General features: G+C 46.6%; 1 long non-coding RNA gene across 1 annotated transcript; it reads left to right on the top strand.

Moving 5' to 3' along the window:
- Nucleotides 1–19,306: 19,306 nt before the first annotated feature.
- On the top strand, nt 19,307–30,076 carry LOC111841414 (uncharacterized). Its single transcript, XR_002837662.2, has 2 exons — nt 19,307–21,015; nt 29,680–30,076. It is a non-coding gene; the product is annotated as an uncharacterized lncRNA (long non-coding RNA).
- The last annotated feature ends 42,013 nt before the right edge of the window (nt 30,077–72,089 follow it).

The raw sequence follows: 72,089 nt of genomic DNA, 5'->3' as shown, positions 1-72,089 counted from the left end.
TCCTGCATACAGGGTAATTACCGCGGCCGTTATCGTGACCTACCCTGTCATGGCCTTCCAGAGCTCACCAGCCTGTGACAGACTGTCATTAGACACTCAACACTCCATGATTTATGTATAATAGCTCGCCTCACAAAGTCCATGTATATTGTATATTAGTCATCACAGTGTCTCTTGGAATTTGAAGAGGCCGTCTGTGGTTGTGTTGTCGTCACCCAGAGCTCGTTGACATGTCACAGGTGGTATTTAATATGTACCTTTAAGAAGGGGGCGTCCCCAGTGGCAGGTCTAGGCATAGGCGGTGACCCCTGAGGTCACAGGTGCTGCACACTGGGTTGACCTGCATTAGGATGTCATTAGCGCAGGACGCCTCCTGCTTTAGTGGGACACCGCCGAGCCCCAGCCGCTCCTGAGGGGGGTGCTGTCCATCATGGGCTCTCCTGCTAATTAGACTTGTCACACGTGCGCCTCTGTCATTAAAGCTCAAAGGAGCAGCTCTCAGTCTGACCCTTTCCACCTATCCCTCGCTCTCCTACCTCATCAACACCTGACCTGACTCAATCCCCTCGGCCCCTTGGAATTCTGGGTAGTGGATATTCCATTGTAATTCCTAACGGAATAATGGATGCGATATTATACTTCCTTTAAAAAAGAAGAACACGTAGTTTCTCGCATGTGAGGCTATATCTCCTGTGGGACTTTCCCATATAGTATCATTAATTTGGCAAATATAAATGACCATGTACTGGTCTAGCACAACTAACAGAAAGGAGAGCCCGTTTGAGCACATTCTGGCGTGGATAAGTTCAGCCTGGACTTCGTCAGTTTAATTTGAGGATCTCAGGCTGCAGATTGAAGCCCCTGAGGAGTGAGTTTATGGTATCTTCAAGGGAGCTGCTGATCCAGGCTGTGTAAAAAAAATTAAAAAATAAAAAGCACCCGCGTGTCCAAAATGGTATGTGGGGAAGTTTTTGGGTTCCATTAATTAACCATTATCTATCCCTTTAAGGGTTTCTTAATGATACATAATTACAGCATTACTCCACAATGATGGGCTAATTAAACTCGACCTTTATGCGTTCTTCATGTTGGTCCGTGAAAATGGCAGACAGTAGGGATCGAGCCCCACTTTGCACTTTCTCTCTGTTCGACCAGAGCTGTTAGTTAACCTCCCCCCACGTCCCCTTCAGGAAACGATCCGACACGTTCAACTTGGACGGATGCATTCCGTACAATGTGTAATAAATGACAGCCAACTCAAATTATAGTTTAACTCAGAGTAGTTTAAGTGGGAACAAGCGCCACGTCCATATGTGAAGAATGATGCCGTGCGTTGTTTGAGGCCTGCTCACTTCCTGGCTCGTCTGTGAATGTGTGAGCAGACCCAGAAATTAAAACACTGGTTTCCTTTGTATGTGTTTTTTTTAACAGTTTATTGCCTGGTCTGAGAATGTATGCATGTATTTTTTTCATGGAAATTATCACCGTACGAGAAAAATGTTTAGTAATTTAATATTCATAAAAAAAAAACATTCATATTATCACTTAACAGTTGTCCCCTACTTTGTTTTACCCAATCATACAGCTTGATCATCCATCCATCCATCCATCCATCCATCCATCCATCCACTACCTGCTTATCCTGGTCAGGGTTGTGGGAGCTGCATATTATGCTTCCCTGAAATTTTGTCCTAAAGGGCCAGGCCCTGTGTGTCCCCTGACACGACTCTTTGCCCAGTTTTTTCCCCACAGCACTGAGAATGAGGTTGACAGGCTCAATTCAGCGCGGCCTGCACTGCACATCTCACAAAGATATGACACCTTTGCCCTGTGCGGGAGGCCAGGATGGGCGAAGAGCCCTCAGCTGTGTGGCAGGGGGCATATGCAGTCCTGCCTCGACAGCGCTGCTTTGATCTTTAGTCACAGTGAAGACTTTCATTTGTGTTTTGGGCAGGCATGTGCTCCATCACATATTAGACCCTAAATGCATTTTATTGGCTAACTTTTTTGCTTACAGCTGGTTTTTTGAGTTGCAAGGCCTTCGCAACACATCATAATGTCAAATTCCCAACTTTCAGTTGTCATACTTTGGGAAATGTTCATCTTTGCTGATTAATAAACAAATGCAGTCGAGCTGCTCGGTCCACAAAGCTTCCTTTCCAATCTCCTCATTGGGTGGTTTTATGTGATTGAAAAGAAAATCCTCCAATCGTGTGGCTGCTCTGCAGTCACAACCAGTTGTCAGGACTGCCTTGATGCAGTGAGAGTTTCGCTCAGAAAAATAACGAGGGGATTAGAGCATCGCAGGCCAGGATTATAAAACCCAAGAGCGAGGAGGCAGCCAATCGGTGCCTGAAAATCCGCCAGCATCTTCCGGCTTTTATCAGCAATTTGCTTGTTTGCCGTCAGCTGTGGCCTCGCGCTCTGCCGTCGTTCCTCTGCTCTCTGCTCCATCTCTCACGTGGCGCAGAGGAGTACATAATTACCACCACTGTGCCACTGCTAATCTGCAAGGCACAGGGCACGGGGCCCCGCCTGGAAGTGACAGGCTCCAAATGTGATGTAAGTGCACGTGAGTCCCATGTCACATGGGAGGGGACGGTAAATGGCAGCTGGGCGGCTGGGGAGCACAGACTCACCCCTCCACAGCGCGTGACAGCAAAGGTCGCTTTCCATCTGGGGCTTTTAGTCGTTTTTTCCAGTGCCGTCCAGCACCCCTTCCTCCAAATTCATAACCTTGGTTTCCTGTGATAATTCTGATGTAGCCCTGAAGGATAGTAATCTCATCAGGCCAGGCCGTGGTTCAATTTGCACACCATTACGGTGATTTGAGATACAAATGGGAGGCAGGCAGAGCGCCTCCCACTCACTTGTGTTCACAGGCGTGTCGAGATTATCGTGGTATTTCATGGTGTTCCTGGTGATGGTTTTTATTCACTCTGCTCAACAGGCTTAGCGCATTAGCAGCTATTGTTATCAGAAGAAAATATTATTTCAGAATTTCATCTTCTATAACCACTTATCTACAGTTCGGAGTCACGGTACGTCTGCAGCCTCGCAGAGCGGGGGACACCCTGGATGAGGTTGTGGTCCCACGTGGGGCGGGGGGGGGGGGGGGCATCCCAGATGGGGGGGTGGTCCCACACGGGGCAGGGGCACTGAAGCATGGTAGGTAGGTAGACAAACAGACAGACAGAGAGACAGACAGACAGAGACACAGACACAGAAAGACAGACAGAGAGACACAGACAGACAGACAGAGACACAGACAGACACAGAAAGACAGACAGACAGAGACAGACAGACACAGAAAGACAGACAGAGAGACACAGACAGACAGACAGAGACAGAGAGACAGACGGACACGTTCCTTTTATCGGGCTGGGATAAAGCAGATACCTGTCTCTCATTAAAGCTCAAGGTGTGCTTCATAAGAGACCCTCTCCATCTGAGGGTTTACCACGCCGTTTGTGTCTCTTCTGCAGTCAGCAGACACACTCTCTTTCATCCTGAAATTTAGCTCTGTCTCTCTCTGGCAGTTAATTAGTTTCCCCCCCCCCGCTGCAGCTCTTCACTGCCGCCAGTCGCCACACATATTTCCACATTTACCTCCACTTTACTTTTTTTTATGATACCAGAGTGGACTTCATATTGCCACAGTATTGTGCTAGACAGATGGACACCTCTAGTCTTCTTTAACAATGTTAAATAAAGCTGACTTTGACTTTAAGAGGTGGACAGAGTCTTAAATGACATGCTGTTTTGATGATCTGATGGTTTGTTCGCTCAGGCTCAGTTATTGCATGGTTAATTGTCTTATTGACAGTGACCGTACCAGTGCAGAGTAAACATTAATTTAAATATGTTGGATTCTGCACAGAATCCCCCAGGTCAGCTGTGTGCAGTCTGTTTGCTGTGGTATTCTGTGCACATCACTTGTGTGTCACATCTCAGACTGCTTGCCACATCCTCTGCACGTAATTCTGTCTTTTGTAGCTCCATTAAGGTGTACACTCTCTGTAGTAATGTCTGTAATCTTTGTGTTGTATTTGTGAATATCAGAGTCCCCCAAATGGCTGAACAGGACTCGCCTTCTGCTAAAATCTAAAATATAATTCTGGAACAGCAAAAATTTCAGTCATGTTCTCTGGTATTAAGCTCATTTCAGCCTTAGAATAACGTAATTGTATCATTGGTATTCGGGATTTCTGCTGCAAGGCTTCTGATCTGAGAAATGGCTAGCATGCTTGGCCATATTCTGAGATGTTTAGTGTTTCGGCATTAGGACATGTGGGGAACCCGCGCTGTGGCCCGTAGGAGGCTGTGGGGAGTACTGGGGGCGGGGGGCTGGTTCTGGGGGCATTTCGATGGGGCGAGCACTTATGGTGCCTCATTTTGTGAATTTGCAGTATAGCTGATTTAGGATACAACATCCTAAAATACTTTAACAGCTTTTATATACATTAATATCCAACATTATATAATAATAACAAATATTACAATTGTATAATGTTAGTTAATGATGTATATCTTAATGTATGTTAGGATGTAAGGTATATATGCATGCTGCTAGTGCATGTTCTATGAATGCCTTATGAAGGTGCACTGAATGGTCTGTGAAGGTGTTATAAATGCATTGAGGAGGTTCAGTTAATGTAAAGTGTTAGCAAACGACTTTTCATCTCTTTTTGGTCTTGTGATACAAGACGATGAGGTTGGTGTGGAAAAAAGGGGCCTGATAAATTTTAAATCTGTTTGCAGATGTCAAAACACGTGTGGCCCAAAGAAGGAGCTATATACAGGCCATGGAATGAGGGAATGAGCGGAGGAGAGAAGAAGGTGGGAGTGGGGGAGTGAAGGAGTGAGTGAGTGAAGGAGGAGCAAGTGAACGGGGAGGGAGTAAGTGAGAGAGGGAGTGAGGAGGAGTGAGGTGGAGTGAAGAAGGGAAGGAGTGAGTGAGAGGGTGAAGGAGTGAATGAGGAAGGAATGAGTGAAGGGGGAAGTGCGGGAGTGAGGAGGAGTGAGTGAGGGAAGGGGTGAGTGAGAGAGTGAATGAGTGAATAAATAAGGGAAGTGAAGTATTGAGTGAATGAATAAGTGAAAGACTGAGAGGGTGTGAGTGAGTGACAGGATGATGATGGTGAGTGAGTGATTGAAAGAGTGAGGGAGTGAAGGAGTGAGGGTGTGAGTGGGTGAGGGAGTGATAGTGAGTGAGTGAATGAATGAAGGAGTGAGGGTGTGAGTGAGTGACGTAGTGGTTCAGAGGAGCTCACAGACTCCCCTGTGGGGCAATTCCTGTTATGTGTAGCATGTGTTATGCAAAGGGATATTTATGTAAAACGGTTATGAAACTGAGTATTGTGGGTACCGAATGTAACTGCCATTTCACTCCATTGTTGTCTGTCAATTTGAAGTAGGAAAGTACAATCTCTGCCCCAGCGCTTTCTATGACGGTTCATTACGCAAGTGAAATGTTACACAATTTGCAGTTCAGAGCTGCAATACTGCACCAATTGCTGTACTTGCATAAACACGTAAACAGAACTACAACACAGCAAGCCTCACGCACACAAATGGGCCAAACTGAAGTATCACTTTTTCAGCTGAGTAAACGAAATTGTCAGTTTTGAAACGAATGCTAAGCATCCCGTTAAACAACCCGAGCTGCAGTGCAGATGAGTGACGTGCCCCCTCCCAGCAGAGTGAACCGTCAAGATAATCCCAGGGGCTCTCAGCGTTTGGTGCGGCACCCAAGAAAGGTTCACTGGAGGTCGGCCCTTCCGGAATTTTCTTTTCTGGGCTATGGAACTCCCTTTCTTGGGGGGGGGGGGGGGGCAGATTTTAATTCTTCACTGGGGAGACCCAAGGCCTTCTATGATGAGTGTCTCTTCCTAATTTGCGCTCCTGAGGTTACAGGGCTAGGTATGGACCATGGGCTGTAAGGACCTGTGCTCGCGGTTGTGGTTCTGCGTTGGCGGTTCTGTATCTGTCTTCCCACTGTGTTCAGCCTGGATGCTCCATGTCACCAGGGCGTCTTCCTCTCTCTGGGTATATTTGTTTAGTCTTCCCCAAGTTTCCAGAGGACTCCAGCTGTTCTCTGTCTTCTTTCGTAACAGATCCTTATTAGCAGACAGTGGGACAGCGAGGTGAGGGACCCATGGAGTGGATGGAGTCTGGGGTCTCTCTGCAGGGGACAGGGTCCCTGTGGGGCCCGCTGGGAGTTTGAGGAAAGTATTTCACGGGATGGGGGATCTGAGTGATCCCCTCGCAGGGAGACTGAGCGGGGACTTGCGATAGGTAACATGCCTTTCAGACCTGTTTTCATTCACGTCTGCTGTTCCCCCAGGACACTGACCCATCCTTGTCAGCTCCTTTTGGCACCTGAATCCACTTGGGCACCTGGGCGAAACTCGAGTGGCGTGAACTTGCTAATAAAGGATGAAGTCACACTGGTATTTTAATGGCACTGAGGCAGAGCCAATGGGGCGGGTGAAGCGCCAGGGCCGGGCTGGTGAGGACTGGTGAGGACTGGGGATACTGGGTGAACATTTCTGTCATCTTACTGCTGAAATCATCACCAGCTCTGAAGCCAGGATTACTATGACTACCAGTACAGGTTACTGATAACGAAAAACAGTCTTTATAGTCGTGTTTGCCATGTTTCAGATGCATAACATCCGTTTTTTTCTTTTTTTAAAATGGATGTCTGGATTCATATTTTTGAAATCTTTTGCTGTAAGTTGACTGTATTTATACTACATTTGCACTTTACAGCAATGCTGTGGATTTTGCATCTGACATCGTACACTTCATTTACACTCAGTTTTATTGCCTTTTGTAATAGTTTTCTCTTTTCTCTCTGTTTTATTATTTACTTTGCCTCATAGATGTATATATGTGTGTGTGCTCACTGACTGAGCCGTTTTGCCACAATAACGTCTCACTGCCATCGTACTGCACAACAGTGCCTGTGAGATAAAAAATCTTGAATCTGAGTGTTTCTTTTAAAAAAGATACCGAGTGTTAGGATGTAGGATCAGGCACAGAATGCAGTTTCACAGGGCAGCACAGGAACACGCCGCTGTTAATGGTTTTGGATTGTGGGCGGTGGCAGGTCTGTGATCACACCCCTCTGCCAGCCTTGTCCTGTTGATTTTCACACTTGTCCTTCAATTAAAGTGTGACATTGACCGGGGGAATCCTTGTGTGACCTTCTGGCCCAATCCGGGGACCAGCAGGGAGATGGCGAAACAGACCGCTCTATACTCGGGCGTGTTCGTTAGCGTTGATAACTTGTAGTGTGTTTTTATTTGTAAGAGGAAACTTTAAAAGGTTTAATAATCGTCTAACTTCGGCTGATGCAGAACATGCAGTAGATTCCTAAGTAATTCCGACACGACATTCTTATGCCCATTCCACACCGAACATGTGCCATTGTGTCCTCCTGTGCTTTATTGCTGTGTTACACAGTTATGTGCAACACAGCTGAGGAGTACATCCTTGGCCCTGTGGCGATGTGGTAAAGCCATGTCAATGCGTCCCGCATATCTGCTGGTACTGTGGTCAAAGGCGTACCATTCCTCACATGCCTTCGCGACGACTCTGCGGATGTTTTGTCTCCGTTTGTGGGTGGAGGGTCCGACTGAAGGTGATCCTCAGAGAAGCGTTTCTCCTTTGCTGCTCGGTCTTCATCACAGCCAATCCAGACATATTGCTGGCTATCTGGCGTCACCGGGATATGCAGAAAACATTCCGTTCTAGGCCTTATGCGGCAGTCAATTGACAGTAAAGAAAACCTCCCCCCAAAGAAGGGCTACCTTTGCTATTAGCGGGGGCTCTGGTATTCGGAACGTCACAGTGAATTACAGTATAGAAACCCCGGCTCAGATCCGATTGCTTCTCCACTTAAGGCTCCGAGAGACTGAAATAAATGCGAAATACACTGATCTTCTGCTTGTGAAAAGAACAGGAATCGTTTCTGGGCTCCGAACTGCCCGGCAGATCCCAGAAAAATGAATGTTTTTGAAAGCATAAAATTTATGGAGACCAGGAGTACAGGATTCATTTCACACTTGGGAATCTCGCGCCGAGTCCGTCATCTCATTCGAAATTGCCCTTGAATTTCTGTCTCTGGATGTAGTTTTTACTCCCGTGATGCTGGACGCCTCGTGTCATATCGCAGAATTTCAGATGGTCTTCCCGTGTCACTGCCACCGTGCGAACGTGCTCTGTTCATTAATCCTTGGGATGCTGCGGAGAACGGAAAGCTAATATTGGGAGAGGAATTGCTCTCCTATTCTGGTTCCAGTTACATGCTAACGTTTACGTTCTTGCACTAAACAGACCATAATAGTCGGGGTGATAGGTATCTGTGCCCACATCTTGGTTGTGCATGGGTTTTATCAGGCTGCGTGCTCCACCGTGAGTCTCTGCCGCTAACAGACGGACGCCTCGCTTTGCCGAGAGGAACCCCGGCTTTCTCCTACGGGTTCACCCAGTGGGCAAACGGCAGCTGGCGAAGGGCCATAAAAATATAACAAGACCCATGGGAGGTGGAGGAGACAGGCTTCCTGTTCTCCTGGGAGGCCTTTAATAGGGGCGCGGAGCTGTAAGGGAGACCCACGTTTCCAGGGTGGGTGGAAATGAGGGACCGACCGCCCGCAGAGAGTTACTCCGCCACCGGGGGCAGATATTCTGTTAGCGATGGTTGCCGTGCTCGGCCCCGGTACTCTGTGGGCTTGAGCTGGGCTGACGCCACCCTGCCAGAGGTGCCCACAGACACTGCCACGCTTTGCCGGGCCAGCTAATGCGGAAAGAGCAAAGGTGTGATGAGACCAGTGAGGGCCACACAGAGAGAGCAGCTTAAATGGTAAGCTCTCGCTCACCCCATCTGCTCCGGATTGCCGAAATCCACTTCACACCATTTTCTCGTTCCGCGAGGAATAACGGTGCGGTTCGCCGTGAGTGGCCGCCTCTTCCTGGTGTCCTGCTGCGTCCCGGCATTTCAGGAAGACGCCCGCTCCTCTGAAATGTGTGATGTGATGTGCAGCCAGGACAGCATGTGAATGTGCCGGGATTTCAGTAGGAAGGAGCCTTTTCGACCGGCCCTGTAGGCGATCCTGTGTGTGGGAATTCTTCCTCCGATAGACTATCTTTGGTCTGGAATCTGCAGGAACACTCGCTCCGCTGCTGTCAGGAGGTAGCTGCTGACCCCCCTCCCGAACACCCCCACGCCTCAGAATAGACTCAGAGACAGGCTGGGGGTGGGGTGACGTGTTGTTGCTTTCGTGTGTCACTGTCCGAATAGTCCCCTTGGGGGGGCCTTCGACGTCCCCCTGTAATCGGTGCTGAAAAAAGCGCCAAAGGAAACGCAAAGGGGTTTTTTAGAGGTTGACTGGGCGATTCTCGCAGCATCTAAAGGTGTCTCTCCACCACAGTCATGCTAGCAGCACGGGGCTAAGAGACCCGCCTTTGTGGGCCAGAGTGTGTTTATATAATCAGAGGTGCAGCTTCCCTTGTATATTATGCCTATTAATAGGATCATTATTGCAATAAGTGTTTCTCAGTCCGGTCCTTGAGGATCCACCGACAGTCCACATTTTTGCTCCCTCCCAGCTTCCTACCAGACACTGCACATTTTTGCTCCCTGCTGGGAGGGAGCAAAAACGTGGACTCTCTGAGGGTCCCTGAGAACCGGACTGGGAATCACTGCGTGCACAAACTGAGTGAGTGTTTCCAGCCTCTAATGAACACACGTGATTCTCATCCTGTGTACAGGTCATACCGTCAGCTGTGTGGGAATGTGGCACGCCGTTGGAGGATAGGGGGCCTGTGCCCTCCCCCCCCCCCCCCATCCACCTGTCAGTGAGCCTGCTCTGTCGCATGGACCGTATTCCTGTCTGGTCGCAGATCCTGTACCGCGTGCCTCTTCCCCAGCTGGTGTGAGACCGTGACCTCCGTACACAGAGTGGGGGGGAGGTTGGGGATGCTGGTGACGCCGGCCGCCCCAGGGGGACCTGTCGGAGCACGTGGGTGAACTGCAAATCGCATTAAGTGGAAAATGCGATTTAATATGTGTGATTTATGAAGGTCAAAGGTCTGGCTCGGCAGAGCGGCGACGCTCCCCACTGAAAATGCAATTAGTGTGGATTAGTATGGATTATCTCCCTTCATCTCCTGCTCATTTGCGGACAGGTACCCGGAGGTCAGAGGAGGAGGAAGGGAGCATGAGCCGCCGTCTGAAGGTGCGGGCCCCTCGGGGCCCCTGAGGGAGTGCAGGGGCCGCGGGAGGCTTGGGAGCTGCTCCCTCTCATATTCGTCCCAAGAAGTTGGAGGTGTGGAGTCCAAAAAAAAGGAGGATCTTACTGGGGATGGGAGGGGGGTGGTTTTCTGTAAGCACCTTGGTTACATAATTCATGCTGTTTGCTGGCAGAAGGATAGCTAAATGTCTGTGGGAAAACACACACACACACACACACACACACACAGAAGTGAAGGAGTTACAGTAGGATTTGGCCTGACTCTTGCGTGGAGACGATGCTGCAATCTACCTGATTTCTTACCGATTCCTCATTCTGTATTTGTAGCTTATTTTGGGGATGTTTTGGGCATCTCCCCCCCCGCCCCCCCCACCCCCCAGGCCCATAACCCTCTGTGAATAATATTTGGCAGTTTTAGTTTCAGCAGGAAGGCCATGGTATTATTGATTACTCTGTATTTATGTTTTTTCTCAGTCAGCGTAGAGCTTAAATCCCAGTGCGGGGGGGGGGGCTCTCCATCCTGCAGCCAGGTACGTGACTGATTTTTTGTTCTTTTGTGGCTCAGTGATCCAGAGCATGGGAGTCTCTTCCTGCTGGGCTCCTGCCCGGGTCGAGCAGAGGGGTGTGTGGCAGGATTGGCAGGATGCGACTTCAGAGCAGGACCATCGCGGGTCTTCGCGGGTTCGAGGCTTTCCTGAATGGCGAGGAGGTGGGGAGCGGATCGAGGAGATGTCGGGGATGCCACTCGGGCGTCCCCGTATCGTGGGGTGGGAGGGAAGAGGCCTGCGCTCAGCAGCTGATTGGTTGTTGTGAAAGAAGCCGTTCTGAGGAGCTGCTCTTTCGTGGGCAGCGTGGACGCTTTGATTTCAAGCCAGGCCGGTCGTAAAGATGCACGCAACCCTGGAGAGGGCAGGCCCACACACAGTGCCTCTGCCTGGAGAGGGCAGGCCCACACGCAGTGCCTCTGCCTGGAGAGGGCAGGCCCACAGGCAGTGCCTCTGCCTGGAGAGGGCAGGCCCACATGCAGTGCCTCTGCCTGGAGAGGGCAGGCCCACATGCAGTGCCTCTGCCTGGAGAGGGCAGGCCCACATACAGCGCCTCCGCCTGCTCAACGATTCCGTGGAGGCCGTTTGTGGGAGCGGTAGTCATTTTTTTTTTCAGACTATCACGAAGAGTGCAAATCCCTTGCTAAACCCTCCATTTTGTCATTTCTTTGGTTGATTTTAAAGAACTTCTGAATCTTACGTGGAGGAGTGAATTCGACTGCGATCGCAGTGGGATGAAAAGGTCTCTCTTGGAGTTGATTTATCACTTAAAGGCATTTATTATGGAGGCCGCTCTGTGAAACTTTCATGTTACGTTTGTGTAAGCAGAGATAACGGTGTGCATCCTGTTTGCGTCCTGTGTGCGGGCTGCGTGCGAGCTGTGTATGGCCTGTGTATGGCCTGTGTATGGCCTGTGTGTGACCTGTGTGCGACCTGTGTGCGGCCTGTCCGAATCTGCTCGCCAGCCAACGTCCAGGCGCTGGCTAACACAGCTTTCTGAATGGCTGAGTTGTGTCTCATTTGATCGCCTTCTGCTACCTGGCGTCGCGTGTGAAGTTCTTTACCACCACGAAACAGCATAGCCTGTTTTTCATTTCGCTCTCACACTCGGCCTGTTTGTTCCATTTGCCTTTGCGTGTCTCCACGTGCGATCCCGTGGCTGTTATGATGTCAGAAAGAGCACCCAAGCAGCCGCGGCTGTGCCTGCGAGCCGTCCATTAATTAGGGGTGCCACCTCAGTTCTGTAAAATTCCTGGACACCCAGTCATTGACCAAAAATATTCAACCACTCCAAAGGTTAGTTTGGATTTGTTTGACTGGCAAATTATGATGCCAAATGGTAGTGTGACCTCCAATATTATGTAATGAATGCTATGTAATGTTAGCATGCCGCGGCGTTGGGCAGCCAGGTGACCTTGGACCCCAGAGGATTTTTTCTCCCTATTTGAGAGTCTTTGGTTCATCTCCTCCATTGCCTTCTTTCTTTCTTTATTCCCCGTTTTTGAAGTGTTCTGTGTAAATGATGCAGTAATGTATGACAGCACACCAATGTAAAGTGCCTTGGTGTGTTTCTGTTGTGAAATGCGTGGTATTTCATTACCTAAACAGACACAGTATAATCTCTTTTTATTAATGGTCTGCCTGAATATGAGGATGTTATTCATGCGTATATACGATTCAGGAACATTCAGTGTCACAAACAAAAAAAAATCTGGTGGCAACCCTACCGCTACTCAGCACACTCACACGTTCATGTTTATGTTTTATGAGGCAGTTTTACGAGAGCACGTCGTCTTTGACAGGGATGGGTATATTTCTCTGGGGGCCTTATGCTGACACGGCATGACCGAACGGGCCATCTGAGCTTCTTTTTGGAGCCAACGGAGAAATGAGAGAGAATTAAAAATATTGTAGTATCTATGATCTGCTGATCAGCATGAGACCTGTCGGTACTGGGGGTAGGTGGTAGGGAAAATTTATAAATTTGGTTTCTGGTGAAACTTGTTGATCGATCAGCCAGATTTAATACATTTAACCATTCCTGTAGGCTATGAAGATATATATGCATTTACTGTATATGTACTGGGTATATGGGCAGTCTGGTGGTGCAGTGGTTAGCACTGTTGCCTCACACCCTTGGGACCAGTGTTCAAGTTTGCACAGCGTTCCATGTGTGTGGAGTTTGCATGTTCTTACTGTGTCATTGTGGGATGTCTTCTAGGTACTCCAGTCCCCCCCCCACAGACTAAAAACATGCTGAGGTTAATTGGAGTGAATGTCGTGTGTGAGTGAATGGTGTGAGTGAATGTCATGTGTCAGTGAATGGCGTGTGAGTGAAAGGCGTGTGAGTGAATGGTGTGTGAGTGAATGTCGTGTGAGTGAATGTCGTGTGAGTGAATGTCGTGTGAGTGAATGTCGTGTGAGTGAATGGCGTGTGAGTGAAAGGCGTGTGAGTGAATGGGGTGAGTGAATGAGTGTGTGAGTGTGAGTGAATGTCGTGTGAGTGAATGTCGTGTGAGTGAATGGCGTGTGAGTGAATGGCGTGTGAGTGAATGGCGTGTGAGTGAATGGCGTGTGAGTGAATGGTGTGTGAGTGTGCTCTGCAATGGGCTGGCACCCCATCTGGGGATGTTCTCTACCTTCCGCCTGTAGCCTCTTTACCCCACATAAGACAAGCAGGTACAGAAAATGGATGGATCTCTACTGTGTGTATATATACATGTATATATTTTTTGCCTGGATCTGGCCCGGCTTTTCCAAAGCAAACTTGCATAGGGTTGTGGGAATCAGAAGAATCGCTTCTGGAGAAGTCACAGAGACAACCTCATCTTATTTTATCTTATCTTATTGTAGGATTTCAGACTGACTGTGATGCGGGATTATTTTATGCTCGTGCTTGTTTGTACGTTGCACCCCAGTTGAATAGACCATTCATACGGTACAGCGCTCGTCGAAATTCACGAGGCTTGGGAGTGTTTACATACATGAGTTTCTTTTTAATTATCCATGTAAATCTGCATATTTAGGGCCGTCTGAGTTGGCGCTCCATCGGAAATGAAAAGCCGCTGAGGCGGTGAATGGCTGCCTCGAGTGCTGCCATTCACCTGAGAGCAGGGGGCTCTCGTGGAAATGCACGCTGAGGCGGCACCATCCGAGGCCTCGCCAGACGCCCTGCTAAGGAGCCCTCAATTACCCCCTGTGGCACGAGCACCCTGGAGGGCGTCCAGGAGAATAACCAGTGGAGGCGAACCTGCGAGCCCCATTTTCTCCAAGAGGTTAAAGCCAGTGGCCATTTTGTCCACGTTCAGCAGAGGTGACCACCGAGGTCTCTGGCTCACACCCGGCGATCAGTGGTGTCGTGACAGTGCTGAAATCGTTCAGCAGCTCACAGCTTCTTCTGACGTCTGCAAGACAGTGAACATGTTGAGCTGACAGGACAGGAATTTCCTGACTAAAAGCTGCTACGTTCTGACAGGACGATTTTTGCTTCATGACCGGCTGTTAGTCTCCCTTGGCCTTCCTCACTGACCCCATATACATTTCATCTTTTGTTCTAGATGGTTTTCGGCGCTGAATCAGACCCCCTCCGTCTCACCAGACATCCACCTCTCCAGCTAAGCATGGTGCCCTCCTGTTCATCTGTAACTATCTCCTGTTCATCTGTAACTATCATACCTTACTTTCCTTGTTCCAACTTTGGCTGCCGTGTTATTATGGTATCTTTGTGTTGTCAAAAAAACCCTTTCGTAAGAGTGGAGTTCAAGCGGAGGGCCCTGAAGTGTTTCCCCGACAGACGGCACGGCGGAAAAGCAGGATTTCATGGCCTGTTCTCACATAGCTGATGCTTGGTAAGGGCACATTTTTGTGGATTCCTTCCAATCGCCAAACAGTCAAATGCCCAGATTTGTGCTGGACTGTATGTGGCTGTGTTGGTAAACAGAGATGGATGGTAGATGCTGACTCATAGCCAGAAAAATATTTTGTGGGGTCTGGGAACCATCTATAATTTTTGCTGAGGGGGCGTTGGTCCCCCTCAGTAGATTTGTGGGGGCGGGGGTCCCTGGTGATGATTCATAGATCTGAGGGGATCCTTCCATGGATAAAATTTGGAGGGTTTCTCAAAATCAGAACTACCTGACCCTGTGCATGATTGGTAATAAAAAGTAGCGGCCATAGTGATGTATTTTGACGTACGATGCGAAGTGTGCATGTGTATGTAAAGAGTCCAAGTGTGCAGGGATGTCTAAAAACCAATGGGACACACTTGATATCTGAAGAGGCAGACAAGACGCTCGGTGGACAACTATGTGGTCATTTATGTTGGATGTGTTTCAGGTTGTCCTTCATTGCAGCCCAGGTTCTGCAAACATTTGTTTGTGCACCAACATTGAAACGGCTTTGGAGACGTGCTGGGCTCCGATTAGTTGGCAGATTTCCTGGTGTTTGATGTCAACATTGGTGTTCAGTGATGTGGTGCATTGTGGTATACAGTATATACTTAGCCGAAGACCACTTCCGTGTAGTATTTGCCAAAGTGTGGAAGTGCAGAACAAGCGCACTGCATTTGGCTTACTTGAGGAACGGGACAGCCTTGGATACTTGTGCAAAGTGCCTGCTGTGTGTAAGTGGGGCAAATGGACAGAGCCAGTATTCCCACAAAATACTACTCTGACAGAAAAAGGGCTACCTGAGGCATTCAGGCATCAGCCTGTGGGGAGAAATTAAATGAATGGATTTAAACTGTGTATATATATATATATATTTGGAGAAAATGTCATGCTGACAGGGGGCGCACTAAGAGGATCCCTGGGGGTCTAAATATGAAACTGCATCTGTAATTTGTCTCATTCTGTAAATACTATCATTCACACGCTTTCTTCCATTGTAAACCAATTATGTGCAGAATTAACATGCACTTGTAAATTGTACCTGTTTCATGTTGTACCATTTTCTTTGTTTCTGGTTCTCAGAACAGACACGTTTGAAACATCAGTACAGACTGGGCTCAGTCTGCCTGCAATGCCTGTAGGAGTACCTCAAAAGTCATGATCCATCCATCCATCCATCCTCCTTTGAACTGCTTATCCAGATCAGGATCATATGCACTTTCGGAACACAATGCATATATCATTTTATCAACCCTATTACATGATGCAGTGTCTTTAACGTGTGGAGAGCACAGAAGTCGACCCCCCACCCCGAAAGGCAGAGCCCGATTACTTATCTCGCAAGATAAGATTTTCCAGCGCCACCATGTGGACAATTTTAAGGCCTCCAGGCACCTGGCTCCACACCAAAGGATCCTGTTGCCCCTGGTGCTCCAGGGACACCTGAAGGCTGCTCCTCTCTGTCCGGTCCACACAGAAATGATGTTCAGAGAAGCTCAGTAGCAGAAGACGTCGTCCTCGCATAATGCCTCTGGAAATTTCCTTCCAGGCCCTGAGGAAGGATGTTCACCATAAGGATGCGGTACTTCAGCTTATCTAACCTGTGATGATTTCTGATCTTTATCATCAGCAAATCAAGGGGCTCCATCTAGCCCGATGAGCATCTGATGAAAAGTTGGGCCATGCTGGTTAAAACAGGAGCATATTCAGCTGGTATAACCATAGGAGACGTTCCTGCTCCACACATGTGGACGCCAGCTAGGCTGCTGTGCTCAGTTCGGTCTGTCTTTCAGTGTCCTTCAGGTTCCCTTGATCCGCTCGTGAGGTCAGACCTCATGGCGTGACCTTCTCCACCACCTCCTCGGCCAGCGTTTCATGGAGCTTTTCCTCCCACCATTCAGGTATCAAGGTTGATGGTCATGGTTTCCAAGACTGATGGTTGATGATTTCCAATGTGTAAGAGGACAAAAGTAACCAACAAACAAGTGGAATAGCAGACGGTTATATTTGATTCTGGGGTGCTGGTAGCTGCATGCTCTGCGCTCTCATCTGACCAGTGAGACATGCTACACCCCATGGCCTGATGAAGAGGCTGGCCTGAAGTCTTTCATCCTCCCTCAGCACTGCCTTTGATCTGCCACATGGGTTAGCCGATGCCTCACGGAGATCAGAGCTGTGCAAATGCCAGTCTGAAGGTAATCCCCCGAGCGGCCAGACTCATCTGGGTCTACATGGCAACGATGAAGATCTGGGCACAGTTCTGACCTTGTTAACACCACTTTACATTCAGAAACGTTTAACCCTCTTATTGACCTACCAAGAAGGGTGTCAGCAGCAGGTTTTGCCAATTCTAGGATTTTAAGGTAAGGGGAATAAGAGAGGCCATAATTCATACGGGGAGGGGCGGGACTTTATCATTAGCCAATGCTTTGTTTTTAATCGGTGAGTGACAGGGGAGTGGCACTCTAGGGGCCAATCAGGCTTCAGCTGTGCTCCTGTGGCCTCGCCCCTGGATACCTCCTCTGGGGTTGGGACCTGAAAAAAAAAGATCAAACTCATTTTATGGAAAAATTACCCTGTAGGACTGGACTGGCCTGAGTGTGATAGTCAGTAATGCCAGGGAGACTCGGCCAGCAGAAGAGCGTAGAGAGAGGCCTGGCCAACGTGCACGTGACTGTGTGTGAACAGCGCGTGCCTTTTGGTGAGCGGGAAGGCTGCCTGTGTCATACCTGTCTACACGGAGCATGTTTGACTTCCTGTTTCCTGCCTGGGCTGTTACCTGTCAGAGCTCCTTCAGGAGGCCCACAGACACGATATCGCACTCCTCCTTCCCATCATCCTGCTCTTCAGAAGCTTACTTCCATCCCGGCTTAGTGCTCTTACTCCCGTTAAATCCGCCACTGCAGCTGATGCGGCTTATCAGATTTTTCCATTTTAATTAGCGTATTCGTTTCAGCCGATGTGTCCTTTCCTGTGCCCCCAATAGAGCAGACGAACATCTCCGCTACTAGCTGTTCTGGGTAACCTGACCGCTGACCTGCAGCTTGGAAGCCTGTTTTTATGCAACTGCTAATTAGTGATCCATGTTCCATTTTTACAGAGATCCAGAGAAGCCTCTTGGGGAGAGAGAGAGAGAGAGACAGAGAGAGAGAGAACAAGATCATGAACAAGAGAGGGACCGAGTGAGAGAGAGAGTGAGCGAGCAAGAGAGAGCAAGAGTGAGCGAGAGACATAAAGAGCAAGACTGAGCAAGCGAGTGAGAGAAAGAGCGAGAGAACGAGAGCAAGAGAGTGAGAGAAAGAGCGAGAGAGTGAGAGAGCAAAGAGAGTGAGACTTTTTAAAACCTTCTTTATTAACACAAATGCACAATTAATCCTTACTCAAAAAAAGATGAAAAAAAATAAAATAAGGAAAAATTAAAATAAAAGGGGAGTGAGAGAAAGAGAGAGAAAAAGAGCAAGAGAGTGCGAGAGAGACTTCTAACTTTTTGTTCACTGCTAGTGAATAGTGATAATAGTTAATTTATGTATGCTGTTGACCTCCTGCTTGTTTACCTGAGCATGCCAGGAAATGGGTCTGTGTAAGTGCCGACTCGCGATCACGTTCACGCCACTCCCACTCCCTTTGTTTGTTTGATCTGGAAATTCACATCAAAACTAGAACATGATAATAAAAATGCAGAGCAGAGGATCAAATTTTTAGTTGTTCTTTTTAAACATTTTTAATGAGGCATTTGCATATAGTAACCCACAGAACGTTACAAACATCAAAAGTTAATCCATGTCACGTTAGAATGTCTCTACGCATAAATGATAAAGTACTCTTATATCACATGCATATATCGCAGGCTGTGGCGGGCAGCACATGGCTCCGCGGGCCCCCCAGCGAGGCCCCTAACCCCCAGCTCTGCGGGCCCCCCAGCGAGGCCCCTAGCCCCCAGCTCCGCGGGCCCCCCAGCGAGGCCCCTAACCCCCAGCTCCGCGGGCCCCCCAGCGAGGCCCCCTAGCCCCCAGCTCCATGGGCAGCGCTGCAGGTGGCTGCCCTTCGCGGCCAAGCCTGCTCACGCCTCTATGTGTGTCATGGAGAGCAGGACAGGGCAGGCAAAAAGACAATTTCCCCATGGGGATCAATAAAGTATCATCATGTCATATTCATTTATATGCATTACAATATAAGCACAGGCACCTGCCTCAATACACATAAGGGCCGTTGTGCTTTATACCTTGTTTATACCATGTTTATGCAGCGCTCTTTGCTGCCCTTACCAGATGCCATACTGAATGTAGGGTGTGTGCACACGCACGCACGCTCGCACGCTCGCACGCACGCTCGCACGCTCGCACGCACGCTCGCACGCACGCACGCACGCTCGCACGCACGCTCGCACGCACACTGTAGTACCCACAGGAAACCTACATGTCACAGGGAGAGGATGCATAGAGTGGATTCGAACCCCTGACCCTGGAGGTGGGGGCCACCTATTTGACTTCCCATTTGTTTAATTGGACTGTGAAACAACAGCCAAGGCACATTTACATAGAACTCTCTGCCTTCCCCCACCAAGGTCTCCATCTTCCTCCACCCAAGTCTTTGCCTTCCCCCACACAAGTCTCCATCTTCCCCCACACAAGTCTCCATCTTCCCCCACACAAGTCTCCATCTTCCCCCACCAAAGTCTCCATCTTCCTCCACCCAAGTCTCTGCCTCCCTCTTTACCACCCGATCCTCCACTGAAAACTGGTAGACTGGTAGAGTCAGGGGCAAAAAAATTACGAACTCAAGTAATGGCCTCATATTTACACAATTACAGCCATTGTTATGTCATTTGGAAGGAAACACGGTAGCTAAGACCCAACTTTTAGTCAAGGAATATCTGCATTAATCCTTTATTTATTTATTTGTTGTTTTTAAACCCAATTTACACTCTGTCAAATAGCAGATGAGTTAAAATTATTTGTTTTGAGGACCTCGGCACAGATAAGTGTTACAAAATGAAAGTGACATTCCCCCCCCCGCCTGTCTCATTTGTAGGTCATTATATTTCCGAGCCGTTGGCAAGCAAATTAGAATCCAGCACAGATTCATTTTACTTCCAAGATAGAGGGGCTTTAGCAAACAAGGCCTGCTTTCAGCGCGCGGTTACATGCAAATGAGAGTGACACTCCAGTTCTGGCAGAAGCGTCCCGCGCCGGGCCGCTGGCCGCCCGGAGAATGCATTTTTATTAATCGCGTTTAACAGCATAAAGAATCAACACGTGAATAATTCATGAGGCCCCTTGTTGACAAAAGCTTTCCGCCACCGTGGCGGGAGACGGAACGTGCTCATGCGCGGCGTGGCGGAGATGAACCGCGCCGACCCGCCGTAGCGCCAGAGCGGGCAGAAGTGTGCCGTGGGATGATATAACAGGTAAAGCAGGCGGAGAGACATCAGGTGTATGTGGCTAGAAGAGAGGAAGACAGGAGTCAATTAGGTCTGCCTCACACCTGTGATGGGGCCAGTCTCATTTCAACTTAACTAAAGAGCAAATGGAAAGAGCGTCAGGCCAATACTGCTGCGTGCCTCCGCCAGATGGGACAGGTCTAAAATAGCAACCAGGCAAAGGTGAAGAAAATTGCAAATCAGCGTATGACACTATGGAAATGTTTTCTGTAAAAAGCAGGAAGGCGAGTGCGGCTGCGGCGCCGCAGTGATGCTGATAAATTGTTATTGTGGCAGTCAAGAAGAGTGACGAGCGGGACGCGGTCAAACACGGCGTCAGATTAAAGCGGGAGCCGTACAGGCAGCCGGGCCTGATGGATTTTCCATAATTCATATCATATCGTGGATTCACGTCGTCACAGGAAGCAAACAAAGGACAGCTGGTGGCTGAGTGGCCCCACAGGTATGGCAAGCGCTGCGGAACGGGCCGGATGCGCCGACGTCCACGGATCTTAATGTGAGCTGCTTTGGTAAAAATCACTGTAATCTGTGGTGGGCACTTTAATGCATACGCACAGCAAATTAATCTTAATAATAGGTATATTTATGCCTGAATACCCTGCAAATAGGCACACTTATATTGTGACATTTCGGGAGCTCTGCTTCTGAAGTTCTCGTGAACTTTGTTCCCTTTCAGAATACCCCCATTCTCATAATTGCATATTTCACTGGATATGCAGTTTTAGAAATGACTGTGATTCCCGTAATTGGTATAATGGGTTTCTTAACAGTTCTCTGTACCGCAGATGGAGAGTGAGGCCCAAATCCTTCCAACCACGATGAGTGCTTTGGACAACGCATTCCGCTCTGTGGCCTTGGTCATGTTTCCAAACCCCGGTCTTTAGGTAGGTAATTAGCAAACCAGTATGACACAGTAAACATGTCACTACACACAGGCCTACAGTTATGCTTCAGCAAATAACAGACTGTTACGGGTTGGTCACTGTGTGGTCTAAGATCGGTTTACAGACCTTCTATGAGTGTATACATTTTAATTAAGGAGACGGACAGTATTTTAAAAAGGGACTGTGATATACAGTAGATTTTTCAAGAACAAAATAATATGAATGAGCAGATTGTAGTTATCTAAGCAGAATGGCACCCTTCAGATCGCAACGCAGTTACATGTATGCAGTGTGTGTGCATATGGATTTTACTTTATTGCTTTCAGTAGTGAGTAATGTTGATTAGCAACACACAGTACAAATATACACTTATTGTCTTTTTTTTACTCTATGGTGACACTGCAAGTCAGCATGTATTTTTCTGTCTAAGACCAGGATAATATTGTAGCATCAGTCGGATGGCTTCCACTAATTAGCATTAGCACTGCTAATGCTAAATGCCCCTTGTTGTGTTATTGTAAAGGCTTGTTGTGTTCCTGGTTGTTGTATGCATGTGCCCTTACCTGTGTCATGTATGAATCCTGTCCGGTCCTCGTGTGTCTCTAGCTATTGTGCAACTACCCACCGTGTGTGTACCTTACCATCTGGCGTCAGAACTCCCTGAGTTACTCGTTATGTGTGTCGGTTTAGTGACTTTTGTCTATGTTAGTCCTTTCAAGTGCAATAATAAAAGAGTTGCCTCGTGTAAAACAGTCTCGGTCGGTCTAGTCTCTGCTGCTGCGATGCCTGAGTCTGCCAAGCGCTACAATACCATTAAACTAACTAGATATTTTTGTAGAGCATAGTTCCTGTTTTAAAGGCGATACCGTGACTCAGAGGTGAGCACCCCCGCCTCACATCTCCAGTACTGGCGTTCAGCTCCTGCCCTCTGCTCTGTGCGTGAGGGATCTGTATGTTATTCCTGTGTTTGTGCGAGCTACCTCTCACAGTCCAGAAGAGGTGGGATCAGCTGGTGTCTCTAATGTGTGCAGGCCTGTCTCTCAGGAGGGGTGGGCCCAGGGCGAGCCAACTTATTTGGGGCCCCAGCTGAGGCCGACATAGACCGACATAGAGTGGGAATCACTGTGCCTGCTACTGTAATACAGATGCAACTATAACTAAGAATAATAACTCACCAATCGCTGAAAGTGTAAACTATCTCGACTTCCTAGCATGCTAGCTAGCGGCTAACAGAAACATGGCCAGGCAGGTTGTTAGCCTAGACTGTGTGATCACATGTCCAACACAGGGTCTAGGTTAACGGTATTTCCAGTGTATATTTGGCCAAAATCACATATTCAGGTGAAACATGATTGAATACCAGCAATGAATTCAAAATTTAATTATGTAATAAGTTGTTACTGTTTAGCCTATGATTATCTAGGGGAGTTTCCCCCTAGAGGGCGGGGCCTGGCGGCCTGAGGGCCTAAGGCTGTGTGCCCTGTGTCACACTGGAATCCCGCCCAAGGTGTCCACTGCCTAATACCCTGTGCTATGTGGGAAAACTCCATGCTGACTGTGACCCTGCCTTGCAGAATCGGTTATGGACGGATATTTCCCATTTCATGCCAGAGGATTTAACTGCAAATGAACATGTAACGGAATAGCGAGGCGCTTGTTGTGAGATGCACTCGTCGCCACGCAGCACAGAGGGCAGCCATTTGATCTTTAAAGTTTTCTGCTGAAGCTGTGCAACTTTGCAAGTAAAATGTCCACACTGATTAGCGAATGGCTTTGCTCTGACCTCTCTGCTGGTTCATCAGAGAAGTCCCAGCGGGCTTCCCCAGCGGCTGGCTGTGTTTATCATCCTCCTCTCTTCATGAGCAGTGCTGCGACCTACTGCTCGGCACCTCCAGTGATGCACTCCGCAGTCAGAATGCCCCACCCACCCCAAATTTTCCAAGTTCATTTTGCAAACGATTTCCTCCCGCTGTCAGACAGGCACCAAATATGAGAACAGCCTCCTTGAATGAACTGTAACTTTGCAGCTGAATGGGGACTACAGCAAAGTCACAGGAAAAGCAGCTTCTGATGCAGTTTGAAATGTGAACCAGGAGGTGGATTTTTACTGATGCGACTCGGGGAAACATTACCCACTGGCTGTCACACTCCCTCCCGAGCCGCGGCTGATGTACAACGTGCGGCATCGGCGTGTAGACTGCGTCCGTCAAATGCAGTGAGGGGTCGCATACCTGATCGGGGGGTGGGGCATTCACGGTGATACTGAGCCATGTAAGTTAGCGTTTCTGAACTAGTGGGTTGCGACCCATTTTCAGTGCATCATGGATTGGTGCTCTTACCGTTGTCTTGCTCCCTTCTTGGTTGACAACTTTAACTGCTGCCATGCGCCCCCGCCACACCCCCTACAACTATTGTGGGTCGCGACCAAAGACAAATGTGGATCCTGAGGTGAAGCCATTTGTGAAACTCTGGTGTAGGTGATCAGTGTCGTGTTTAGGCAGAATGTTTTGATGCAGCATCAATATTATAGTTCTGAATAGTTCCTGTAACTCAATGAGTAGGACCTTGCTCTACAAATGCAAAGGTTGTGGGTTAAAATCCAGGGAAGACACGCAAATTGTAACCCTTCCCTATACTGTAAGTTCTCTGTATAAGGATGTCAGATAAATTAATAAAACGTCCCAATTTGACAGGTACAGTGGATGTCTGGGAATCTGTCATGCAGGTCCTTCTTGCTGGCTAATACAGACGTGCTTGAGCATGCTGGGTCCTGCCAAAGCGTTGCTCCATTCATTCTTACAGCTGTCGTACAGCCATTTATGGCAGATTTATGGTTGCAATTATTGCACTGTAAATGACCAATGCAGCCTGGAACGCAATCCATCAACGTTGAGGAACAATGAATCCTGCTCCTCGCAAGACTCTCACCTCCTTGTAGTGGATCATAAAATATCCATTATTCTGTTCCACGTCATCTTGTAAAACTACAGGAGAATTGCCATTATGATTTTTATATTGTTATTGCTTGTGACCAGCCTATTTATTGTCTCTAACTGCCAGCTTTGAATATAAACACCATCCAGGTGCTTAGGAGCGTGTATTATGGGATTATTATGGGATTACCCAGGGCACTACTTTACAATAATGGGAAGGTCTGTAGATATTTGAGGCTGAAATCTCACAAAGCATGCTGGCATTTTCCACAAACCCCCCCCCACCCTCCCACACACACACACACACCATATTCCGGCTGATGGTGTGGAGCACTGGGACTCCAAGCCAGGTGTCCATTGTCTCCATCTTCATCTGCTGTTGCAGGGTGATGAAGGCCATTCCCTGTACACTATATATCCCTGTTAAATATTTACCATGCTATTTCTAAACTGATCAATACGCTGTTCTGCTTGGCTTGCCACGTGCGCTTTGTCGCTCGGTACACGCCGCGCGTCCGAACAGGAGAGGATCCACATTCGCTCCTCTCTGAGCTTAACGGCGGAATCGCACACAATCGTTCCCCTGCCGGTTTCTCCACGAGGCGGAGATGGAAAATGAAATAACTTGCACCTGTAGCCTGCCCCCTCTCCCGCCTCTCCCCCCCCGCCCTTCCCCATCCCTAGCTGAGGTGGGTGAAAGCCCGCTCTGGGCCTGGGAGTAGATCAGAACAGCGAGGCGCCGACCCACCTACGCAAACATCCGGTGCTGAACCTCGAGAAGACTGGCACCATGCCATACAGCCGACCTTCCTACACAGATCTTCCACATCTTCTCAGCTGTGCTCAGCTCTTGGATTCCTTCATACAGCACCAACTGACACTTCTATCTGTCTATTTCTCTCTCTATACTGTTTCTGGGTGCCTGCATTCTGTACCCTTTGGAAAATTTTGGGAGAATTTCACTTTGTCAGTGATTCCCAGTCTCTACTTGCATTACGTACCTTCATCGGGTTCCGAATCCGATCCCTGGCTGCCCTGAGAGCTCACAGAGCCCTGCTCTGGGCTCCGACCCTAAATTGTATTGCTGTTTCTCCCACCCCAGTGCCCATCCCCAGGTCTCACTCGAGGAAGCAGAACTGAAGATGTATCTCATAAAGTTTTTAACGATCGTGAGTTTCTGATGGACGGTCGGCGGTCCCCCGACAAAGAGAGCTTTCCAGAGGTGATTGCACGGGGTGCAATTCTCAACCATGCAGAAAGCGAGTGGCACTCCTCACAGATTATAAGGCCCGGGGTTCAGCGAACAAGAGGCTGTGATTTACAGAGCCATCTGGATCTCGGAGGGGCAGAGATGGGTGATTAAGTCCCAGGAGCCATGTGTGCTTTTCGGGGGGATTGAGGCCGGAACTCGCCTGACGCTTCCTAGAGGGAAGTAGCTGGAAGGATGCTGGCCAGGTGTGATGGCTCAAAGGGGAGATGTTCCACCAGGGTCCTCCTCCCGCCAGAGGAGGGGGTCTGATCTCCTCACTGGCAGCTCCTCTCCCTCGATTCCCCAGTAGCCTTTTAAGCTTCTGGCTTCATTTTCTGTGTGAATGCTTGGGTGGTTTATCCGCCCGCCTGCAGACACGTTTCGCGTGGTGCCTCGCAAGCTGTCCTTCGCCCGCATACACGCCCACGTACGTCGATACGTGACCCAGTGACACCTGCACTTGGATGACTTCACGCCTATTTCTGCAGCAGTTTCTGTCAGTTTTTACGTTCCGCGCACACGCACACACACATACACACACACACACACACACACGCATACACGGACACACGCAGACATCTGTATATCTGGTTCACATTTTTCCAGGCGATTTTCAGAACCGTTTATTAAGCTTCCTGTTATACGGAGGTGGGGGGAGGGGGGTGGGGGGACCATCTCATAGCTCTGGTGCTCTGAACTGTGAATAATTTGCTGGTTATTTCCAGCGTTCAAGGAGCTCACCGCACAAGAGAAAGACACCAGAAAAGTATCAAAGGAGGTTTTAAAATAATCCCTTTCATGTGAGCGAGATACAGCTGTTGATTATGCGGCCATTGTTAACAGATGACATCAGGTGCTTGATGCTGCATATAAAATGTGGGCCGGGATGCTAATGAAGTCATAGGAGATGTAAATGGCAGCGTGTTCGAGCTTTTCTTGAGTGCGTGCACTGGATTACCCATACTGCCCTGCTGTAACCCGCTGCCCGTTCACTGGGCCAGAGCGCGCTTGCAGAGCTGGGCAGGGGGCCGTAACGCGAGCAGATGGGGGGGGGGGGGTCTCCTGCTGGGGAAAGAGTCGCTGCGGTGAAGCGCTCTCGATTACACGGGGACCGGGACACAGGCAGATTGCCAGGAAGGGGGGGACTGTCAGATTTTATTATTTTTTCTGCGCTGTCCAGGGCTCACTGTCCAAAACAACCCCAAAAACATTCATCTTGTGCTGCTCTTGCGGAAAATGCAGGGCAAGAATTACTGTCTAAATGTAATGTTTCTAGCCAGAGGATTTCAGGGGACGTACATGGCCGTGCGAGCATTGCAGCTCTGCCAAGCGGGTGCGGGTGCACTAGGACCCTGGGGAATGCTCGAGTTGCCTCCTGCTGAGTTAAAGGCAACCAGCTGAACCTCGCCGGCTCTCTGCATTATGCATGCGGGGCGGTCGAGTGTCACGTCGCGTTTACCCCTGTCCCCTCAGCCAGGTGCCTGTGCGATGCACGTGTGGTGCCGGGTTGCTGAGGGGTGTTTCTTACTTTGCCGTGTTTCGCTGAAAGTGCGAGGGTAAGGAAGGTGTAGGAGGGGCCTAATGAGGCCTAATGCAGCCCACAGATCTTCAGCCTGTGTTTAATTATAGAAGGCGTCATGTGAAAAATGTTGGCATATAATTTTACATCGCTGACATATTACTCTTATATCAACCCACGTATCAACGTCGAACCAAGACCCCATTAAAAACCTATTGTTGACTAAAAAGTGCATGATGAGAGACATAAAGGCAGCATGACCCTTTTAAAAAGGGGTGATCTGAGGTCTGTCTTACAGGGGTTTCTGAAATGCCAGTGGACGCGTGAGTGGAAAACAAAAGTGGCAGCCATTAGCGTTAGCGTTAATGCTAGCGTGTCCCGAGACGCGGCTCGCATTCAAAAACTAGGAGAAGCCATCATGGTGAGAGATTCTCCCGGATGTTCTGAAGAATTCACAGGGACTCATCCTGGTAGAAAGCTCCTCCATCCAGCGGCGGCGGGTGAAGGTGGCGGAGTGCCGCCTTCAGGCTGGTTTGTGTGGTACCTCTTGCTCGCTTAACACAGGTTGGTTTGTGGGGTCTTTTCTGGGGGGAAAAAGCGACAAAGTTTTTCGTGAAGTCAGACCATCACTTGACAGGAAGCTGCTTGATCTTGGGTCTGTACCCCCCACCACCGTTTATGACCCACCCTCCCTAACGCTGGAATCGCTAATCGGAAGAATTCCTGTTGGGCTGCTTTGATTGTGGGCTGATGATGAAGGCCAGGAAAGGCAATACCCCCCCTCCCACCAGTCTGCCCTGCCACCCCCTCCCCGTCTGATCCTACTACCAGCACCCCCCGAAAGCCACTCGGTGGCGTGACATTCCTGGGCTGAGACTCGGCCCCTGATCCAGGTGGAGCCACTCACCTGCAGTCTGTTCGGCTCTTGGCGCGGTTTTCGCCTGCCGAGTATCGGGCAAACTGAGAGGACACCGGAAGCCCAAGCTGTGAGCAAATCACCGCTTTGTGCTTAGCAAGATTACATGCACAAAATCCCTGACTATCCCACTCCGGGCAAATCTGGCACCGGTGCCTCCAGCAGGGGTTAACCCCGGCCGTCAATCTGTGAATTTTGCCTTGGGCCACAGTGTCAGTAAGATGGATCTTGGCCCCGATCCTTGGTAGCTGCTCTGTGGCCTGTTATCTTCCAGTGCATGGAGGTCCACCTCCATACAGCTCAGACACGCTGATATCTTCATGTCTACCATGACAGCTCTTTTTTTTTCACTAGGAAATTCGTGGTTGAGGAGTAAATCATGACATAAATGCTTATTATGCCTAGTAATGTAAAATACAGCTTAACAGGATAAGGGTAGCCGGTGAACACCATAAATACTGTAAATATTCTGGAGATAGTATTATCAACTCTGTACCCATACATTAAAATGCTGAGATAGGCAAGATGAATTAAATAGGAGACAATCCATATTAGCCATGCACTCTGTAAATGGTAGAATGGTAATGTCCATTTTCATCATAATGGCATTTTGGTCAGAAGCATAATCTATGTATTTTGCTGGAAAAAAGAAAATACCGACAGTATTTACCTGTTTGTTACTAATTTATGAATGTTATATGGCTGACTACAGCCTTAAAAACCTACAGTAGAAACCCTTAATTGGCATTAATGGATGATTGTTTAGCACAATTAATTCTTTCACTGCAAGTGACTGATAATCAGTATGACAACATGAATGTCTGTCTGATTACTCCCATAAAACTTCCTATTTTTAGAGTCCAAGCTTAATGCAAACAAATATTCTAAGTGCAAATGAACCTCAAGGACTTTGGTGACTGGCTGGTATACGGATTTATCTCTCATTGTGTACTATACTGAACTTAATTAAATTTCTTTAGACAATTGTTTTTATTGTTGTACAACTTAAAAGATATCCCACCTTCAACAGTTGCTTAATTTACTGTTCAATGGCAGCGTGAAGGATTATTCTATTAGAATAACCCCATCCTAATATTGATTTGTTCTTAGTTTGAAATCATTATACAGTACACTAAAAATACATTGTTGTTTTCAGAATAAACAAACAACTTATTATTTGATTTCAATTTATAATGCTGGGCTGAGCTGTTAGATCAGAGATTCAGCCTCAGTTTTCAGTTGTTTTGAATGTTAAGCAACCAAAACTGATCCTGTTAGTGCTTTATTGTCACCTGAAATTAGGAACACTGTTAGTACTCAACTATAATATTGATCCAAATATGAAAGTATTTTAGCAGTTTAGTATACAGAGTACCTTAATGAAAATCAGGCTGAATACTGTTCTAGTTCATTCATGCACAAATTTAATAAAAGTATAATAAAAATATATCAGGGAGATGTAGGAAAACCTTAGTCCAGAGGCACCTTTTTCTCAGTTATCGACATTCTTAATACCTTATTAAAATGATCCTCAACTAATGTGATTCATATTTAATATGATTCGATTGCGAAATTCATTTAATCAAGAGTTGACACCCAAATAACAAGCTGCTGTCTAGTCAGCACAGTCTGGACCTTTCTGTCCGAGAACTCAACACAGGGTCCTGTGAATCTGCACTGAGTCTGAGTCCGTAATGGATGAATCCTTGGGAAAGCCTGTGAGCATGTTGATGTATCTGGTGAGAATTTATGGATGCTGTTTCCCTAAGTCAGTGCTGTGCAATCCATTTGTTTAAAGAAAGTTCTAGAAAGGTCATAGCTATATATCTCCTTGACATAAGCACACTCACGCTTTTTCATGGGAAAACACTAACCTGACTGTTGAATGTGTTGTCAGTGTCATGGCAAGAGTGTGTCAGGTTAATATTCTTACTAAATGCTAAACTCTAAAACTATTATTTTCAAAATGTAACTGTTTTCACATGTAATGCCCAAACAATATTCTTACAGGGGAAACGGTTTCAAATATTCACTTATATCTTTGCAGGTTATGGTGGTGACTATCTACAGCAGAACCACCAAAGATACTGAGGCACTGGATAAAATATCACGTCGACAGGGTATGTGAGCTGTATGAAAATAGGAAACACCTCTGGGCAACGCCAAACACAAAGGTTGCACTTCATCATTTTGTAAACCAACAGCAAGGTGACGGAGCAGCTGATCTCTGGCGGTCATTGACATTTCGGAGAGTGCCGGGTACGCGGTGAAGGATCTGCTGAGAGCTAATCGCTACTCTCGCTAAGAAGTGGGACAAAGTTGTGGATCAAACAAAGTCTAAAACTTGGTTACTAATGTCCAGATGGATATGATGTCATCATCCATCTTTTCTAATTATCTAAGGAAATATTCAATAAGAAAGAAAATTCTGATGACGACGAGAAGGTAACGCATCCTTTGAATCCTTGAAGTTACTGCCATTGTCATTTGGAAACACGGGTTCCTGTGAGAATTTCCTTACTCCTTTGTGCACTCACGGTCATTAATTCCCCACTACTAGGAGTTGGAGGTGTATACTTGGGAAGCAGGGGGGCTTGTAGGGGTTTCAGTGTGGTATGAACACATGTTCGCTGGTGACCTTTATATCCGCTTCATCAGTTGGCAGCACAGGTGCACTGGTCAGGAAGGTCTCTCAGAGTTTAACTTAAACTGCCACTGTGGATATGTTCTCAAACACTGAGTGCAGGGCAGTTGCTCATGCCACCCTGTGATCCATGTAGTAGCTTCGAAACGTCCTGATTGGTGTTAGGAGCATCTGCTAAGTCAGTGGGCATCACTATCAACTCCTATTGGCCTTGAGGAAACCAGGGCAGATGATGGATGCCTGTCCATGTCTAATTTGTATTTCTCCTCAAGTTCCATTTTCCTCCATAAAACAGTGATGGATTTTGTTAGTCTATTCAAAAATAGACAAAGCAATATATTTTTGGAGATAAGGGCCACAGGACCGACTGGGAAAAATTGGAAACTTTATCAGTTTCTCGTAGTATTTGTTGGAAGTCTGATGGATACTCAAGTCCATTATCTCAAGGCTTGTATGTTAGCAGAGTGTGCTGTGTAGGCTATTATTGGCTTTTGTTGGGTACACATGGACTGGGATAACAATGTGATTTATGAACTGCTGGAAATAAAATATCTATAGTGCCATTTAGGCGAGACTGATAAATTGGAAAGCCCAAGAAATACATGGCTTGGAAATTAAAGTCATTAGGTGAAAATGCTAAGGTGGGGAGGGCTGAGGGGGTGGGACACTGATGGTCTTAAATTATGATATCGCTCCATTGGCTTTGTGATGCAAATCCCTCTGAGAACCTGATGTAAAGTACCAGACAAAAGTCTGGATAAGCCAAGTTTCCTACAAAGGCGAGAGAGAGAAAATGCCACATCACATGATCTGGCCACCTGACCTAAACACTGTAGAAATGGTAAATAAACAGCAGCCTCACACAGCTACCTAACCAGCCTCATTAATAGGTGCATATGAGTTAATTTGTTCACTCATTAGTAACTTCCTAAAGTTCATCCCGCCCGCATCCAGACCTCCGTTGCCTCTGATCTCCAGAAAACCCCGAGAGCCCAATTAACAGCCGAGAAGGAGCAGGAAGTGAAGGTGCTTCCTGGACTCAGTTGATGGAGACGCACAAGCATAAGTGTCCTCAGAGCAGCTCTTTGTCTCCCAGGCAGCGGATGTGCTGTCCTGCCTTTATTGTCACACTGCTCCTTCCAGACGGCGGACGTCTTTGATAAAGATTTTCCGAGCTTGTTTCGGTTTGTTTTTTCAAGCCCTCTAGGTTTTACTGTTGGATTAATAAATATCTACCAGCAGATACTTACACCCCCAGGATGTATAAGAGCAGGTAACTGTGGAGTCAACGTGCCTGAAGAACCCCTTCATATTGATGAAGATGATGATAGGCGTACTGTCATTGTTTCAGACTTATGCATGTATGCACTGTTCCCAGCCATGAAATATTGATGCAAACTCCCTTCTCGCTAATAACGGATCACTGTAAACAACAAGGACTGTGACACGAATATGGTGCCAGAGTGACAGGTCACAGAACGCGTCGAGAGGCAGCAGGTATCGGATGGTGACAGGATTCTGTTCAGCTGTCCTCGGAAATATGTATAAAAAGTGTCAAGGTGCAGGTTTTGTGGGCAGATGCCGTCGCCGGGGATTCTGCTACGTTTGGGTGACGCGGGGACAGTAACCAGGCAGCTGGGAGAAGGTGGCATTCCCCCGGTTCTCACGTCACCTCAAGTAGCGGTGTGGGAGGTGCTCCAGGTGATGTCAGACTGTGTCTGCTCAACGAAACTAACCCCCCCCCCCCAATGTAAACCCCATGGACTAATATAGAGCCATTGACAGAAGCCAAGCTGTGCTGAACACGCTGCACCCAGCGGAGGCGCCTGATTGGTAATGATTGTCCTCGCCGCCTGTCAGACCATAATCCTCCCTGTGAAGTCCAGTCTTTGCCGTTCCCACAGAGTTCTCCTATGCTTCAGCATAGCACTTCATTAGGGACAGCAACACGGATCAATTGTTCTTGATGAGAAAGACTGATATTTCATTTACATTCCTTTCAGCATAATTAATGTATGTAATTAAGATTTCCATTATAAGGCAGCAGATGTTGTTGGTGGCTTTACTGATAATGGACTTAGCTCTGGCTGTGTTGATTAAACTTGGTCAGTTAGCCAGTCAGCTGGTAAGCTCGCAGTTGCGGACGGCCCGTGTGGGTGCGTCGCTGCCTTTTCACAGTGAGATCTCCGTTTGGGGCTGGACCGGGCTCCTCTATTCTCACCCTTATCGGGGAATCGATACGCAACAACAGCAACAACAGAAGCAGCAATAGATGCGATGTACCCCAGAATAAAGGACTTCATCCGCTGCGATGTTGCTCTAGCTGGTCTGTTGTAACAATTCCTTTTTTATTCCTGTGAATTTCAGGTTATTTGCCAAGATATATGGGAAAGTTAATGGGTCTGTAATGGATCCCCCACTGGGCGATTTGCCTGGGTGGAGGTCCCTGTTTTCTATTTGCACTATTGTTTTTTTCTTTTATTACTGGGTGTCCAAACTATTATTAATCGATCCTTTACTTCAGAAAAAAAACCACTGCATTTGTCTTTTCAATTGCACAGCAATATATTTCCGGGAAAGCCTATGGAATTTAAAAATAACGACCTACTCTTTTAATTTGCTGTCACACGATTTAATCGAATTTAAGCACGCAGATGACCCGTTAGTATCATGAACTGTTTCATTGGCATTTTGTTTGATTATTTAAAGGAAAATAAAGATAGCCCAAGGGCTAGGAAAGGTAAAGCTAAGGCATTACAGTGTGGTGAAATTATGTCACAGAAATGCGAGCTGAATGTACGTATTTCAATGACCTTTCGTAATTAAATGCTGAGAAACTTTTAATGGGTTTACACTGCAGACGACATTTTCCCCTCTCCGTCCTGACATTAAGAAGACAAAGGCTCCTCCAGGCCCAGAACTGAACTGATCATCAAGACTTTGCCTCCCTGCTGTGATCCTCCCATTTTCCCAGAATCCTCTGCACTTGCATGTTGCTGTTCATTCCTAGGCGTCCCCACTTAATGCAATTAACAATCATTACAAATCGTGTGAGTCTGTAGTTTGTGATGTAGATAGATCACAGGTTCCAGGAGTGATCCTGGGAGAAGATTTATGGGGGCTAATTGGTCAGTGACTCCTAAGCAGACACTGAATAATGCCAAACAACTGGAAAACACAGATCTGTGCGAATTTGACATCCTAATTATCCATTTGCTGTGGGATTGAGAGCAAGCAGCACTGTGTAATTCACAGGTTAGTATCTGCATGGGCCAAAATGTGACCCTATATTACAGTTAATACGTACATGGTAGACTGGAGGAAGTGGCTCTGGCTAACAAGTGGCCCTGTATTACAGTTTGGATGAAGGGGCTCCAGGTAATTGGCTAGACCTAAACATAACAGGACTAATTCTGGTGATGGTTAGAAGAACTAGTTAAGGTTGTATGTGAGGCAACAGGCGCTGCAAGCTTGGACTTACCAGGGAGAGTTTCCAGCACGAATGCCTGGGATGTGACTCAGAATCTCAAGTAGGTAACAGATGGTTGGTTCTCCTGCTTCTTCTCCTTGCACACATGCTGCGTTTTGTTTAAAAAGCTCCTTTGTGGGATCGTGTCTGTAGAACTGGCAACTAGACTACGCCAGCATCCATCACAGCTTCCACCTTGATGGGATGCATTCAGGATGACAAGGTCACTAATGGCCAAAAAAATGACCCCCCCCCCACCCTGCAGGTCTGCTTCGCCATTGCTGTGAGCTACACAAACAAACATTCACCACCTGTTTGACTTACATTTGCTTCTGTTTACATCCCTAATGCGTAAAGCACCATAACGCATAAAACACCTTTCGATAGTAAGGTTCAGTAAATTTCTCCTGTTGGCGTAATCCCAGTGATATCTAGTGAGCTTCTGTTAAATTTATCCTATACTTATGCAAAGCTGTCAGTGTTTTGGAGTGTTGTGATGCACATTGAAGCTCATAGAGGGAACTCGCCGTGCAGTAAATCATGTGAGTTTGCAGCGAGAGCCAGGAAAAAACACATATTTCGATGCGATGACACACTTTATGCTGCAAACCACCAAACAGAAGGGAGGACATCAGGCTGATATAAAATATAAGAGCTGTGTACTGAAGGATTACTGATGCGTTCCGAGTTCTCAGTTGCATATTATTTCAGCGGGACGGCTCTGAAAATCAGATGTGAGTCATCCAAAATGGGTTCTGTGTGATGTGCCTTTCATGTCAGTTAGGATCTTTGCAAGTCTGCAACCTCAAGGTCATGATAAGTTATCCAGTGGGTAAAAAATGTATTGGCATGTATACGAAAAATATGAAGTCAGCAGCCAGTTTCATTGATGCCGCAAGGCAGAGCACCAAACTGCGTGATTGCAGGGTCTCGAGTGATGATCAGACCGGGGAGTGTCGGCCAAATAGCTGCTTATGGGATCCGGAAAGTGTCTGGTTTGCTGGGTACCTTAACTACATTAGGCTCTGTCTGTCAGACTCTCTCCGCCCCTGCCACACGTAATACAATCCTGGCCTTTGTCAAGCCTTCGTGGAGCTTGCAGAGCGAGGCTATAATCACGGGAACAGAAGTACGTACAGGTGTCTGCGTAAATGAGTGCAGGATTCTGTGAGGAAGAATGCCAGAGCATTTGCAGCAAGCTGAAATAAAGAGGGAACGATTAGGGGATTATCTTTCTTATTCATGGCTTTCACAGTACAGTGCAAATGTTTATCCTTGACAACGAGAGCTTGCTTATCCCATGTTATCGCACCATAAACTAAATAGAGAACAGGCCCAGGTCAGACTTTTCACAACACTATCATCCGCCATTTTCTCAGGGGAAAAATCCTTTCTTTGTAATGAAAATTAGAGAGGAAGTTCAGTCCTTTGGGTTTCTAGTGTCAGGAATCCTGCATCTGTGCCACAGGTTGGGGAATAGACCGGGTTTGCATTGTGAATCACAGGAAGGTAAGCCAGTCTTCAAGAAGTAACCAGCTGAGCAAACTCCATATGGATTAAGACATATTATCTTAGCCCATAATGAGGTACCATGACTGTCAGGGGGTGATTTTACCTTCTTTGTGTATTTAGGGTGTACATAATCAGTAAAGTTTATTCTAAGATGCTCCTCATTGTTCTCCGCCAGCAAAGCATTTTCCTTCTTTTAAATTCTTCATCTCCTTTATTTTGTTCAGCTCCTCCTGTGACCTTGAGCAGAAAAATAAGCATAGCGGACAGAGCAATTGAATACAGATCCAGCCCCCTATTGCATCTCTGGTCCCAAATCAGTTTGGTAGAAATAAGACATATAATACTGGTGAAAATGCATGGAGCGAGCGGGAGGTGAATTCCATTCAACAGGTACGTCTGGCAAGCGATGGCCGTCTGCGACCTCCTGTCTGTGCTAGGCGTTCTCACACTGTGGTCCAGGCAGTCTGTCTAATTTGGTATTGGAATTGGCTTGATATTGACTTCCTCACTTGAGATGGGTTTCACGGTTGGGGGGGGGGGGCACTCGTATTTATCTACTTCCTTTGGATAACTGACCACTGCTGTCCAGGTTTGAACCAGTTCTGACCATCTCTGACACCTTCTTTCATTCTGAAACATTTGATGACCGGGTTAACTAGTGTGTTGTAATTCTAGGTATGCTTAAGGATTGTATCTTTCTTGGATGCATTTCCACTGTTATCATGAGTGCACATCTCCAGTTCGTAACCGTCAACCATCTCTGCTCCCTGCACCATTAGGGGGCAGGCCGGTCCCTCTAAGACAGCCTCTAATCACTCAGCTGATGGCCGTTAGCTTGGCTGAGGAAAAGCAGGAGACAGCCCGGCTATGAATAACCAGCTGAACAACTATTCCCAAGACGTCTATCGAGCCAGGCTGAAGAACCTCCAAATTGGACTGAGGAGCATGTTAGAAGCGACGGGGAAGCTGCCTCAGCTTTGCTTCCGGGTCTTGTACTTCACACCTCTGCAATATTAATGCTTTTAAGGGTGGATTCCCAGTGCACTGGGGACATGAAAATACCTTCATGGCAGCAATGCTGAAATCCCATCGGGGCCGAAGGAAGTCAAGGGTCAAATGTTTTTCCTCTGAGCGTGTCTCCACACACCCTTTCCCATCTGCCCGCATCCCCAAGATGGGAGGTGCTGTTAAACTGGACACAATCACAAGTCAGAAGTCATCATCAGGCCCTGTGGTACCCAATATGTAGCAAGGGCGTGACCTCAGGACCTCAAATTTACATTGGCTATGCTGCTTATGTTTACCACACCTTGCCAATATTCCCACGTGCCCATATTTAAACCGACCCTGTGGCCCAGCACTCTTCTTGGGAATCGTGTTTGTGATTTCAATGCAGTCGTTGACGTTTTGCTCTGCATCACGTCATGAATTCACATTGTATTCATGTCATTAATCCTGGTACCCTTCCAGAGAGTGCAAGTCTGTGTGAATCACAGTGAGCTCATTGTTGGTCTGAGTTTATCCAACAGTTGCCAAAGTTCACTTGGACATGGCATAACAGTGGCCGTCTTGATAAAGGCTGTGACACCCGTCGCTTACGTAGGTCTGGGAAACGCAGAACATCAGGGCCGTTCCCCTCATCCCGTGAATTTAATCAGTGCTGTATTTATACTGATTACCAAATCACATGGGGTGCCGTAAGAGCTGCTATAAGAAGGAGAAAAATCGGAATGGACTCATTACTGCCTCAGATGAGCGCAGTGAACGCGTCAGCGATAATGAGGACTCTTTGATCTAGAGAATTATTATTAGACACGTTGATCTTCCTGTCAGGGTGGGGACTGGTTCACAATGAATGTTTGGCCGACTCAGTCCTACATCATTGAGTGAATCTGCTTCCTGTTTCAGAGATTGGGGGACCATCACATGTGGTGCCTGGGATCACCAGGACTTAACGAGTAGCTAAGTAACAGTCACGTTGACATTTTTGAGGCAATTGCTTTCATGCATTTGTAGTTTCGTTCTGAACAAACCCCAGTGCTGCAGTGCTGAATAAGATGCACTTAGAGGGGTTTCCTCACAGGTGGAGAGTTCAGGTCCAGAAAGTACAAATCAGGACCAAGATTTTGTTTCAACTAACCAGTTGAGTACTCTGTGAATGTGATTCATTATACTCAACTGGTTGGTTTAGACAAAGTCTTGGTCTGGATTTGTACTTTCTGAACCTGAACTTTCCACCTCTGGGTTACCTAGACAGAAGTTTTATCTGTGGGTTGATTCGTCTGCTGAAATGAGCATTTGTGCGACGATGGCCCTGTCTTGAGGCTACACCGATTTAGCTCACACTCAGTGCCAGCGTTTTGTAAGAGAAAGGAGTGATGGCCATTGGACCTAATGGACTGTCAGAACCCCCAGGAGGGCTTTGTTTCGCTGGAACTGCTCACACATCACCTCCCTGAAATATTGATCATCGTCATATGTCCGATTACCAAGGCCTGGCTGGGTTCCAGTGCTACACAGCATGCCGAGAGGAGAGGACCAGTGTGAGGATGAAAGTAATGAGTATAGCTTACAGGACTTTCGGGAGCAGTCAGTCTAGCGAGCAGGGAGTCATTAACATTCCTAACTACATGCACACAAGGAATTAAAGGTGATCTGAAGGTAAGGTGGGTCCCAGAGTCCCACACATTTCCTAGGTTGAAAAATTCCAGGACATCAGAGCAAGAGAGCAGAAAAGGCTTAACATAGCTGCTAGTTATGACATCAGAGCCAGAGAGCACAAAGGGATTAACAGAGCTGCTAGTCATAGCTTACAGGACTTTCAGGAGCAGCCAGTCTTGCAAGCAAGGAGTACCTAACATTCCTAACTACATGCACACAAGGAATTAAAGGTGATCTGGGTCCCAGAGTCCCAAGCATTTCCTGGGATTGAAAATTTCAGGACATCAGAGCAAGAGAGCACAAAGGGATTAACAGAGCTGCTAGTTATGACATCAAAGTCAGTGAGCACAAAGGGATCAACAGAGTTGCTAGTTATGACATCAAAGTCAGCGAGCACAAAAGGATTAACAGAGCTGCTAGTTATGACATCAGAACCAGGGAGCACAAAGAGATTAACAGAGCTGCTAGTTATGACATCAAAGTCAGTGAGCACAAAGGGATTAACAGAGCTGCTAGTTATGACATCAAAGTCAGTGAGCACAAAGGGATTAACAGAGCTGCTAGTTATGACATCAAAGTCAGTGAGCACAAAGGGATCAACAGAGTTGCTAGTTATGACATCAGAGCCAGGGAACACAAAGGGATTAACAGAGCTGCTAGTTATGACATCAGAGCCAGTGAACACTATGAAGCTTAACAGAGTTGCTAGTTATGACGTCAGAGCCAGTGACCACAATAGGACTTAACAGAGCAGCTAGCTATCATTAGCATCTGCTGCTGGATTTCAATTTAATTTGAGAAGTAGAGTAAGAAAAATGAGGTAAATACAAACTTTTAAAACTTTGATCAATCATTATGATCAAAGGATTCATGAAAACAGTTTAAAATTGTGCATTTGCCTTAGGTGCTGGGTGTGACTGCAGGGAATGTCTGATACCCACAGCACAGTCAGGATGAGGCCGGGAATCAAGGCCGAAGTGGGTATCACACCCGTACCCCATCCCAAACCCGAAAATTAGAATCACCAAGCACTTCCACAGTACAGGCAGACTGTGGACCTGCTCTTTAAAGCTCTATTTCACCACCGTTTACCAGCATCCATGTGTTGTGTTGTGAGCGACGACACGCGTGTGATCACACGCGTATTACAAGTCGGATTATGTAATGAATGCAGGAGTACCCGAGGGATGCATTATGAAACAAGCACATAGAGCTAAAATAAATATTGGAGCTAATTAGGACACTGCAGGGATAGGAACTAACATGACATGTAAACAGCAAGTTAACTCTGCACAGTGCTTTGGATGGGTGCTCACTCCGCTTGTGTTACATACTTACACGTGACACATGTAGGTAACTGTCCGGTATGTATGAGTGAAGGGCGTCAGCAAACTGCATCCGTCTTTGCATGTCTGTGCTGCGTGTGTTTGCACTGAGCATCGCGATTCCAGGAATCCCACAAGTGAATTAGACAGCTGGTAATAAACTAATCATCGTTAATTATTGTTGAGACACAAGAGGCTGTTGCTAATTGCGCTGGAAAAATAGGATGGAGCAGCCTGAATGTGTTCTCTTCTGCCAGTCCTCGAGGTGAAGAACAGGGGGGTTAAACTCGACCCAAATGTTTATTTCGGGCTTCTCTATCCCCTGACGCTGAGGTTTCATTTATCCGACCAGCGCAGTGCCTTGGCTTCGGAGGAATAATTATTTCCTAATTTATAGTGACTAAGAGCAGCACTGAGATACAGGGCCGTGTCTGTTTGGCTTCTGCTATTCTGGCGGGGGCTTCAGGGATTTCGTTTGTTCTTATTGACCTGACCCCCCCCCGGCCCACGTGGTTAAACTCCAATACCAGGAAAACTCATCAGAGGACCAGAGAGCCTCAATTCAGTATCACTTTCTCTTAACACTCCTGTCACGCTCCCCATGCACAGTGTTGTGGTCCTACTCGGTGAAAATAGCTCAGCCTAGTCTCGAAATGTCATTAAATGTCATCAGATTAAATTGGCACGTCCCTGTTCTGTCAAACACACAAAAACAAAACATGTTTCTGCATAAAGTGATTCCTCTTCTTCATTTGGAATTGGCGTATATGGGCTGGCGGGACCACTGACCCCAGCTGATTGGCCGCAGGGGTGCCCCCTCTCCTGTCACTCACCAATTCAAAATATATCATTGGCTAATGACGAGGTTCACCACTCTTATGCACCCCTCCTTAGAAATCCACGAATCCACGAATCGCCCCTATCAGTTCTGTTCTGTCATACTTTGTATTCCCTGTCTATGCCAAGCTTACGGTCTTCCCAGAACCGCCATTCAGGTGCCGTATCTTACCGTAATGTGACTTTAATAGGAAGTCAATGCTCTGGCAGATGGAAACTGTTAGACCGCCGCAAGAATGGCTGTTTAACTTTGCGTGGCATTGAGATGTGGGTAAAATCCACACTGAAGAGGTAATCAGTTGCCTAGCTGACATCTGCTAAAAGCAGCTCATTTGGGTTTTTCAGCTCTCGTCGTCACGACCGCTGCTCCTGGCGCTTTCCGCCGTTCTAACTGTAGGATATCGGCAGAAGGCCGCGGGTGACGCACAGAGAGGAGGGGGCGCGCCTCGCAGCCGCCGTGACAGCAGGGCCGCACGTAAGACATCCCCGATTTGCGTGCGGCTGGCACAGCTTTGAAACCGCGGCTGCCGAAAGTAGATGGTTAAGGCTCTGACTCAGATCAGTACAGAAACCCGGAGGCCTGTCTTCCTTCTGTGGAGGAGATGCCGTGTTCCCGGAGAGGCCATCAGCCTCTTGTTTGAGAAGCTGTGTGATAACTTTAAAAGAGTTTCACCGCGACTTAACTTTGAAACTCCAGCTAACGGCGGCACTGTGCCAGCGACTCGCCGCGCATGACAATGTGTAACAGCGCCCCCCGCTGACCCCTCCAGCCCCACCCAGCTCCAGAGTGCCGCAGATTCATTACCCGCTTTGCAATCATCAACACTTAATTAAGACTGATTCAGAGAAGATCGTTAGTGGCTGCATGTCCTGTCAGTAGCGATTAGGCTGACGGACGTGCTCCGGACCGGCCGGCCCATGTGAGAAGGCGGGGTGTCTGGGGGAATCCTGCGCCTTGGCTCCTCTGCTGTGGATGTGGGGGCCTCCTTCATCCAGCCATCAATTAACCCAATCAGGGCCATGGATGGTGGGATTGGCTCCCACAAAACTGGGTTGGACTGGGGGCGTGGCTACAGGTGCGCAGGGGGTGGGGCCAAATTTAACTAATCATTGGGGATTTAATAGCATCATCCTGGGGTCTCCCCCCCTCACCTGCTCAACAACTGTTGCACATCTGTAGACCCTTCCAAGACCTCTGACAAGACCTCGAACACTGGTGCCCACCCAACACACCCAAATGCCCGCCCCAAAATGGCATCCTGGAGGCGCTACTGGACTGGACAAAAAGCATCAACAATTCCAATGTCATGCATATAATATGCAACAGAATATTTATCCTTTCAGTCATAAATAATACACGTTTCGTATCAGCGTGCTCTGTTTTCACCTTTGCAGGTATTCCATGACAGACACAAATTCGATTAATCACAAAAAAATAAATAAAATGTAGCGACCCCTGAGATATGTACAGTTTAACGAGATTTAAACAGTGTGATTCGTTAAATCGACAGCTACTCCAAGGTTAATTAATTAAGAGCTTAGCTGCAACTAAAAACCAACGTGCAAGGCTGGCTGGCGGGCTGGCTTGTAGGAGATCCAGCTGTGGGCTAAGCCAATTAGACGGCATATAACACTGGACCCTACCAACGCTGCTCCCTGTGTGCAGCAAAAACGCCACAAAAGCAGGAATTTCAAAGCCACAGAGGAACCCATCTGGTGAGTGGCAGATAAAGGCCGGATGCAGGTGGCGACACGTGCCAGTCATACCAACAGAGTGTTTCGATTTCTGACGGTTTTAATAAGAAAAGGTAATCTCCTTCTGTCTGAAGTAGCTCTTGCACGTCTCTACAAGTAAACCTTTATGCTCCTGTTAATTAATGTAAAATCATTGTAACGTTATCATTGCCAAGAGCTGTCACACTGAACCTCCATTAAAATGGTAACGTTTACGAAAAAAAATGCATTAGTAATAGGCAGAAAAATTCATCCATTTTCCATGACTACTTGTCCAAAGCGGGGCGCGGTGAGCTGGGAGCGTGTCCCAGGAAACTCGGGGCAAGAGGCTGGGGACTCCGTGCTCGGCATGCCGGACAGTGCATGTTTTGGACTATAGGAGGAATCGAGGTACCTGGAGGAAAGTCGCACAGCCTTTGCTATAATGCAAACTCCACACACACAGAGGGGGGGAGGGCCTCAAACCCAAAACCATGTGGTAAGGCCACCACACCACTCTTACATTAATAATGACACAATATTCAAAACGGAGTCACAGAGTACTCAACTGGTTGGTTGAAACAAAATCATGGTCTGGATTTTTACCTTCTGGACCTGAAATTCCCACCTCAGCTTATCCCTACCGAAGTATATCTGTAGGCAATCGAGCATGACCACAGGCAATTCTTCAGTTTAAGAGTTTTAGAGAGGTTTCATATGAAACCTTAGATGCAATTAGGAAGGTCAAAGGGCATCTGTGTAGGACACATGTGAAGAGTCATGTAGGGGTCTTAGGGGGTGCAACTGGTATATGTGAGTCACACAATCGTGTCTCATGTTCTGTGACAGAATTATGTCACTTGACCTATGATAAAGAGCCCCAGAGCATTCTGGGTACATGATGGGGATGGTCAGTAGTGCTCAGAGAGTGATAATATCACACCAGTAACCATGTCTGTATGTGTATGGCTTCTTTCTGTCACCAGCAGAACTAACTGAGGTGGTCAAGATTAACTGGGTAGAATCTCAGAACTAGTTAAGACTTTAACCAGTACTGTCCTTGGCTGCGTATGTCACTTTATGGGGCTAGAACAGTGTAATTGGTGTGCAAAAAAAAGTGTAATTAATTGTTGAAATCATAATTAGCAGCCAGTGGAAGGAATGCATTTAGCAGACAATTAACAATGGGATCAAAAATCATTACGACCAAGGCTTGACAGCTTCCTCGTTAAGCAGGGGGCGCTGTACACTCACACGCTATTTATCTGAGCGGCGCATACTGCCATGTGTTTTATTGGTAATCAGATAAACTCGCCCCCGCCGCACTCTGCGTATTTCCGAACTTGGCCTCTCCACCTCGGCTTGACAGATACCAGCCGATTAAGAAGTACCTGCTCAAGCGGATCGAGTTTGTGGAGCGAAAGTCCATTTTAAATGCAAACGAAAAGGCCGATCAATTGGCTGTCGTCCGCGTCTGTTAGCCCGCGCACGTTCCGGCATCCTGGGCGGTCATTAAATCTAATTTGGGGGACATGGCTGACGGCGACGGGGAATAAGAGAGAATATCAGTTTCCCCGGCAATGCCTGGCTCGCATGGAACGGGCCTAACATTGGCAGAGCAGGCATGGATTATAGCGGCAGGTGTGAGCAGGCGGTACGTGGTGAATGGGGGACGAGCGGGGGGGATGAAAACCTGCAGGGGTAGCCATGCGGGCTGTGCTGCTCATCACCAAGGCACTTATCTAACAGGACAGCCGTGCATTTTCACAGAGCTAATTCAGTTCCAGCACTTTGTTCAAGGGTACAACGAAAGGGGCCCGCAGGGAAGCTGAAACTGGTCCAAGAGCTGAGCCGCCGGCGAGCGCGCTGTCGCGTTCCTGATCTGCCAGGGCAGAGTCTGAAAGCAGCTGAAGGGCGACAGCGCGGCTGTGACGTCAGCCTCTGCAGGAAACAGCTGCGGGATGCGAATCTCACCCTCATATATATTTGTGTAATCTGTTTGTGCATCAGATTATTCTGCTGAGTCCTCTGTAGTGTCACCATGCATAAAATATTGTGTTTCATTGTAAAATGCGGGTCGTTTTTTTGGTCTTTCCGTACGGTAACTGCTTTCTAGGCACAATACAGCCTGATACAGGGAGGCCTAATTACATGCACACTTTACATTTATAAAATATAAAAATCAGCCATATAGATCTAGTTAAATAACAGGCTTCTCATAAAAATTCAGCAGAGTTCTTACAGCATTCTTACAGGGCTAAGATACAAATTGGTTTTGTAAAAAAACATTTAAATTGCTCGTGGCGCGTGTGACCTCGTGTGTGCGTATATGCGCCTTGTAATGCACCAACACCCTGTCGGGGGGGGGGGGGGGACCCCAGGCCTGTGCTGCCAGGGATAGACTCCAAGCCACCTGTGACCCCCCACCAGAATTACTAGATGGAAGACGGACAGACAGAAATTGCCAGTAATGTGTGAGTGCATCCTGTGATGGACTGGCATCCCATACTCATGCCTTGTTCCATGCATAACGGATAGGCAGCTGAAAGATGGATAGGCAGTGTAATCAAAGTTTTCCTGCTGTGATTCCCTATTGGCATTAAAAGCCGACAAACAGACAGGCAGATGCAAGGCCTCCGATGGACTTTAACTCTAAGGCGATGTTGGTATCTGTCCCACCTATGAGCCTCTGTTGAGTAATGGAGGCTAGGAGTGGTTCATACGTGCTCTGCAGGTAATTACAGAGAAGACAGCGTAGGCATCACCTCCCAGATCTGCCCCCCCATTAACTTTAACTCCTTTACTTTTCTCCCATTCCATTCAACAAATTGCTTAAATGTTTTGACATGAAATGTCACGCGAGCATTTAAGACCGAGAGACGAGGGCATCTTTGCACCATCCTGCCCCATAACCGGCAATTAGACATGCAATTAAATTCCAATTACATTTTCAATTACATTGTCTGGCTCTATTGTCAGAAATAAGCAGTGTCACGAAATGCATAAAAGCAAAAAGAAATGAAAAAAGGAGAAATTAGCAGAAATGTGGGCTTTGAGACATGCTGGCGCTGGTAGTGGGGCCCGATGGATCGCTCTTTCTGAATGAATGTTTGATTGGTGTGTCTGATGGTGTGGAGCAGAACTCCGTGTCTCTTCAAACTGTGCCAACTCCAAGAATGTCTGCAGCCTCAGCAGCACTGGGCCTGTTCGCAAAATGCTCACGGTGTCCCTAAACTCAGCCTGCCTCTCACCAAGCCCCGTTGACTAAGGCAGATCCATTCGTCTAAGGTTGTTTCTCAACTTAGTCTGCGGAGACCCGCAGACAGTCCGCATTTTTGCTCCCTCGCAACTCCCAGCCAGGATACCTGGTGCAGGTGTGTTGCGAGCTGAGAGGAAGCAAAAATGTGGACTGGCTGGGGGTCCCTGAGGACTGGGCTGGGAAACACTGATCTCAGGGGATTGTGGGGCACAGACTGGCCAGGCACGTGAGAGCAGGGAGTCGCAACTTGGGAACAGAAGAGCTGTGGAATCTCAAGTCGGGGAAACTCACATAGGTCTCTGGGCGGAACTCACAGATGGCCCCCTCGTTTCCGTGTCTACAGTTACCATGTCAACAGCACTCATGCTTAAGGGCTGGATAATCTTTTCCAGTATTTACGTGCTCATTAAAATTCAGCAGAGCTCATTCAAAAGCAGAATACTCCCTTTTAATGCTGCAGAGAATGGGCTAAATAATGCAGGAGCCTTTTAAAGCAGAGTAAATTCGTCTCATATTAAAGTAAACAGGGTAAAATTAAGAAACTCGTCATGCTGTACATCAGGATGAGCGATGCACTTAAATAGGAGTCATGGGGAGGAAAGGCGTGTCACAATTTGGGGGCTTTATTCTTCCCAAATATGAATGACCCTCCTTTGCTGTGATCTGAGGCGTCAAACATCGAGAGTGACGCAGGAAATGAGAGATCACAAAGCAGGGTCTCCAGGCGCCACGGGATGATGGAATAGGGGAGGAGCTAAAGCATGTCTGACGAAGCCAATGGGAAGGCTCACTCGCTGGGGGGGGGGGGGGGGGGGGACACGGCAGAAGATTGAAAGCTTCAGCTCATTTTTTACATCCTCAGACATATTGAGCCTAATAGGCAATTATTCCATTTGCCAATTAACCTTGTGGGCAGCCCTCATTGGCTCGCACGCCGTGATTAAGCCTGCCGATTTGCCTTCACCCATCACTGGCTGTCTCTGCATTAAAACTGACAGACCAGCCAAGGGTGTCAGAGCAGGGGGTAACCTGGGGGACATGATTCATTCACAGGTTTGCCCCGAATATGTAAATGAGCTGATTTAGTTATAAAAAACAAAACAAAAAAAAAACGGATGCCACTCCTGCTTTTTGATGTCACATGCACGTTTGGGCCGAGAGAGTCCAAAAGCAGGGAAAGGCTGAAGTAATCAAGGTCCGTGAAGCATATTGAGAGCAGGTGCGGATCCTGAGCCATTTAGGTAATTAACAGGCAGCCGTGTGCAGAGTGCTGCTTAAAATTCTGGGTGTGGGCTGCTTGGTGTTCTTCTGGAAAAGCTGAGCTGGGTGTTCGTGGGGGAAAGACTGTAGTTGTGAGGAGTGAGATCTGTGTCAGAGGATTTGTTAGGGAACAAGATTTGGGTGACTGAGAGGAATGATAGTAGAGGAAGAAGATGATCTGAGTGAATGAGAGAGGAGTGATTTATTTTTTCATTTTATTATTATTATTAGTTTTATTTATTTAGGGCATTTTTGGTTTGAGCTCCAGCAAGGTGCTTTCAGACTCTCATGCTCACGCAAGAAATCTTATGGCAAATCTATTTTATTCCATTATAGACCTAAAATTAGAACATCAAAAGCACTGGGGTAGTTTGCAAACCCTACAGACCATTTACAAGGTAATAAAACTGTTACATACATGTAAATGCATGTGTGTGCAGACTTGCCTCAAACTGAAAATCTCACGCCAGCCAGCTGACCAAAGTTGGCAGCCCTGGCTCCAGTGATGGATAGCTCAGCCTGCTCACTGATGGCTGAAATGTTGGCCTGACAGTCTAGGGAAAATGTCCATGGATATAAGCGCAGCCAGATGAGAGCGTATACAGCTGACTGTTATCTGGTCAGGTGCCAGAAAATCCCAGAGCAGAGCAGGCACTCTCAAGCAAATGTCAAGGGCTAGATGCCCTTTATTGCACTTTGTGTGCTTCTTTTAGCGTCCTGTCGTTGTGCAAACAGCCCTCAGGGATCTGTTCTCCAGTTTTACTGTCACCCTTTTGCTAGCAGTTAAAAAACACAGGTTTATGCGCACCTGATTTGTGTAAAATCCTAGTATATGTCACGAACGTTAGTGACCTGTCATGCATTGTCCACACGATGCATGACGTAGAAGCCGGATTACCCTCGCTTTCCTACATGGTGTGGCTCCGCCCACATGCCGTCCTGCCTCCTCCTACGAAACCGTGTGTTTGCTTTTGTTTAATGCGTCGCTTTCTTTGTTTCCCTCAACATCGGATATAGATATGATTATTCTTTAATGTTTGTTAATGTGTTATGTCTTGTCTCTTAAACTTGTGTCTCGTCTTCAGTCTGGAGCTACGCAGCCATGTATAGTTTTCCACTGTGGTTTAATTGTGTATGACGAATAAAACTTGAAACACCAACTGTTCTTTGCCCCTCGCCGTTCCACTTAACGGCGTGTGTATAAGAAACCATCTGCCGTAGCTGGGGCTGTAAAGACGCACCGCAGAAATGCGGCGGTGTCCCGTGAGCGTGACGCAGTGCTTCCGCTCCGTGTGTCACAGTGGTTGGCACCCAGTGGCGTGACACGGTGGCCCCCTGGCAAGTCTCAACCAGCCTTCAGTTCGATCAAATTACCTTCTGACCTCAGAATCCACGACACTCTCTGTTCCGAGCATAACGCAGGTCTGCTGGAAATCCAAAAAGCCATTTTATTTTTCAAAGGATATATTTTGTTCTGGCAACACAGCAGGGAGCTGTAATTAAACTTAATACGGAGATTTAAAGCAGAAGAATGAATCTAATCTAATCAGGCACTGGGCACTGATCAGTCATTTGTCTGGACTCACTAAAAAGGTCTCAAGGAACTGAACTGAAAGGAAGCTGCTTCCCGAGAGAGCGACCAGCTGTATCCGCTTACGAGGCGACACGGCGAGGCCCCGCTTTCCGTCCGGCCGGGTAAACTCATTATATCAAACCGTTAGTTTGACAAAAAGAGATTCTTCAAATTCAATTTAACAATGGAGGCAGACAAGCGCATAGCCGATGCATGTAACTGATAGCGTCGTGATATTGTCATGCGATAAGCTGACTTCACGTTTGAGAAATCGCGAGGCCGAGTGGCACGAGCGGAGAGGAAAACATGGCAGAGAGACACTAACCCTAACATGATAATCCTGTAAATATTTGATCACGTTTCAAGCTGGGTGTTTCCTTTTAATTTAAATCCACTTTCTGGTCTCCGTGGCCCCACCTTGATCAAATTAATGCTGATGTATGTAAGGGAGGGGTCGCATCAGGGGTTTCTCATGCAGAAGTAGGAAGTTCAGTTTACATGTAAAATATACTAAATTTATCTTGAGTATGGACAGTGTCCCCTGAGGCTGGCTTTAATCTTATACAGACAAAACAGTGAAACTAATCAAAAGCTTTAACCATTTCTGACAGCACCAGCATTCCCAGCTGGTTGTTTCTCTGTTGGCTGCCATTCTTTTCCTGACTCAGAATCCTGTGTTCTGTTATACTCCCTCATCAAAGGTCCAACAAACGTGCCTACCGGTGACCTGATTCACTGCCATCACATTATATACTTGCACCTATACTATCACACCACCTGCTGCCCAGAGAGGACATTCTTTAAATCTATAAACCAGGGGTGTCAAACTGCAGTCCTGGGGGGCCGGAGCCCTGTGTAGCTTAGCTCTTTCCCTGTTCCACCACAAATGATTCAGCTCAAGAGCTGTGTGGTAATTAGCACCAGGACCTGAATCAGGTGTGTTAAGTGAAAGGAATCCAAAAATTGTGCAGGGCTCCGGCTGTAAAAAGTCTTGATAAATTTATCAATGCCTTGCATTAGAGAAGAATTTTATCATTGTGATATAGAGTGTGAATATCATCAACGGGGACTCTTTATCACCCAAGAAAACATGTACGAACTCAAGAGTTTCGCTCACTCTTATCTGTCCAAATGCCAGAGATTTTAATCCAGACCCACAGCGCTACTCAGAAACGCAGCCTGAGATGCGAAGGGGGCGGAGCTTGTAGGCAGCTCGCATTAGTCCGCGGGCAACAGGGCTCAGGGCTGGGGTATGAACACCGGCAGAAAAAATGAGCAAAGTGAAATAAAGGATGCGAGCTCTCGTTACTTCCTCTCCCTGGGCCATTGCGGAGCGACGCATGCGTCAGTCTCTCATTGCGACTCTATCATCGTTTCTGGTGTTACGGGCTAGTGACTTAGGTTCCTGCAGGAAACAGGATGTGAAGAACATGGACAAGACATGCTTTGTTTTCTACTTCTTAAAACCTACAGTGCAGTAATTCTTCATGTATGCGAAGTAGCTAGAAGTAAGAATGGGATGGATGAAAAGTGGAAAATACAAAGACTAGTGAATGTTTAATTAAGCTATATAATCCAAATAAATCTGAGACTCTTTGTTGTGCCTCTAACCATATATGGACCTGATTAAGCTTGTGGTATGTATCTCATGGCCCTCTACTGGAAACGTCATTGAAGGATAAATGGATGGGTGGATAGATGGATGGATGGTTTGTCCCTGTATGTAACATTGAAGATTAGCATTACAACAGTAATACCAAAAAACTGCACCCCCAGTTTTTAAATCAATCACCTCAAATGGACTTTTATTCCAAATCGACGTCTCTTCCAGATGTTGAGCATTGGACATTCTGTTGATTATACTCTCCCCCATTGATCCCCCTCCAGGCTAGTGCCCCCCTTTGGTCATGCCTGTGTATGTGCCCCCACCCTCCACCTCACTTGTCGCCCGCCTCCGGGTATTTCAGAGGCATGGTAGGGCAGAGGCACATTTTTAAAACTCGCTGTGGTTTTCTGCCTCTCCTTTGGGCTGGACTGTGTCTGCAATCAGCATCACACAGTACTACACAGTCACACATCGTCACGCTGTCAAAGAACAAATCTAAAGTTTAAACTGCCCCTTGTATTTCTCTGGTTTTAACACCTCTCACAATACACAGACTTACCTTTCCATTTGCACTCGAAATGTCTTTACATAATGCTCTGAACTCTCACATTACAGTCTTTCCTGTCTCGTACCTTCATGGTACAATAAATTACCAGTCTTAAACTAACAGTGAACCATTTCCAAAAATGCTTTAAGCAAACCAGTGCTAATCTTCACATCCTGTAGTTTTGCTGGCCGCACTTCCTTGGGGACACTGTGTGGGACACAGGCCTCTCTGGGGACGTAAACAGAGTGTCCTCTTTGACCCCCTATGCTCTAACATACAGATCCTAAGACCTGGATTTAAGCTTCACGCCACAATGGCATCAATGTGCGTTATGGACCTGAGGTATTATTTCCTTTATAATATCCCAGAATCCCGGAAGAATTATTCCAGTGCATGAAATCTCTTACCTCAGGGACATTGTTTAGTTTTACACGAAGTGAAATAAAATGGAGTTTTGGATAAACTGTAGTCCTGTAGCGTATGTGTGTGAGTATGCAAAATGACTTCTGTGGAAAAACTCGCTGGGTGATTCCGCTCTGAGGGTGGGAGGGTGCTGGACTTACCCCCGGTTCAATATCACCGAAACAACACGTTTGTGGTTTGAGTAAAACCCAGGGTAACTGTTGGGGCCAAAGTAATTTGTGTTGTATTACGGTTACATGCTTGGTCCTTGATTCCAGAATGGCAGGGCAATTTTAGCGAGTCACCAGAGCTGCTCCTTGTGTCCATGTTGGGCCCTCACCTTGACACGGTCATTAAGGAGCATTACAGCGTAATGACTCCAGTTTAAAAGCTTGCCCTGCTGCCTCTGTCTCTGACGGCCAAATGAAAAGCTCCTTCTTAACTGCTTCTCCCACAAAGAGGACAAGAAGCTGAGTGGGCATCTGATAAGAGGTTCGGGGGGGGATATCGATGCTATCGGCCCAGGCTTGAGAGCAGTGAAATTGAGGGGTGTGCAAGATCTACACGCAAACTTGTGCCAGCCAGTGCAGACTCCCCTAAAGCCAACCCCATATCGCACCTCTAGGTCCTGCAATCAATGACTTAATCAATAACACCATTACATGCCCTGAACGCATTATAACCAGAATTAAAAAATTACTCCTGCTAAAATTCTGCTCATTAAACCATGTCTGAGGGATTAACCAAGCCTGCGGTCATTCCGGAAGCCTGGAAGTCTTCTGTTGGAGTACTGCTCAGATTAGACCAACATCACAGAAACAGAGTTACTTATCCATATTTTTCAGTTTGTAATTTGAGTATCCTACTGGTTTACACACTGCTGTGTTTCACTGCTATAACCTTTCTGTCCAATGATGCTTAGGACTGTCCTGCATAAAAGTGAGCTGGAAGTTAGGTGTACCACAAGGCTCAGTCCTTGGATCCCATAGTCCTGTCTGCTCGGCCTACCCATGACTGAGGCTAGAGACACATCTCCATGCTGGCTGTGGTCTCCTCATTGAGCTCCCCCAGCCCTAGGAAGATACTCTCATAGAGAGCAGACACAATTTGAGAAAATGTAAAATAACGAATGTACCCATATCCCATGGGTAAGGGGGTGTTAGGCATAGAAGGAAACTTGGCGTTCATAATTACTGCGGAAAATGTGGGTATAATACAGTAATTAGTCATGCTCGCTAAATTATCTGTTTGAGTCCGGTTCTTAAACATGATCGCTTTTCAGTGTTCCATAAAGAAAAATTATAGTAATTACAAAGTAAAAGCCCATGTCCCTCTAACTGGTATTAAATAAGAAATGAATCAGTTAACCTTAACATTTTTGTGAGAGTATTGTCTATGTATGAGCAATCGCTGAATATAATGTAAACTTTAATCATTTGTACTTTGGTTTTCACTGTATTTTTAGGTCAGTTGTATGAACTAGAAAATAAACTTGATCTGATTCTTATACCAACAGAGCTGCAAGGGATGTCACACATAGCAGCTGGATGAAGAGATGTCATGCCCTTTCGTGGTCGTGCCTGGAGCGATTTATGTGTGGCATGTTTGCAAAGGTTATTTCTTATTGGCTGGCACAGGATACCACGTGACAGAGATTCAGTAATTCCAAAGGAAAAGTGGGAACTACAAAGGAGTAGAAGTGGATTTGGAGAAAAGGCTATTCTCTTGTTTTATTTGTACTGTAGGAATGTCAACTAAATTCCTGGTGCCAGGAATACCACTAATGATTTTGGGCCCCATGAAAGCATATCATACTTGTTAAAGCTACCCCCCCCTCCACACACACACACACACACACACACACACACACACACACTCACTCACTATCTAGCGCCCACGCCTGGCCTAACCCATAACTTCTGGATTGCATTCTTAATACCAGTTCAATTTTAGCAGTAATTTTTTGGGGGAAAGTCCCCACATGGGCTGGGTTAGTGAGGAACACAAGTGTGATGGGTTTGCTACAGTGGAGATCCATTCAGGCTCACCAGCTCGATCCTCTTCGCTGACAGCCTGAATGCTTTCGTCCCCGGCCACTTGATTAAAACATTAACCACCAAATATCTCCGCACTGCAATCAGGAGGGAAATTGATTTCTTACAATCTCTGGAAGTAAATGGAACAAAAATGTGACTTTCATTTAAGGGCCAGCAGCAATTAATTAAAGCAACCTCGTCGTGTCTGACTTAATGAAATGCGGTTGAAGTTACCTATCCTCATATTTGAGACGTTTTCTGTAAATGTGCTCGCTGTTGAATATTAATGCCGGTTTGGAGTCACATGATTAATAGAGTGACGGGGGTGTGTGTAGCTCCGATGTACAATAATATATTATTCTGAATTGAGTGACCTTTCACTGAGAACAGCGGGGGGCGTCATGGCTAAGATACTGGAATTTTTAGCCATAATTACCATGTTTAAAGACCTGTTTTCTAATCCAAAATGGAAAAATAAAGAAAAGTTAATCAGACGTACATGAACATATCCAAATGTACTTAAATCATCATAATAACAGAAGCAGATTTATTTTATGTCCTTATCTCCAAATTCAGACCGGGCACTGAGGAACAGTGAAATGTCACAGAATCATTTCTGTTCTTCCAATAGGTATAAATTTTAATAGCAGCGTGCAATATTAAATGTGAATCAGACACACACACAAAGGGGTGTATTCAAGTGTGTAAAGGTCACACTGTTTTAGAGACACTGGTCAATTTCCATCTGCCCACTGGACCGTGCCCTACTGTATAAGTGACTTGGGCAATTTACTGGCCAGTCTGAATGAGGAGACGGACAGGGGCACTGACCTGTCACAGCCCTAACATGGCCCTCCAGCCCCTCCGCTCACAACCTGATAGGCACATGTGCACACACACTAGCATGCATGCTAATGGCTAATACAATAACAGCTACTCCATTTTAGCGTGAAGCAAGCAAAGTGCTTGCAAGTGATTACAAGAATGCATGTCACATGTTGGACTCTCAGTTATTCATGTTGAATAAAACATTCGCGCTTTTTTGTGTATCTCTTGGTGTTCAATTTTGTTCCAGCAAAAATTTTTGGAAAAAATAAGCTTTTATTAAACAAAGTTACAGGTAGTAATTATTCAGCATGGTTCATGCCACTTATAGTGCAGACTGTTTACCTGTGTTCCTTGGAAACTCAATGTTCAATGTTGGCTCACTGACCAGGTTTAGCAAAAAAACTGTGAATAATAATTATGGTTAAATAATCAAAGCTCAGAAAAGCAGTAAGCTGAAAAAACCTGCTCTGAATGTGCATAAATAATATCCATATTAAGACCGTCCATCCCACTGAACCCTAAATACTCCGTAAGAGTCTCTAGTGAATCTGAATCTTCATTGGCTTCTAGGGAATGGGTGGTAAAGACAATGAGCTTTGTGTATGTGCATATATGCAAAATAACAGAATTAAATTAATTTAGAAAAATTTGCCCCTTTTCATGCTGATTTAACTTTCAATGAATCAGAGCAACAAATGATAAGAATAATTTCATATCCTGATTCAGATGCATGTTTTCTTTTGTGAGGACAAGGCCATACATGACAGCGTTAATGAGGGAGAGGGAACCGGCTTTATCACGCCTTGTTTACCCGATAAGTCAAATACAGCTAACAGCCATTTGCAGACACTGCATGATAAATGCTCGCTGAACCCGGTAAACGTGACGAGTTTGACTGCTGAGTCTGGGCTTTTTTAGATTCCTCTTCAAACCTGCTGAAATTGGGAACTACTTTCCAATGTATTCCCTCAGCCTGGCATGGCGGATACCATCGGCCCTACTGGCCCCGGCTGGTTCCGACCAGTTCTGCCTGGAGCTGACTGCTTCATCAGCAAATTACTATCAGCTTCTCTTCCCTGAGGTTCTCAGAAGTCAAAAGCTATTTTGAAAAATCCTGCACTCTACAGAATAAATACTATCATCTCAGTAGTGTTGTTTTAGTAATTTGTTTTGTCTCAGGAAAATATACAGTAGTAGTTAAAATCTGGACACACCAACCCACAGAATGGTTTATTTCTGCTACTGTCTACATTTTCAAATAATTATAAAGACATCAAAGCTATAAAATGACATATATGGAATTAAGCACTGGCTAAAAAAGTATATAAAAAAAAACTAATTTAATCAGGGGGGCGAAGCTCTGTGGGTTGGGAGTCAGAAGGTTACTGGGTCAAATCCCTGGGTCGGCAGAGTGATCCCACCATAGGGCCCTAGAGCAAGGCCCTTAACTCCAGTGGCTGACCCTACTGTCTCCTCTACACCAGTCTCATGAGGTGGTCTCCTGTGATGCTTTTCCAGCTGTCCTCAAGGAGGTCCCACATATATCCTGAGCACTCAATGGCTGCTTTTCCTTCACTCGCTGGTCAGACTCCCCCAAAGCCATTTCTACAGTGTTTAGGTCAGGTGGCCAGGTCATGTGACGCGACACTATCACTCTCCTTTGTAAGCGGCTTGGCGTGTCCAAACTTTTGACTGCTACCATATTTGCTTGAGGGCTCTGCTTCTGTGTGAAGTTCAGCAGCCTGACACAGGGGGGACATTTCACCACTTTGAATTGCGTCCATAGTTCCGATGGCCTTCTTGATGCCGTATTTTTCTCTAGATATGGCGAGGAATATTCCACATTAGCGTCTCCCGAGTCGCAGATTAGCAACAGTGACCTAATCCCCATCCTGACAGAGAGCTCCTCTGTCTTTTAACACTCAGACTGTCTCAAATCAGTATCCTCTCCTTTCATATCATACATCTGCAAATTTAAATATTTAAATTAAAAAATAATAATTTAAATATTAAAATTTAAATCTCTGTTTATTTTATTTATGATATCTTGTACATATGTTCTCTGAATGATCAGAAATGATATTCCAGAGAGTGAGTGTTCCTATGATTTAGAGAATACGTCCTAATTAGCGCCTGATTTTTCTCCAGACGAGTCGACTGAATGACTCTGCGTGCCAATAATGACGTCAATAAAGCAATTAAGGTTTGCGGGAGAGAAAAACATAACACGTCTATTGTATTTGACAGGGCAGAGCTGGTCAGCGCCGGTCATCCTGGTGACTGCGTTTTGATACATTGTAGCCAGTCGCAGACAACGCTTTGACCTGCTGATTTAATGATTGGCCTCAGATAATTATGGAGGTAGTGAGCCACCATTGACGATGAATGAATTTCCGTCATGGGAAAACCCGAAAGCAGGAGTGTAATTTATTGCACGGGGAAGAGTATATACGGTCATTGGGTTTTTAATGAAATTCTTGATTTCAGTACCGTTTCTGATTGGTTTGTTTAGGGAAGCGGCGAATGCAGCAGCTTACGAAATCACATCCTGGACAATCAATGTGCAAGTGCACACGTGCGAGAAGGGCCTTCACGGCTTCTATTGACGCGCACGAGGCATGGTGAAAGAGAGGGGGCTCACAGAGACACCATGTGGCAGCGAAACCCGCAGAGCAGATTTTGGTACGTTCCGCAGAGCAGATTTTGGTACGTTCCGCAGAGCGAGCAACATCATTCTGCAGCTGACATGCTGAATGTTTTGTTGATCAGAAACCCAGGACATAATAAGTCTCCCAGGAGACCACGTCACATGCAGAACTAAAGGTCGGCACATGGGCCATGCAGGAACGCTGAGACACGGCACCAAAATTCTCAGTCCTGTCTGCTCACCGGACTCTCGTTTGGCCATTTCCTGGCGTCCGAGACCGGGAAACCCAGAAACTTCCATTAAGCCAAGTCCTTCTTCATGAAGCGAAGATCTGCTAAATATTTATGAAACATCATCCCTCGCAGCCATCCTGTCTTTCGTTACTATCGTTGCTTAGCGCAAACTCGCAACTCGAAAGATTAAACAGGAGAAAAGCTGCATTCTGAATAGCGATTATTGTTGCCACAAACTGCACATAACCAGCTCTGATTTATAAGATGTCATATACATTATCCGTTTGACTGGATTAAAGTGCTTTTTTGGAGCTTGAGATGTGGAATTAATAATTTTTTTTCCTCCAATCAAAGATAAATTCACCCTTGGGAGTCTGGAACAAATGTTGCCACGGTAACCGTATTTTTGGTAAAATCTAGGAGAGAAATGCAAAACTAAAAGTACAGTTTCTTTTGAGCCTTAAGCTCTCCTACAGTGACTCACAGAGCAGTGGCTGTATTCATTTTGATATATATGGTTTGAGCAGGATGACACAGCAGAGAAAGTTAAGGTATTAATCTCCTGGCTTTTTAACCAGAATGATTTTACTGTTCAGGCCTGTCATATTCAGAAAGTGACTGGCAGAGAGCCTGTATTATCCAGCTGGAACATCTATGCTTACTACGCGTTTGCTTAGATATATTCCAATTTTATACAGAAGAAAATGTACCTGGTAACCATTCTCTGTTATAAACTTATCAGTGATTAAATGATCATGATTACATTGTCCTTGGAATACAGTCTTCCTAATAGTATTGAGGCCATAATGCATTTTTCTTAAGGATAATGAATATCTTGGTTAAATTTATAGAACAGTAAGGATGAAATGGATTATCTTTAAATTTGCTGTTAATCTTCATCTTCATTGCACTAGCAAATGCACCTTGTGTTGCATTTATAAACTGGCTTAATTTTTACTCAAAGGCAGCATTACCCTAATTGTACAAATCAATACAGTAAGTAACTCCAGCAGAAAGGTAAATGAATGTGTAATGCGATTTTCCTCCGAATAACTTCTGTAAGTGGATTGCGAAGCTTCAGATGGGTTTTCCGTATTTTTGAAAGGCAAACACAATGCGGATGCTTTACACTGGATATCCCTGCACCCAGATCCAAAATGTACACTCATAGATTCCCCGTCCCAAGGTTTGATGCAAGATAGAAGTAGATTTTATGTGACAGACCCTGATGACAAAAACTAACCCTTACTCTCCGTTCTTCCTCACAACGTGAGGGATAGAGATGGAGAGATGCTGTTTAGTTGCTGTTTTAAAGTGGCTCTTTCGGCATGTGGACAGAGCTAGTGAATGGAGATGTATTCTTGAGTCTGTACAGTATTCATTCTCACTGGTAACATGATTGAGTTGTGCCGAACAGGTGTACCGTACTACGGTAAATGTGTCAAATCTTATTTAATTCTCCCTTGAAGGTGTTTTATGCCTCATTGTACATAGTATTCAAAGACTCAAAGATTACATATAAAATTCTCCTTAATCCTTGGTTATACAAAAAATATTGAGACTCTTGTTAAAGTTTCTCAAGTGTTTTAGAATCAAATATATATAGCTCAGCATGCGTTTAAGAGATGCTATAATCTAGGGTTGGCTGGGTAATTAACCATCTCATGCTGGACCTCAAAGTAAATAAAAACCATGTTTATGCCCCCAGCTTCATCTATATGGGGGGGACATTTCCGTGAACGTCTTGAGAGGACAGTAACGTATCCACTGGAATGCTGAAAACATCTAAAAGGTAAATGTGGCCATGTCGCCCTCCCATCCGTGATGTGAAGTGCCTCATTATTTTAAATCTGACCTCAACATGTCTGACAACCTTCCAAACGATTCATCTCCCATTCCAGCCTGAATTGAACTTAAAATCGTCCATATTTCACTCGTACAACCAGACCATATATACTGCGGTTTTTCTTGTGTATGCTGACTCCATTACGGCCGTGTTTTGCTGTATTTTCTGTTCACAGTTGGCTACTTTGTGTCACATCCAAAATAACAGAGCTAACTCTGAGTGCTGTCAGACAATAAATGTGTTGACTTCATGCCAATATAAGAACAAGAATAATGTTGCTCACAGGATAGGGGAAGAATATAAAGTGTTTCTGAAGGTTTTTCAGTCATTCTGAACACATACGTGCTTGCACAGTATTGGTTATACCTGTAAATATTCACTACAGACATCAGGGGCTACAGAGAACAGCGACTCGGAATGAAATCTGTCACCAAAAAACAGTATCACAAAACCCTTAAGTACACAGAGGCAAAATTTGTATTTTTATTTAAATATCATCTTCCAGTTAGCCAAAAAACTAGATTACAGCTGAGGAACAACTCCAAACCAGTGAACCCTTCTGCTTCTGAAACATACCATTTAACATACCAGTCAAAACAGGAAAGAAATATCAATTAAAGGCAAATAAGACTAATATTTTCTCTGCCTAATTCCATATAGTAGTTAAGCAATTACCCAGAGTGAGTAGTATAATATTGCTTCCACTCTCTGACGCTATCCTGCCAGTATCACACAATTACTGTATGCCTGAACCTTTTCTTAAATGTCAGAGATAATTTGAAATGTGAGCTGTCAGAAGTGAAACTGTGTAATTTTAAATGCCGTCATCTCAGTCTGGGGCCTGCCACTAATCTGGGTTTTTTCAGATAAATTCCTAAAGGTAGTAATTTGACACAGGCAAGATGTCTGAAATGCATTTTTGAGGTAAATAAGATTCTATTAACTTGTCAGAAGTATAGACATTTCTGAAAGAAGAAAAAGGGAAAAAAACAACTTTTCAAACTGAGTTAAACTCCAGTGTGGTGGGGACCCTTGACAAAGTTGACATCTTCAGTTCTGAAACCCAGGTTTTTTTTTTTTTTAATTATTTCTGAAAACAAAATCACCAGTCAGTGGACATAAGTGCCTTAAGAAATTCAGCTTGTGCGCTGCTGAAGATGGAACCAGGCCTTTCTATAAGGCCCGGAGTCTTTTAAAGGATTTCCAGTCATGACAGAAACAGCCGGCCTCAGATCATACAGCTGGAAGAGCTCTCTCACACAGTGGGTCCTCAGCCCATCTACTGTACAGGAGTCTCTGTCAGCGATTCCTGAATTTTATTTCCCCGTTTCTGTCCATTTGCTAATGTGCCGTGGATGAGATGAAATAATTTACCTCTTCTGTTATTTTAACAATTTGGCATCTCCGGTTCCCATTTTTGTTCCCTCCCAGCTCTCAGCACCTGAACCAAACAACCAGCCAATCAAGAACACGGAATACCTGCTACAGGTGTGTTGGGAGCTGGGAGGGAACAAAGATGCGGACTGTCTGGGGGTTCCGGAGGACCGGGTCCAGAAACTGGCTGGAAGATAAAGAGTGTGGACCTGCGTGGACAGATGGCCTGGAGAGCGAGCAGTGCGGAGAGCAGATACTCACAGGCTCCGCCCTTCCGCGTCAGGCGGAAAGACTGTGACCTGTTTGAATAACACGGCGGCCACGCTTGACGGATGCCCTTTGGACGTGGTTTTAATGAGTCCTGCCTCCAGCTCACCTGCCCATGTTGCCCCTCCTCCTGTGTGAAATGGATTATCTGGTTCACATATGACTGCCGCTCCAGACAAGCTTTTAAACCCTTGGGTGGGACTGCGATGTGATGCCAATCACCATCCGGCTTAACCCGTGAGAAAATGTCATTGACAGGCCATAATAATCCCATCCGCTGCAGGTGTCACACAGCCCACATGCATGGGGAATCCCTCAGCTTCATGGACGATGCATCCTGCCGTCTAAGGCCATCTCGCTGACATCCATCCGTTTTCTGAAACCGCATGTCCTGTTCAGGGTCATAGGGGGAGGAGGGGTCCAGAGCCTCTATTGGAGGCATCTGGTATAAGGCAGGGAACAATCTAGAATGGCCACCAACCCATCACAGGGCACATTCACAGCTATGCATAATTTGGCAACTGCTTGGAGTACCCAGAGAAAACCCCACAATGACACGGGAAGTGCATGCAGACTCCACACAGATGGACCATGGCGGAGACTCGAACCCTGGTCCCAGGGTGAGGTAACAGGGCTAACAACAGTGCAACGCTTGCTTCACAAATTACGGTATGCTTACATGCTGTCACAATGCCTATCCTGTGCAGGGTTATGCAGTTCTGTACATAGCAGTAAATATTTCACCTGTTGTCTGCTGTGGTCTCTTGTCCTGCCTCTGTGTGGCCAAAAAAGAACCAAAAGAGGTCAATGAGAAGAAACCTTTGAGGGAACCTCTGCTGAATTTGGAGAAGCTCATCTCTCACATTGTTTCCTGTGACTATTATACATATGCGAATGACACTGCTTACTTTCACTTCTCTAATGCGCTTGATTTATATTTTGGATAATTTGACTGAGTCCTCATGTCTCCAGAAAACAAGGCAACTGGATACAATATCACACAGCCCGATTATGAGCCGTGATATGTTAAATTAAAACTGTAACAAATTGAGTGGGAGTCTTTTTGGTGTTCAGTTGAATATTAATTAAGTCGATTAACGGAGTGAAATTGCAATTTAAAGTGTAATTGGCACTAAGATGACATTGAAAGTTCGCGGGTAACTGGGGAACATGCCGTAACCTTGAACCTTGAGCTAATGAGCATCAGTGGCCCCGCCTACTGAAGAAAATCAACTGTCTTATTAATCACTCATAACTGCGTGCAATATGAAGGCACTGCTTAGCAATTACACTCAGAGTCTAGGCAGTGGAACACTACAGAATCTCTAAATAAGGTCTGAGCTTCATAGGGAAGAATATCTGCGTTATGATTGCAATTTCCCATGAACACAATGGTCTGTCCTTGAAGCTTTACCTTCACTGGAAGTTCATTAGACAGCTAATTGGTCTTTTTTTAGAAGTGGCACCATTTTAAAATGAAATAGATCTTTTAAAAATAAAGCTTTAGGGCCCTTACGTCTTCCAGTCCCTGCAACGACACGAAGCTACAAAGAAATCTCTCCAAGAAATTTTGACTGGCCATCAAGCTTAAATAAAATTGACAGCGAAATAAGGTTTCAGGAAAGTGCTTGAAATGTTGAATGAAAGCAATTAATAATTGCTTCCTTAGATATTTCGCGTAAACACCAAATATCTCAAAAGGGAGTAGCGGAACATCCAGAGCTGAGACCATCTTAAAAGGGAGTATAATTATGTCGGAGTCAGTGGAAAGAGAGAACGGTGATACTCATCCTTTTTAACATAATACTCCCATTTTGTATTCCAAGGTCTTGCTGGGAACAGAGAATTAGCTTACAGCCCTTGAATGCTGATAGAACCTCACACTGTTTTTTTGCTAAGAAGCATGGGATTGGAAACCGTTGCATTAGTGTGAAAGCTCTGGGTAATGGTGGGCCTGTCATACCGCAGCAAAGCCCAGTAACAGCATCTCCTCCAGCAAGCTCTTCTAATAAGTGTCAGCCTTCTCCTCTCCCAGTTGCCCTCCAGCAAAGATACTGTGTTCCGGTGGCAAGAGAGATTAGCATACAAAAAGCCAGTGTTAACACTGCATGCTTTTTTAACAGCCATAGACATTATATGTTGATATGTTTTTCCTTTAGGCTACGCAGGTGCAACCAATAACGTGAGAGATTATTTAAGAGACTGAGTCTACATTTGACTACGTTCTACCGTGATTATATGATTGCCCATACAGAATATTTCATATCATAGCCTTTCGCTGTTGGGCCACATACATTTCAAGCAGTGGCTGCATACACAGGTCAGACACGGAAGGAGGTTACATGTTTGTCATCGAGTGACGTCTGATTGGGCCCGTGTCGATACTGTCCTCCTCCATCTCTGATTCGACACCTGAACTGATGTCACAGCAGCAAGCAGCCAATCAGAGCGTGGGCTTGCCCACTGAAGAGAGGTGGGAATGGTCTATCTGGCTAGTCATCACACTGCCCTGATCCGTACCCCATGCGATAATGGCAAATACATTCATTGGTGTGGATGCTGAGGGTCATTTTGGTTTAAAGTGTTGGCTCAGCAAAGAACAGACACTATTCATAAAAATGATTTTATGCTCGTACTTCCAAAGGGTAGAGGTAGCACATGCTATTTCTTTAGTCTTGATTTGATTTCCTTCTTCTCTGCCAGCATCCCTCTTTTCTCTAAACTACACGGGCCACTTTTTTGTTATTTCCTCCTGCCCCCCGGCACTACCTGCCTGCAGCGGGGGCGGCGAAATGGGACAAATCCTGGTGAAATAATCCTCCTTAGTGCCGCGCTGGCATTGTGCTAATGGTAATATTGATTTAGGAGGAAAGGGCGAATATGCAGCAGAGCGTTAAATAGGCACGTCTGGGCTGAGGATTCTGGAGACAAAGGTGGCGGGAGGGGTGTATGTAACCCTAAATTATTTCCTGCGGCGTGCCTTGTCTCTTCTGTCCTATACCCCCTTTCTGTGTTAATGCTGCTGCTGGGTATTAGTCTGGGTAACCGGCATACGCCCAGGGTGTCAGAGATCTGTGTCGGCGGAGACTGGCATGCAGGTGAGAGATTGTGCCTCACACCACATATGACTGGATGCCACAATGGTCTCTCACTTCGGGCACAACTGCATTATAAGGTAAAAATTCTCGCTTCCGTTTCCGGCAAACCCAGGGCTGAGACACTGCGGAATAGTAGAATTTTCCAGATAGTCAGATGTTTCTTTTGAAGACCGTGAATTAATTTTCTTACACTTTAATCCTCTTATACACACATACTAAGACATGATCACAAGGTAAACAATGGTGAAACGAGCAGAAAGAATTAGGCCGCACCTTAGACATGACATTTGTATTGAGCAATGCTTTTGTTTGTTTGTTTTTAAGCTACTTGAATGTAAATTAGAATAGTGTTATTACTTATGAATATTTTATTGTTCTGGTTACTTGAGCAGGTAACTTTCTGGTTACCTGAATGCCGGATATCAGAGCTGCAACTGTACTGTACGTACATGTTTCATTATTTTATTATTGGAATAATTAGTATTGGAAAGATATTTAATTTGGTGTATTTTCGTCTATTTGACGGTTACTGGTGTTGGCTGCTTCTGGTTAAAGCAGTTTGATGTGCTGTTTGGCGTCGCAGCTGAAGGTGGGCTAAGGGACTCAGGGGCATGATGACAGTGAGCGCAGTGAGTGGGCTGGTCACCTGACTTTGCTCTGCCCCAGGACGTCCCCACCCTCCCTCTGACAAACTGCTGGATCTCCAGTGAAGTACCTCTGAACTCCTTCAGACGCTGCGTGTGTCTGGGCCTGCTGCCCACAAACAAACTTGTAATTACTACCGAGCACCTTAATATTCATGTAATCCGCACATTGTCATTAATTAACCAAATGCACGGGCAGAGGGCTGCCAGTGGCACGTGTATCCCCGTCGCCGCTTACATTAGGGCCGGCGCTGATGTTGGTGAACGCTCCGCTCTGCGGAGAGCTGCACGGGGCTGGGGAACAGGGCCCCCGCCGTGTGCCGCCTCCCCGCAGACGTTTGTCATCAACATATTGATTACTTACAAATGAACACGACGCCGCTCGCTTCCTAGACTCAGCGTGTCGTATCGAAAACAGCGAGACCCCGAATAATTACTGCTGATGGAAAGGTCTCCGAAGCACGTCTTCATGGTAAGAGGAGGGTAAACATGCACGCGGCAGTAATACTGCTGCTTAGTGCATCTGAACAGGGACGGCTCTCGCACGTCATGCTGCTCGCTGCTTCCTGATGGCAAGCAGTAGGGATCACTGGCATGAACTCCGACTCCACAAAGACGCATGCTAAAAAGCAAAAGTGAACCAGCAGAAGGATAAGATGTGGATTTGCGAAGCCCGAAGGGAGCTTTGAGCACACAGGAAGTGACATCTTCACCAGGAAAAAGTGTGGGAGCGTGCAAACCTCAGGCACTGTGACATTGTGCCTCATTAGCATTTGCAAACACATTAGCATTCCCCTGAAAATGACGACCTCATTGCCAACAAGAACTCCTGCTTTGGAGGTTCGACTCCCAGTTTACATGTTCTCACCATGTCGTGCGGGCCTCCCCTCGAGCTGTAGATAAAACGGGCTCCTTCAGACCACACAGTGGCTGTGTAAAACGAGACATTAACGGGGGTTACTGCGCAGCCAGCCTCGCCCCAAGGGTCTCCTCTAACGCGAATACTGCTGACGTGACTGAGCGGTCATGGAGGTCAAAGAGGGCCGGAACCTCCCGGAACCTCCCGGAACCTGCGCACCACCTCTCCCGATCTCGTCTCTGAGCGGATCAGCGACTGTGGTAATAACTCTCTGTCACAGAGCCGCACCCCAGAATCTTGCCCAGAGCCACTCGAAATGTCAGCCCCCACCTTCATCAGCTGAACGTGCGTCTCTACGCCCCCCGCAGGTATTATTCTGCATAATGCGTGTCATACATTACAATATGATATTTTGTGTATTAGCTGCCTGCATGTACGAGTACAATGTGTCCCAGTATGTATCTACAGTGAGCCACAATTGCTGCAGATCACAGGAGGTGCCGCACACACTCTCATGGTGTCAGGAAAGTGGTCTCACCGGGAATCTTCCGGCGGAGAAACGAGATGAGCGAATCTGATTGGGATGCAATAAAAAATGGGAAAATGAGCCTGTGACAGTCAATAAAAGACAGAATGACCCCCTCACTGTCTTACAGAATCACCGTGATTTAGGCATTTCCGAGACGATGAGGGCAGCAGCAGTGAGATGGAGGCAGTTTCAGGCACACTGGAGGGGGGTGCGTCCCGCTTGCCCGCCCGCCCGCCCGCCTTCTGCCTGATGATGTTCAACAGCGGGGGTCCAGGGGAACTCACCCCCCACTCCGATCCTACCTTCATTCCGGCAGCTCACAAGACTGAAATATTTAAAATATAAAAATATTTTCCAGAGACTTGTTGAAAATTGGCTCGTAGGAAGTAATGGATGTCCCGCGAAAGTGCGCCGACGTGGACCCATAAAGCTGATAAATATTTGCCGAGCCGGGCCGGGCCGCTGTCCCGTGAAAACCGCGGACCAATTAGGAGAACAACGGAATGTTAACTGGCTCATTAGAAGACGGGAGGATGAACAAATGTCACATTTCCATATTAGGACCTGTTCCAGCGGGTTGGGGCATGAGGGGGCGCTGCCGCGGACACCCCTCCCCCGGTGTATCGCCTTGAGAGAGCCTCACGCGCGTCGGCGCTGAGCTGTACGTGCCCTTTGTGTCTGAAGCTGTTTTCGTTGCCGATATCTTCCACTGCTACAATACAGACGCTGCTGAGCAATCATTCAGGCCCGACAGGCCGGGACCACAATGCAGCCATAACCACATACTTAATAAGACTGCCGTCCCACTGTATGTGCAAATGTGCAGAGCAGCCTTTTCTCCTTAGATGGACTGTTTTATCTGCCTTCCATGAAACTAGAAATCGAATTTGTATGGACTGAACTGAGGCCTCCAGAGTATGAATCTCATCTTGGTGTCTCTGTCTCCTTGTCCCTCTGACCCTGCGTCTGCCGCATTCCCCCCCCCCCCCCCCTCCCCAGACTGCCTGGGACTGTTACCTCTGAGTCCCTGAAGTTGTTTCTCGTGTTCACACCATTAAATCTTCAAACATTCAAAAACACGACCCCCCCACCGAGGTCCTGCCGGGCTCATCGTCTCACGTTCTCCTCCCCGAGAACCGTCTGAGTTCTGTTCAAGCCCCGGCTCATTGTGCTCCACCTACGGGATAACGTGGGGTAATGATCCAAAGAGCTGTTTTCTATGCAGACTATCAACCTACCTCTGCTGTATCACCGAGGGCGTTTCTTAGTCTGTGTGCATCGCTGCGGCTTTTCTCCAGGCACCGGTCGTTCTGTCGGAGCCTCGAGTCCGGCTCCATGTAACAGAAGTTATCCGCCTGGGATGAAGGCTCCAGGTAAATGAAGCAGTAATCACACGTAGGTGCTGCTCCTGCTGTTTTGCTGCCTGGGTTCCTGCCATGTTCTCCAGTGCTACTCAAAAGATAACAAGGGGATTTTCTGCAGCTTCTCGCCTTATTTTCTTAGCTCTGCGTCTTCACGGTTCTAATGCCATGAAACAATGCTGTGAAATGCTGAATACTGACTGGAGAGAATCGAGGGTGTGTGGGGGGGGGGGTCTCTCTGTATGTACCTGCTGCTGTGACTATTCATTTAAATACTTCTCTCTTTGTTTTTCCACCATTTAAGCCAGTGATCCTAATTTAATATACTCCCCTGGCTCTGCATTGAATAAACGGAAAAGCCAATTGTATCCGGAAATCCTGAAGTGAAATAAATAAAAAAATAATCTCCCTATTTTCCTGTGGGACTGGGTCCTCTATTACCCTTATCTCTTTTTAAAAAGTCTAACGCCGTACAGTGACATTCTTCCAGTGCTCTTACTTACCCTGAGCATCCCCGTGCCTCATGCGGAGAGGAACAGAGGCGATTTAGTGTCCAACGGTGTGATGAACTCGCAGCAAACAAACTCACACCCGGGCCGTGTTTACACAGTCAGGTGCTCTGGCAGCCCGCCGCCTCTTGGGGGCGCTGCAGAAAAGCCGCGCGGACCTGGACGGCGCCCAGGAACAGCCACCTGCGGCATCCTTACTGACTGACAGGAAAATGCTACAATGCCTGTTTGGAGAGAAAGAAGTTATGCAACTCTGTAAAGACCTAAATCTCCTTCTTAAGGAAGAAAAAATGTAATTGTACAAGAAAGAGAATTTACATAATGCGGCAACGAGCAAGGCTCTAGAGGCTTAGTGCCATGGAACTGCGAGGCTCGCCGATTAAGATGATAACATCACTTCATTCTCTCGCTGAGAGCGACAGTGTAAATTTGGGTCCCCACAATCACTCTTAGTCAGAAAGATTACTGCAAGACACTCGCACCTAATCCAAGCCAAATGACCACCTCCCCTGGGCACATTTGGGCAGTAGGACGTCAAATGATTGTTATAGTGTAATAGTGTTAACTAGGCTGTGTTGGTGGGGTGCGGAATGGCACAAGAGGCAGTGTTAGCTGTGTCCTAGCAGCACGTCTGCAGCGTGTTAAGGGTTCCACGGCGATATCGCACCCATGTCACCTCACACGGGAGGCAAAGCCACCCGCAACACTGAGGGTCACCTTAGTGAACTGAACACAAACAGCAAATACGATACAAAGACGATCGAGGCAGAGAATGAAGGATCGCCCTTCCTTATGGGGAAGCCAGTGACATCAAATGACCCCGTAATCTCCGTCTCTAATCTCTAGAGGAAAGGACTGCAGCAAATACTACTTATCAACTTCGGCAAGAGGCGGCACAGGGCGGACTCTGGCACGGCTGCGAGGCCGTAGAGCGAAGCGGGAAAACCGTGAGTCGCACCACGGCCGTCTGTCTGACTAATGAATTAAAAGCGTGCTGTTTGTCGATCACTCATGTCCTGCTATGGGTTCAGCACTCGCTGAGGGGAATTAAATTGTTTTTTAAAGCCAGCCTCGAGTAAATGCACCGCAGACCGGTGTTAGATTGATGAGTACGACGGGAATCGCCTCCCGTAAATTATCCCCGAAGACGGCCCATTTATAAACACCGCTGATATTTGTCCTGGGATCGTTTTTGCTGGCAGGAATAATGGCGGTCAATGAAATTTATCAACCGGGACCACCAGGGGTCGTGTTCCAGGGCTTCTGTCGTTCCATCTACTGTCGTTGGACGCGGGGCAGACCTTGGGCTGGGGTGTTATGGCAGGCAGGGTGTGAGGGCCAGGAGATTTTCAACAGATTGCCATTATTATTTTTAAGCCACGAGGAAATAATTAAAGGACAGCATTTCAGCTGTTTGGTGCTGAAAGGTGTTGAGAACGATAGTGTGGAAAACGCAACCTGAGGCTGTGAGGAACAGAGAGGAAGGGGGGGTGGACAGGAGATTGAATTATATCTTCTGCTCATCCATCTTTCTCCAGTGGCCCCCTTGGCTGGGTGCAGAAGTGTTTTCCTTCTGGCAAATGTAAGAGGGATTCAGTAATAAATCACACAGCCAGCGGGTCCCGCTCAGCCACTTCGCTGAGAAGCTCCCTTTGCAGAGCCACTCGCACAGTCCCGGCGTCGTCGGCCAGGGGGAGAGCCGCACGCTCCGGCCGGATCCGCTGTCCCTGTGAAGACAGACGGCGCCCCCCGCAGGCCTCCCGTGTGCCCATCATCGCTGAGCGGAGAGCCACGCACTCCGTCTGTCTTTGCGGGCCCCGCCGCTCGGAATGCTTGACGGGAGACAACATTTGATTGTCATGCTTAGATGAATCGCTTCATTTGTGCCTCATTTATAAATAAAGTATGGATTCCTGCAGAAAATGAATCAGACTTGCGTTGGCCCCAGGCCAAATCAATCTTTTTTTTTCAAATTCGCTGTTAAATATTGCACAGAGGGCAATTAACCTGAGCAGAAGGGTTATTTATGGAAGGAATGAAACCGATAGATGTCCAATAGCCTGGACTAGATTTACAAAAAATAGAAAATATTCCAGTGTTTATAGAAAATATATTCCAGTGTTTCTTCTCTCAGAAAATACCTTTATTCTGCATCACCTTCAGTGTCAATGTGACTTTTTAAGAGCAGGTGGGAAAGAGACCACTGTGGGGACTGGGTCCGTATTTGCTGAGGCACTGGCTTGGATACACACAGTGGGTGGGGCTACCACATGCTGCCCCCATTCCCATTGGTCCCCACTGAGCCCCGGACAGTGATTGGTCACATATGTTGATCCCACCCATCGTGTTCTGTGCGGCCTTATCCATTGCATCGCTGCCTGCCGCCTTCAGCCAGAAGCATCCTCCGAGAACTACAGGCATCCGGGGATGTTCCCAATCTGGGAATGCTCAGGGGAACGAGTTACAAAAACATGTCCTCTCAACAGCACCTGAAATGAATAATTCATGAGTTTCCAGTTTGCTGGAGACGTGTGTTTGGGCCCGCGTGTCACTCTTCAAAAGTTTTCACATTATAAATTTAAATCCAGCTACAAAACAAAAGCAGTTGCTCCAGGATGGATACCTGCCTCTGTGGTTTCTCTCTTCTTCAGTTGGCATGGTCCTGCAAAATGGACAACATAGTCGATATTCGAATGACACATCTGCTCTGTTTTACACTGAGACGTTGAAACTCCTAATTAATACTAGAATTCGTGAAGTCCGTGAGAATTCTCGTTTTCTCCAAGTGAGGAGCTCCCCTGGTTTGCAAATGAAAAAGGCTGAACAGCGTAAAAAACACACACACACATATAGACCAGACAGTTCAGTCTTTAAATGAAACAGTGATAACATACGGATGGAAACAGCAAACGCGTCGACAGATTTCGGGGGTTTGTTGTGCTGTGAACTGTTAGCAGATGCTCCGCTATTCAGGCACAGAAGCATCTCTGTAGCAGTCGTGTTTAAAGGTATGCTAATTCCGACGCCGTTCGCATACTCTAACTTACGTAGTCGCCCTTTGTGAGCATAGCAGCCGAAACTCTGCTAAGTATCCGCTGTGCCTAACAGGGAGGTCGAACCCTTTGGGACGTGCTCACTGTCACTACTCTCTCCCCCCCCCTGCCCCGACATCACTGCGGGAATGGTGTAAATATATGTATAAAACAAAAGCTAAAGATTATGTGCTGAAAAAGTATCTATGCTAACCAGGAAGTCTCTCAAGTAAGACACTAAAAGCAAGTGGCTTCTGTACGCCCTGCTGTCAGCTTTTTATGGCCTTTGGCAATATGGCTGATCTCTGGATATACACGTAGCTGCACTGCAGAAATCCGTGCCATGGGTGACGGAAGTTTGAAATACAGAGATTAGTCACAGACCTGTAATATACGGATTTAGAACCCAGCGCGAAACTTCGACTTTCTACCACAAATCGATTAGAGGAAAGCTTGAAATTGCAGCGTGTCCCACAGACTCGGGTGTGAATTCTGACAGGTGTGTCCTCACAGGCCAGTCCTGCAGCCTGACATTTTCTACAACGGTGTTTCCCAATGCTAACCTAGGGGATCTACATACGGTCCACATGTTTGCTCCCTCCCAGCTCCCTGCAAGATAGCCCACATTTTTTGCTCCCTTCCAGCTGGGAGGGAGCAAAAACATGGACTGTCTGACGGTCCCCGAGGACCGGATTGGGAAATACTGCTCTAGAGAAGAAGCTGAGATGAAAAACTGGGAATCGACAGCCCACAGCGTCGGTCTCATCCATACGGAAACAAAGTCTGAAAGTGACAGACAATGGGTCAGATGAGCACATTTGTTCAGTTAATCTGCTAATGACAGCATGTCCCATCCATAGGTAGGGGGCGTAATGGGGCCACAATTCATACAGAAGGGCCAACCTTATCATTAGCCAATAATATGTTCGGAATCGGTGAGTGACAAGGGAGGGGCACTCAGGGGGCCAATCAGCATTCCGTTTGCTTTTGTGGCCCCGTCCATGTATGTACCCCTGTCTGTCACGTGGCCCCATAGGGGGCTCCTCATTTCACCACAATAAATCTTAACACCTGAACATATGGAGGCGGCCAGAGAGGGTTTCCCTACAAAGCACGACTGGCGTATATAACACACTCTCATGTCAGCACCATGGACAGCTCACCGTCAAGCTCGCCACAGTGACCGCAGTGAGACTGCAGCCTAGCAACCAGCAATGGAGAGGAACCATGATCCCTAGTTGCGGATTAAGGGCCGCTCTAGTGGTGCGGATGAGTCACGCCCAAACGCGTTAAGTAATATTAATAGCAGGACATTTCTAAGGCTATCTGCAGAGGGACAGTAAGGGAACTGAAACACAGCACAGGCATGAATGGCAAAATTAAGTAATGCTTTGGCGTTTGCGGTCAGCATGCGCTCTGATTAAGTTTAAGCATTATGACTATATAAATATGCCAAAAAGGGTTCTGCAAGCAAACATCTGTGTGACTGGTACCTTGTAGATAAAGAGAAATGGAGTTTGAAGAGGCTAACAGTGGAAAAAAAGCCAGTTTATAGCTTAGAGCAATAAGGGTAAACTGTGTTACTTACTGATAAAACTATAAAGTTGAAACCGAATGTATAATTAAATGATCATTTCAGCCGAGTCTTTCGTCCACAGGTTCCTCGTGTATATATTTTCTTGCTAGCAGAGCAATTGGTCTAATTTGGACTTCAGTAGGATGGCTGTGATGTGACCTCAGTCTCCTCAGTCTCAATCTCTCATGGCATCTCACACGTTTCTTACTTTATTTCACACGTGGCCTTCACAAGTAACGCTTAATGTCTCAGAGTAGCCAGATGACTCGGGACGCGTTAAAGAAAAGAGAAAGATTTGTTCCCATTTGCCCGAAAACCAAGACGAGTACAAACGGACTAATTACTCTTCGTTTAGTAATTGCAGATATCTGCCATACCTTCAGTTAAGCAATAAGGTAGATTGTAAATGTAGTTTGGCTCCTGACTGCTGAAAGCTAGACATTCCAACAAAAATAAATGACTGGGCTGTAATTGCCTTGCCCGTTTTTTTTCTGTAAAATGTCAAAAGGACTGTGCATACCCTCCATCAGCAGAAAGTGGCCTTGTTTCATACGTATGCGCTGCTTTCTTCAGAATGCGTGAAAACACTTTAAAATGTCATTTAGAACCTCGATAATCCAATATTGCACAGAACAACAGCCGAACCTCATTTCAAGGGCCTCGTCCCCTTGAGGAATTTCGTCTCATTTATAAAGCCAAAGGAAGTTATTATGTTTGTTTGTGCGTTTGAACCTGAGAGTAGACGCCTACTGGCGTACGTATGGGAGCATTAGCTGAAATATGCAGACGACGTGTCCCTCCTCATGTCAA

Source organism: Paramormyrops kingsleyae, chromosome 17 (genome assembly GCF_048594095.1).
Source record: "Paramormyrops kingsleyae isolate MSU_618 chromosome 17, PKINGS_0.4, whole genome shotgun sequence".
Taxonomy (NCBI): Eukaryota; Metazoa; Chordata; class Actinopteri; order Osteoglossiformes; family Mormyridae; genus Paramormyrops; species Paramormyrops kingsleyae.
The sequence above is the reverse complement of the archived record's forward strand: the minus strand, read 5'-3'. Positions and strand labels throughout refer to the sequence as shown.